Below are 72,089 nucleotides of genomic sequence, written 5' to 3'. Positions count from 1 at the left end.
AAAATCACAAAGGCAAAAGCCCAGCTTGAACTCTGAAAGAGTGGTCAGGTGTTGGAACAGGCTGCCAGGCAGGTGACTCCACCACGAGTTATCCATGCTGGAAGAGATGTTCAAGGAACAGTTGGATTTTGCGTGGAGGGACACGATTTAGTGAGTAGTATTGGTGATAGGTGGATGGTTGGACTGGGTGATCCTGAAGGTCTTTTCCAACCTTGGTGATTCTGTGAATGGTTATATCTAAATAGCATATATGTAAATCAGACAGTAAAGAAAATCATTGGGTAGCTGAATATCTGCAAGAGAAATAAAGTAAAACTGCCATGAAATAAACTACCAGAAAACCTGAACATGGGGAAAACAGCATGCAAAAGCAGTAGCAAGCTCTGCAGGAACATGGGCTAGACAAAAATGAGAAAACCAAGCATCCAGATCTGTGAGCACACTGCCACCACGCCTCCTTGCTGCACTGACTGCATTGTTCCCAGCCCTGAAAGAAAATGAGATGTAATGCCAGCTCAGGGTCCCAACATACCCCCAAATCCTTGAATTGGATGAGAAAGGTGCTATCCTGCACCATGCAGGCACAGTACACAGAGAACAAGGATGTAGACAAAGAAAACACCAAGAATGTCTGCAGAGACACCAAGAATGTGTTGGATTTGGCACAGCTGATGTGCCAGCAGTATTTGGACCAGCTAACAGTGAGGGATTCTTGTGTTTCAGTGTCAGTAACTTGCAACTACTGTAAAGCTGCATGAGTTGCAACATTTCTTCAGAAATACCTACCCTCGCTGGGGACCACCATACATCACTCACTGTATTTCTTCTCCAGAACGATCACAAGTTCAAAGCCCTGTATGGAAGTGTCTGTATAAGCAAGATCAATAGTGCTCTTTTTTAATCTATCAGAAACCTCCAGTTCTACAGTTACTACTTCAGCATATATAGGAGATTAGCAGGATATAAAAGGATCAGCTGCAGCCTGATGTGTTAAGACACCAGAAAAAAATCAAACAGGAGGGCCACTGACTCCAAATGACTTTAGAGTTGGAGATTTAAAGAGAGCAAGTTTCTCACCATAACATCTGCTGAACATATCAATATTTACTCTAAAGCATTACATAGCATTACATCATTCACCTTGTTCCTTAGTTCTTGACATCAAACAGAAACCCAGCCTGCAACAGAATAGACATTATCACCTATAGTGACCATCTAACAGAGGGTTGAAAGATCTGTTGTTTTTCTGGAGTGTGTTCTCAGTGTATTCATCTGCTGATGATTTCATATTACCTAACATTAAGGATTTGCACTTATCATATTGTATTAGCTTTAAAATGGGCAGAATACTGTTTTGGTAGGAGGTGTGTGTGCCAGCTGATCTCTTGGCTCTGGCAAGAACAAGCCCTTCACCCTTCACCAGCAATGCTTGCTAGCTCTCATTTGGACAGAAGCCCTAGGATTTGAGTAAGGGAAGGTTACTTCCAGCTGGAAAAATCCAGCATCCGTTTGCAGTCAGCTCCTACTTTGCACTGGGTCTTATGTGGAATAATTCAGAAGCCAGCTCCCACTGAGAAATCATTTTCATTCCTAAAAAAGCATTTTCTCCTCTATATACTTAACCTTATTAAATACACTATTCCCCCTACAGTCTTTCAGAGAGGCACAATCTAGCATTACAAGACGAAGAGGCCTGCCAATTAAGATACAACTCCTTTAAGTAGTCTGGCAACGCCCCAGGGGACCACTTGCACCAGGGATCACTCTCAGCAGCACCATGGACAAGGCCAAATCATGTTCGGCTCCCACACGCACACTCCAACATTGATATCCATCACCACCCCAGCAAGTTTTAGCACTCTCAACATGACTTCTTGCTGACCCCACGTGCTCACAACACAGACTCTTCAGCTTCACATGCTCAGCATATTTCACAAGTTTCAAAAGAGAAAAATGCACATAGTGTAATATCCATGTTTTAGAGGGCACTGTATGAGTCTCAGAAGAGATCCTGAGCAGAGCACACTGCGGTGCACTGAGCAGTACAGACACATCACCCCATCGCACACCACTGCGGCTTATGTTGGACAAGAACAGAATATAGGTAACAAATGACAGCATCAACTCAAACAACACCTATTACTACTTGCTGTCATATTATGACAGCTGCCTCTGGACGTCTTTAGAGCTGCGTATGACCCCAATTGAGAAACTCTCCTCAGATGTGTAATTTTATCTGGTAGGCATCCAATCATAGAAATCCTGAAGTACCACAGATCTCTCTCCTATCTGTTTCTATTACATACAGAAGTATAACAGACTTTGTCTGGAGTTCTGGAATACATAACTTGTTGTCCTAAAGAAGAAAAATACTGAAAAATGTAGTTATGCAAGAAGTAGTTTTGGTGACTCAGAGGGGCTGCCAGGAAGAACAGACCTCAACTGCTTTCTTTTTAAAACATGCACTTGTAAATTAAGAAGCATTGCAAGATTAGGCATCTGTCCAATTCTTTTTATCATTTACTGTATTATGCTAATGAGGATGCTGTTTCTTTAATTATCATTTGCAGGAAAATTGCATTCAGTCCCTTGATCTTCTTAAAACCATCCCAATGCTTGAATCCCCATAGGCTTTTAATCACACTGCTCCAGCATGAAGCTCTGCATTTTAAGGAAAAAAAAAAAAAAAAAAAAAAAAACTTTCTCAAAACTGGTTCACTGAGAAAGTTTAAATTGTTTTATATCATCTGAGCTGTATCTTCACCAATTCACAGCTTAGGAAGAAGAGCTAAAAGACTCAAATATTAGCTTACACACCCAACGCAGCCTAATGCTGACACCTATTATACTGCCTATCTAACAGACACTAAACACCAGAATTCGTTCAAAGTAGAGGCAAGTGAACTAAAAAATAACAATGTTGTCCTGTGACACTTCACAGTAGAATTCAGTAAATCCTATTAAAAGAGGCACTTACAATACACACATTATCAACTGCCACTGTTAACTCTTATGTAAAGTTACCCATACACAACATTCAGATGTATTTGCTATTAAATGGCTTTACCCATATAGTATCACAGTGACTTCCGGTTCTCCTGATAGAGATGCATGTAACAGAAGCCTGGCTAGGTGGTAGCCCAAGCCCCTTTTCCATGTGCAAACCTACCCTGTTCTGGCACCTGTACTGTGGTCTATAACTGCCTGAAAGGAGGTTGTGGCAAGGTGAGGTCAGCCTCTTCTGCATAACTAGCAATAGAATGAGAGGGAAAAGCCTCAAGTTGAGCAGAAGAGTTTCAAATTGGATATTAGGAAAGCTTATTCCCCAGAAGAGCAGTCAGGCACTGGAACAGGTGCTCAGAGAGGTGGTTGAGTCACTGTCCCTGGGGGCGGTCAAGAAACATCAAGAGACATTGTACTGTGGGATATGATTTAGTGAAGAAATAGTGATAGTATGTAAACAGTTGGACTGGATGATCTCCAAGGTCTTTTCCAACCTTGGGCACTCTATGTACTGAACAAAATATATATCTGAGACAGTGTATCTATTTAGAGCTCAACTGCAGAGTACATTGCATGCTGTGCTCTTATCCTGCAATGAAACTGAAAAACACTGGATTTTCTTAAAGCTAAGATACAAACCACACTAACATCTTGAAGTATTTACAAACTAGTATGCTGACATTTCATTTATCTGTTTTGCCATAAAATTGGCTTATACATGATTAATTATGAAAAATAAGCACAGCATGCTTTTATGCACTTTGCTTTGAAATCAAGGTCACACTTTGTTTTGAAATTCAGAAAAACAGTATGAATAATGTAATTATCATATCAGAAGATTCTTTGCAAGTAACTTTATATTTAAACCAGGGACTTATGAAGTTGTTTCTATTGTCACTGCAGATGGACGATTCCTTAGTCCTTCTCAATATCTTTTATTTCATTTGTCTTATCCGTTATGCTGGAAGTATGCTGTGAAGTAGGATCACTCATAACTAAGCCACAAGACACCAAATAGAAGAACTGTTCTTGCCCCAAAGCATTTACAAGCAGGTTCCTCTTCTGTGGACTGGATCCCATTTGGGATGTCGCACTTACACAATACATGAACGAGGTTGTTACCCTTGGGAATCCGGTAACTTCCCTAATTCATTTGAACACATTCACTAAGCTATTCTACAAATTCTCTGCTGTCGACACTCAGCTGCCCAAGCACCTTCATGCTAAGCACAGTTTAAAGAGAGACGCAAATCTTTCTTGTGCAATTGGTTCACGTGAGATGGTCCCATTCATCTCCTTGCAGATCCTCACCAGGCAAGGTATGCGACAGCTCAGATAGCAACAGCTCATGCTGACACGTCACTTATTTCAAATAGTGAAAAGCCAATTTCTATAAGCACATTGCTTTAACCTGGTAAATTAATAAAGTTCTGAGAAGCAGCCACTAAGATTATACTAGTGTTTCACAAATAAGAGAAAACATGTATAAACTTTTGACCTCAGCTGCTGCCCTTTCCCTCCACTGCCATATGGAGTCAACCCCAAAGCCAACCACAGCACTCTAACTCCATCTCATGAAATTCAGGTCTGCTTTCTCCCACCGTGGCACTGCAGCAACCACAGCCTGCAAAGGTCACATGGACAAGGAGCTGCACACTGCACATGTCAGACAAACAAGGGCCTTCCCATGTCATTATGAATTGTCGAAGAATTTGTGACTTGCACATCGCAGCACTGACAACAGAAGGCAGTGCTTTGCCAGTATTGTTGGTATTTGAATAGCTTTTCATTTTTTTAAAGGGCAAACAATACTTGCTTAGAACTGCAATGTCTGGGCTTGTAATTTCAACAGAATTCCCTTCTTAAAGTGAAGCTTACTTCTATTAAAGGTTAAAATAGTAATGGTAAATTATGGTAAGAACCAATGCTTAAAAAACACCATAGTTATTTAGGAGTAAGTGTACATAAGATAAAGCCATGAACACCACATGTACAGGAAAAGACGAATCCAGACTGCCGGCAAACCATCAGGTGAGATGAGGACAAGGTCTGCTAGAAATCCAAAGTAAGGTAAGAGAACAGCAAGAGACATTCCTCAGGCATATATCCTCAAAGTTTGGAAAAAGTACTGCCACACAATTTTATTCCAGCAGGAAATCTGTTGGGAAAAAGCAGTTTACTTGAATGCTACTGGAAAGTCCACAAGTACTCGTGCACATATTAACTCAAGAGGTAGAAGTATCTCCAGATAATGCTATACTGAACTTCTGCTGCATATAGGTGAACCATTCAGCTAGAGATACTTGATAACACACCAAAAATGAAAAGAAAAATAATTGTGCCACAGTCACGAAAGCAAGCTTTCTTGGTTAAAGAATCTGGGCTAATCAGTGTAACACCAGCAGCAAAGAAGCCTTTAAAACAAACCCACAGTGTATAACAGATGGGGAAAAGGGACACTGATAACAACAAATACAAATTGCCATTGCATAAATGCAAGTGATGGAAGAAAAGCAAAAAAAAAAAAAAAAATAGAGCTCAGGTAATGTTTGCAGAAGCACCACCCTAAATATAACAAGAATTTAAGTGCATGCCAAGGGAAGAATAGTTCACATAAAAACCTATCCAACAATTCAGGAACAGCAAATGTATTCGACTACTTCTGCTTCATGTTCAGAAAGATGCAGGATGCTATATTCACATCTCAGTGACAATGACATACCTTCCATGCTATCAGTAATTGAGAGATGTAAACAGCCACACAATTAAGAACCTGTACATAGCAGCAGAGGGCAGATGCACCAATAACTTCCTTGATGCAATGACTGCTGTTAACAACTGGAAAGGGTTAAAAATGGAAATATTTAAAAAGGTTGAGAGATAACTGAAGCTATGATCAAAACATCAGACTGACATCAGTAGTTAGCAGCATCAGGGAAAGGTTATCACAGGACACAATCAATAAGGCATTGAAAGACAGTAGCACAATCAACACCAATCAACACAGCTGTATGGAAAATAGGCTTGGGCATGTAAATCCCATCTTTCTACACAGTTACATCATCATTTATAATGGCAGTGTAGTGTGCTAATGTTATTGTTCCTGATTTCACACTATGCATTAATTTAAACTCATATTACACGAAAATCTGAATGCAAAGATTTACCATCCTTCAACACATCTCATAGTAAATGAGTTTTAAGTGGCTCATGGAATGGAGAATCAGCTTCTGAGAAAACAGATGTCTTACCAGTCCAGCAGGACAAACAAGGTACAACATTTGGAAGCTGAAGAGAGCTGCAGACTGCTTCCAAGAGCAAGGCTCGTTATTCACTGCAACAATTTACCTGTGACATGGCAGATTTGTTACTACTGACACCCACTACATCAAGAACTTGATCTCTTTCCAGATGATTTGCTGAACAAAGGAAAAAAAAAAAAAATTGAAGGAAGATTCCTGGTATATCTGGCACTCCTTCAACCCACACAGAACAGGTAGAAAGAACAGATATTCATGTGGGTCCCTCTGGCCTTACAATTTTTAAGTCTAGGGAACAATGACCCAGACATTATTAATCTCTCTGGAATTTAATGCAATAAGTGAATCATGTTTAATCCATCTGATACAGTGTAAGATGGCTTCAGTATTTTTATGAGATTTCAATGGTAATCCAGTGTTAAATTACTGGATGACATTAAATATTGTCAAATTGCTTCACTGCATTTTTAGTTATTGCTGAAAGCAGCAAAAACCTATTCTTCTTTGAAGCAGATGTATATTATCAATTATTTGATCCACAACTTCCCAAGCAGAACACTTCAACCTACTCCTTAAAAATCTTTTTTTTTAATAATGCCATCAGAACAGCATTTTAATGGTGTGTCAGAATACCTCCCATCAGACACAGCTATGAGGGTAATGCACTGCAAGTTCACACAAAGATCACTTGAGCAAGGTTATGCTTTTGTATAAACTGCATCTTCCCACTCAGAGCTCAAAGATCCACATGAGGAAAGTGAAAAGCACACTGCATCCTACAAATACACATTATTTGGTCCAGCCTCTTCAAAAGAGAGGAGCACAGGAGGTAGAAATGGACCAGCAAACTATCCTTCCAGGTTTGCAGGAAGCACTCAAATTATACATAGTCCCCTACATTTCTGGCTCTATTTGATTTCTACTTCTGGCAGCATTTTCTTCTTCAGCAGCCAACTGCTTTAGCTACAGGGTTTGTCACAAACAGCATTTCCAACAATCATTACATGAAGCAAACTCATTTCAAGACTCCTAATGTTTGTTTTTTGTGCCCATCCAATGGTCTTTAATTTCCAATTGCCTAGCCATAAGGAATCAAAATGTCCAACTGCTTCTTAAACGCCTTACTCCAAATATTAGAGACATGTCCTCTTCCTCTTTGAGCTGACTGGTAACAAGTACTCCACACCTGATAATAATGACACATACTTAATGAAAAGGAACACTTGAATGAGACATATTGGAGACAAGCACGAATAACTTGCTTTGCTCTTTCTTTGAATTTGATATAGCTTTTTTGTAACTGTCATCCAAGCACCAAAGTGACCTCAGAGCTCAGCTTTTATTTGGTCACAGTGAAGCTACCTCTGTCTCGGCCAAAGCCAGTGCTGCACCTTGCCTGACTGAGGGTCAGCTGGAAGGGAGTCACAAGGCTTCAGGGTCATTTCCAGCATGTTACTGGGGGGTACTATGAATTACGGAGCCAATACCCCCAGCCTAATGGCAAACACTGCCCTACAATTTGACAGCAAAGCTATCGATTTTTTTTCCTAGGTATATCATCATTGTTGACCTTCCAGAAACCTCAGCAAGCAACATTATTGTTCACAATGTCTGAGCACAACTTCATGCAATTACAACATGCTTTACAGGATCCATCTCCCAGTCTACAGAAGAACTACACCTTCCCAACTGTTCCAAACATGTGTCCAACTTCAAATATTGTTGTATCTTTAAAAGATTTGATAGTCCGAAAAACACACAAAGAAAGTAACCACGTTTAGTTTAGATATGAAACTAAAATAACACACCATATATTTTTCAATACTGACTTTACCTATGAAACAATTCAAAATATTAGTAAACCAAAGGTCTGTTTATGTTTTGTAATTCCCCCACTGCAAAAGCCTCGTGTTTTGCTTTCAAGTCACCTTTATCTGCACTGTTTATAAAATTGTTGGAGGCTATTTTCTTTCTGTTGGACAGAATAGCACTAATGTAATAAAATCAAAGAAAAGTTGCAAAGAGTTCTTTGGTGGCAAACATTTACGAACACATCAGACAAATAAAACCAACACAGAAGATAATCTTACCCAGAATGCTGGAAAAACAAATTTCACTTCCATTGGTAATAGTTTGCCTTAGAAGACAGTCCCAGGGTGGAAACCTTTAAAAAAAAAAGAACAAAAGGCTCATCAGAATTAGTGTAGATAACAAAGGCAAACACCAAATCTTTTGTAAACACTGCTGAAGATTAAACATCCTGCACTTTTGACTGTGCTCCTGCCTCAATTTCCTGCCATTAACTCCCCGATAGGTTGGTCCATGTTAAAAGTGACTGAAATCAAGCAATCAAGCACCACACCTACTTCAAAAAATGGGGAAGAGAATACAGAACTTTGAAACAAACTCTGCATTTTCTGTTCTTCTTCCTCTGAAAGAGCTTTACAGAAAATCAGTGCTCTTACATCAAATTTAGGTACTCAAGCTAAAGGGGGAAATACAGATTTAGCCTAGTCAGGTTTTGATGTATTCACAGAGACTGCTGTTTTTAAGGGGTTCTGCACTATTTGGCACATGCTATGTGGCTACATGGCACCGTAACATATGCTACCTTTTGATGAAATAAGGGTGATGCTTTGCTGTCCATGGAAATTAAGCTGAGTTTGTTTCCCATTATATCACCCAGAAAGAGTAGAAAGGGAAAGAGGGGAAACAAAGGTGAGGAAGATCCAGAAGCCACACAGAAGGGAGCTGCTCTCAGAAGTCAAGAGAAAATTGCCAGAGTGGTAATTATGCTATCAAAGATGACAGGCTAAGCCTGAGAAGGAAACAGACAGTCCTTAGCCCAGGATACCCACTTTCACAAGGGGTAAAAGGTGCCCAAGTCAAGCTAAAAGAATCAAAGATGAAACTAGAAGAGGAACTTCCAAGCACACAGATGAGACCACAAGACAGAACAGCTGGAAACGCTTCTTTTTCTTTTAATAAAAAAGTGATATATATTTGTGTTATGAGAGAAAAAAGGCAGGAGAGATCATAGAGTGAAGACAGACAAACACAAAAAGAGGGATGTGAACTCTGCCAAACAAGCAGAGTAACTGAAGAAAAGATCAATATGACTGGAAAAGAAGGAAAGAGGAAGGAGAACGTAGGAAAAAAAGGGAAGTCACTAGGCAGTTTTTTCCCTTGAGGTAAAGATTAAGTGAAAAAAAATTGAATGAAAACCTAGAAGATACTAGAAGATGAAGATGGGATGTTAAGAAAGGTTTAATAAAATAGTAGTCTTTAAATATTTTATTCACATGCAATTCCTAGTTACCATTCTTGATTCATTTCACTTCAGTGCGGTAAAATCCCTGATCCAAAGGAACCCAAAGCAAAACCTGCACTAGTTACAGTGGAATTTATACTTCAGGGATGAATTCTAAGTATGTTCTATTTCCCTCCCACCCTCCTTACCCCAGCAAGACAGCTTTGCTTCTCTTCAAATAACTCAGCTAAGTTGCACATTCAGCCTCATTAGCTGCCATCCCCATCTCCCTGCAGTTTTAATTAGATAGGTCTCTTTGTGCACAGTTACCTTGATTCTTCCCCTAAACAATCCCACAACATTTTTCTATGTTCTATCATTCTTAACATGCTCCTAATTACAGCACTGTCAGAACACAGCTCTCCCAAGGAGAAGCCAGTACATGCACCCCTTGAACAAGGCTCGGGGTCATAGTGTAAGAAGGACAAACTATTAGAACGCGTCCAAAGACGGGCTGCGAAGATGCAAAAGGGTCAGAAGGGCAAGGTGTGTGAGGAGCAGCTGAGGCCCCTCTTGTGCTCAGCCCAGAGCAGGGCAGGCTGAGGGGAGGCCTGATGGCGGCTGCAGCTCCTCACAGGGAGCGGAGGGCAGCGCTGAGCTCTGCTCTGTGTGACAGCGACAGGGAACGGCATGGAGCTGCGTCAGGGGAGGGCGGCTGGGGGTGAGGGAAAGGGGCTGCGCCAGAGGGTGGTGGGCATGGAACAGCTGCCCAGGGCTGTGGGCATGGCCCCAGTGCTGGAGCTCAGGGAGCATTTGGACGGCGCCCTCCAACATACAGATTGGATTTGGGGTGGCCCTGTGTGGATCCAGGGGTTGGACTTAGTGATCCTTGTGGGTCCCTTTGAACTCAGAATATTCTGTGATTGGGAAAAATCCCAAGCTTACCTGCTTCTAGCTGGAAATGCAGTTAAAAGCTGATGCTTCAGAAGATACAAAGGAAGCAGTGAGAATGCACTCTGCTCACAAATGGAAAGACAGAACCTTAAGAGCGTGATTTCTGCTTCAGCCCCTGCTCACACTCCATTAGCAAAACGTGCAACCCCAGCAGGCATCTGGGGGAACCCTCAGAGCACAGGGCCACTGCTCCTGGCCTCCCCAGGAGCTCAGTGCTGCTGTCAGCCATTCCTGGCTGCCCAGGGTCAGCACAGATCACAGCTGTGGGGATTTATGTAAGAGACACATCGCTCACAGCTCTTCTCAAATCCCAAAGACATTGCTGTTATGTAATGAGAACAATCAAGCCGGGCAGCTTTTCAGAGATTTGATACTCCAACTGCTGAGCAGCTAAAAATGAACGCTCTGAGTTTGACAGGCACAACGTTGTTTCCGCTCAAATCAGGTTAGCCTTAATGCTACTGCAGCTCAGTGCCAGTGACTCATCTCCCTCCTCGCCCAAGGCAGAGCTCCAGAAAGGTGAAATAGAGCAACATCTGCCCACCTTCCACCAGGTCCTCAGTGGAGGGCAGAGCTCAATAACTTGTGACCTGAGCTTCAGGGCTTTCACTTCAACACCCGTGTCTGGCTGGCTCTGACACTGAAGGATGACTCACACAGACAAAGGCAATGGACCTGGGCTTCACTGCACTGACCGGATGGTGACTGAGAGCCTCTCAAATGCCTGGGTTTTGATCAACAAAAATACAAGCACATCTGGCAGTCATCTTAAGTTATTACAATAAATTCCAATAGTAATGCACACAAATTCGCATTATGTAACCATTCATCTATATCATGCTATTTAAGAAAACATGTTCATTAGCAAGATCCACCGTTTCCACCCCGTCTGTAAGCCACTCAGTGCTCTTCATACATGTTGTATCACTATCAGGCACAGATTCATGCAGCTTCTTCAAGAGGTCCTAGTCGGTAATTTCAGGAAGTTGCTGCCATGCAAGATTAGCACTTCAAGTCTCATTTTTCCTGGGGAGACCTAAGAGCAGTCTTTCAATATCTAAAGGGGGGGCCTCTAGAAGGAATGGGACAGACCCTTCAGCAGGGTCTGTGGTGACAGGGCAAGAGAAAATGATTTAAAACTAAAAGAGGGGAGATCTAGACTGGATTTTTATTTATTTATTTCACAGTCAGGGTGGTGAGGCACTGGCACAGGTTGCCTAGAGAGGCACTCCTCTATCCTATCACACCAACAGCTAAGCAACCTTTCATCATAATGGCAGGAGGAGAACCTCAGATCCCAGTGGACTGGTACACAAGAACACATGCAATGAGAGCACAGCTCTGCTGAGCACACTGAAGTGCACTTTACTCATGAATGTCTTCTGTGAGCCCAGCATCCTACCAGCTTTCCCTGTGCACAGCACATCATGACTCCTTCTAGCATTCTGGCATGAACAAATTACATCAGACTTTGAAACATTTAATACAAAGTCTTATTTCCCCATCAATCTAATTCTTGTCCAATACCAAGAATGTACCCTGCAGCACAGAATTATACTGCTTAGGAGTTACTCAGTCCCTCTGAATTTTTCCAGTAATATAAGCTTGGGAATTATTATGAGGATTACCTTGGAGCAACAAATCTCAGGTGGCTCAAAGGGATGTGTTCCAGGTTCCCCATGCAAAATTTGGCAGAGACAATGCATGCCAGAGGGAGCACTGCTGGAGCATCTTTGTTCAAGCTATCCTTGCTTGCCAGAGTGCTCTTCAGCAACCTTAGTGCTTTGCCATAACTCACAACAGCCTGGAGGAATAATAAACACAGAAGCCAACTCATTTAAAATGAGCCATCAAACAGTTAAAATTCAAAAAGTGAAACTTAATAGAGAAACTAATTAGCCCAGCATGTGCTTTGGATGCTTTTGTTTACTTTTTAACTATGATTTCAAGAGGAAGTTACTCTCCTGTAAGTGTTTGGTGATTGCATCCATGAAGTGAAACTCACAGCTGTGCAAAGGAATAGCACAAGTAATGCCTTTCTTCCAGCTCTGCATCCCATGCAAGAGTTGTTCCAAAGAAGTTTGTCTCTGGGCAGAACAGCCTGAAAGCTCACATCAGTAGCAGCAGCCTGAGCTATCTTCTTATAAATTGAGGGGTCACAATTGCACGCTGAGAGGGGAATCCAAGGAATTGTCAGCTGATGCTTTTGCTGGTTTTAAGGATTGCATAAAAATCACTGATCAGTAAGTGATGCCACAAATAGCAAAGCCTGGGAACTGCTGCTGCACCAGATGCTTCTGAGGATTAATTCATTTGCAGAGTTCTGATGTGGGTATCTCCACTGGAATAAAATGTTTCTCCATCCACAGCCCCTGAACAGCCAGCAGACTACTCCTGATATCTGGAGAGGAAGCTAAGGCAGTCTTAAACTCAATGAAGGACCTTGTATCTGCCTATCCCCCAGCCAGGGCACTACAAGGCCACTTTCTGTACTGCAAAACACCTTTAGACATCAGCCCACAAGAGCAGCCATAGTTTTTCCTTCACCAAAAACAGTTTCATGCCACGTGACAACTCACACAGGAGCTGTGAATCTGGGTGCTCGACTAGCAGCTTTATAGCCACCTAACTGAATAAACAGTTCATTAAAGAAAATACTAATATGACTGCTTAAAACCTTTCACACACACTCCTTTGCACTCAAGGACTCTTTTCCAGGAGTCAAATATTTTTCAGATCTACCTTCTGGCTGTAAAATGGTGACCTGGTTCTGTATCACAGTGAACCAAGACAGGACAGATCTTTAATTGCTCCTCACAGGGAAACCCAGAAAAGCTGACAATACCCATGGAGTGGCAACCGACAGAACAAGTAGTCTTCTGGAGCGCAATGCTTCAAAGGCACACTGAGCAACAGCAGGATTGCATTGGAATAAGTTACATGAAAATTCCCCAGAATTACTTTCCTGAAGATACACCACTCTGACAGGGCTGTATTTTCAATACCAAACTCAGTACTAAAGCATTACACAACAAGCTCCATTGCTTGCTGCTTTCAGCTACGTATGACTTCAGTACTGAGCATTCTGCACTCACTTAACATTGCACTTTAGCAAGAACAGAATAACTATAAATAACAAGCTAAAACAATCCTTCTGTTGGGAAAGCATTTGCACAATGTGCTTCAGTAGTCTTTTTAGCAAACCTCAGCATCCAGCTGGCGGCACAGGGGGAGGCATCCTCTTGCACTGCTTGCTGCTGGCCTTTCACCGTATTACTGAGATATTCATCGTTATGCCTTGATATTTTTCTCTTCCAGAGTGTTCAATCAACTATCAAACCAACCATAACATACAAGTCTCTACTGTATTGTGCTTCACTCCTACCACTGTATGACTCTCACAGAGCACATTATTTGGAGCCTGCAATTCAGTGTGCAGCTCTGTTCTCACTGGGTGCTGAATCCCCTGCCCTGCCTCAGATGTGCTGCTGTGCTTCACAGATGTGGAGAACTGCAAGTCTGCAATAGATGTGCTGCTAGCTCTTCTCTCCAGTACCTTGCTAAATATACAGCATTGCTTACTACATCCTAGTATAGTCTGCATAGAAATACACACTGTGGAGATGTAGGACAGAAGTTTTAAGCCACCTTCTTAATAGGTCACTATCACAACAGACAGCACCTTACCTTCATCATAGAAGAAGCTTTGCTGAAAATGTAAATTGTGGGGGTTTTTTTCCCCCCTATTCGAGCAAGCTTTTACCTGCTGTTTGCTACATCAGTAGCCAAATAACTACTCCATCCCTAAAGAAAGAAATGAAGCAAGACCTAGTCTCATATCAGGAACTGCTTCAAAATTAGCCCCACATATACAGCCTTGCAGAGCTTTACTCAGCACTCCCAGTCCCAGGTAGTGATTTTCAATGTCACAGTGCATTGCTCTAAGGATCACCTACAAAATCCTCCTTTTGTATATGAAGGCATGACTCTATTCTACTGATAAATAAAGCAAAAGAGTGAGAAGTTAATCCTCATCTTCGTACACGCAGCTCACTGCAACCACTCTCCCACAGCACAGGCTGTGCTGCTCCCCACGGCAGATTGCAGAGATGGAAAGAGACAAGCAGTCGGGTATATTTAATTGCATTGGAAAACAGGAGACTGGCTGAGAGTTTGTGTAGCAGGAGATGCTGAAGAGCCCACACCCCTGCTTCAAACTGAGGGCAAGGAACAATAAAACCCACAGCCTCTACACAACATAAAGAACACAAAACAATTCTTGTATGAAATCATGCAAATCAGAACAAGGCACTTATGCATCATGTCACCTCCAGTTCAGCTGCTACCAAATGCCTTCTCAGCATAGCCATCCAGTGCAAAGTTATACCCTGGACGCCAACACTTGACATTTAATTATTTTGCTGCTGATACTTGAATATCGGTAAATATTTCTAATGCTTCACTTGCTGGATCTTCGGAGTTTAACGCAGTGATAATGCCAGGGCTCTGCTGGGTTGCTCTCTCCACACCCGGAGCACTGGAGGACAGCAGGTCCCTCCCGGAGCTGCTGCGGGCTGCCCCGAGGCAGGGCACTGAGAGCAGCACTGCCTTCGGGGGCCCCACAGGGACCGGGAGGAGAGGCAGGAAGCAGCAAAGGGGAAGAGAAGCAGCAAAGAGCAGTGAAAGGTAATAAGAGCAGCCCGAGCAGGTGGCAGCTACCAGCCCAGGTCAGCTTTTCAAGTGGAAGTGTTCATGCGAGCAGGGAGACCCGGACCCACCGCGTTGAGCTTTAAAGATTTACCTTCCCCTTCTCACCGAAGGGAAACACAAGCTTGCAACTGACAGAGGCTGCTTCGTTACCCTGCACCATAGTTAAGATGAAGGAGATGCTGCTTAACGCCCTGGAAGGGTGGCAGCACCCACAGCTCCAGCAGCACACAGCAGCGCGTCTCCCGAACGCGACCCTTGGCTGGGCTCCCGGGACCGTGCTACGCGGGACCCCGGCACCACGCAGCGACACGGTGCTTCAGCGCGCCCAGCGACGCCCGGGGCCCTCTTTTAGGAGCACCCTCCAAACTTTTGGCCGAGAAGATGTGACAACGCACATTACCGGCCTCAGCAAGCAGCGCTCACTCACTCTGCTGTTCCACCACCCGCACGCCCGCCTCCACCGCCTGCAGCATCTCCAACATTCGATCCGCATCTCCCAGTGCTTTTTATGGGCTCCCCGGCCGCGCGCCGCCACCGGCCCCACGCGATGCACGGAGCGGACACCCCGCGCGCAGCTCACCTGCCTCCCGCCGCTGCTACCGCCTCCTCCCGCCGGCAGGACGGAGCGTTGCGGCTAGCCGGTTATATAGCGGCGGGGGCGCAGCCGCTGAGCTGAGCCGCTCCGAGTCGAACCGCAGCGCCCCCTGCTGCCCACGCCCCGCAACACCGCCCTAGGCCTCCCCGCGGGGCTCCGCGTCCCACCGAGGTAAGGGGCGAAGGCCGTAGTGCTACACGGCCCTTCCCCTGCCCGGGACCCGCTGGGGATACCTAGAGAAAATACAGCGGGGTGGCACGTACCTGAGAGACCGGGAGGCCTGGGCACAAATGCCTGTGGTCTGCACTCCAAATCAAACCCAGCTTTCTGGCATCTGCGACTCCCAGAGCGTCACAGTAAAACTTCTGTACCCGCTGCCCCTCTGACGTTGCAGTCTCATATGGCACAGCGGTCATGTCAATTCTGAACAGTAACAGTCTTGGGAATCTGGAGGGGTCCCAGTTGGCTGGGAGCTGGCAAACACTGTCAAATTTTCAGGAAGGGCAGGAAAGTAGACCCTGGTAATTACATGCCTGTCAGTTTCACTTCAGTGCCTGGTAAAATTAAGGAGAAAATTGTGCTGGGAGTTACTGAAAAGCATCATAGGGACCATGTGGTCATTGGGCACAGCCAACGCAGGTTCGGCAGGGGAAGGTTCCAGTTAACTAAATTTCCTTTCATGACAAGGTCACCCAATTAGTTGACCAAGGGAAGCCAGCTGATGCTATCTGTCTGGATTTCAGGAAAGATTTCAATACTGTTTCTCACAGGATCCTCCTGGACAAAATGGACAGTGTACAGCTAGGTAAAAACATTGTGCGATGGACCAACAATTGGCTGACGGGTCAGGCCCAAAGGGTTATAGTAAATAAACGGGATATGAAGGACATGAAGCTATAGAGAATGTCCAGAGGAGGGCTACAAAGATGGATGAAGCTCTGGAGGGCAAGGTGAGGAGCAGCTGAGGCCCCTGTTGTGCTCAGCCCAGAGCAGGGCAGGCTGAGGGGAGGCCTGATGGCAGCTGCAGCTCCTCACAGGGAGCTGAGGGGCAGCGCTGAGCTCTGCTCTGTGTGACAGCGACAGGGAACGGCATGGAGCTGCGTCAGGGGAGGGCGGCTGGGGGTGAGGGAAAGGGGCTGCGCCAGAGGGCGGTGGGCATGGAACAGCTGCCCAGGGCTGTGGGCACGGCCTTGAGGTGCTGGAGCCCAGGGAGCGTTTGGATGGCGCTCTCAGGCATTGGGATTGGATTTGGGGTGGTGCTGTGTGGACTCGGTCATCCTTGTGGGTCCCTTCCAACTCAGGATATTCTACGATTCTATGATATATACTTATTTCCAGGAATGCAGTAACTTCCATATTTCTGCCTGTGCTCAGACACACTGTGCTTGCATCTGTCTGCAGTCTGAAGTGCCAAGCACCATCCCTGTGGCACCATCAGTCTCTTGTCCTTAAAGGACCTTCCTTTAAGGCTTCTCTTCCCTGCTGAAAAAGGAGATGTTCCCCTATTCCACACCACCATCACACCAGACTGAATGACAAGTACGAGTGAAAAAGACAAGAGAGACCTGGTGATGTGCTGGAAGCATCCCTCCAGACAGTACCCAAGGGCTCTGACAAGACTAACATTAGCATGTTTGTCTGTGATGGTTTGAGTACAGAGAGGTCTCACTGCTGCTGTTTCCCTCATTTTCTTCAGCTGAGCAGATGCCTTGTTGCTCCCTTTGTGCTGCCCTCCACTGTACTGGGACTCAGGGACATCAGCCCCTCTGAGTCCCCAGTACCATAGTTACTGATTTGCAGAGAGCTTTGATGCTTCTTGTCATGTCCAAAGTGATCACCGAGCCCCTTGGTGATGGGGCTTACAGGGAATATAGGTGTAGGAATGTAGGCTCTTAAATGAGGGCTTGGAAGGGCCCACTGGCCATATTAAGACAGCACAATAACTGAGAAAGCCCAAATTCACAAACTGTATTAATCAAACTTGCAAGACCTATTCTATGGAAAAATAAATCCACACTGGCATTGAGTTTCTCCATTCAATGTTTGTTTCAGCAAACAATTATCACGCCTTGACTTCTGATTGAACTCTCAAAGATAATTCATGTTATTATCTCACCAAATTAAAAGCTACTTAGCTGCAAAACAGGGGCTCCACTTCAGTTCTGGATTCCATGTAGAGGTGAAATTATCTGTGGTAGATAATTCACATGAGCGCATTTTTCATGAACATCCAGAAGAGAGATCAGCAGCCTGTACAAATGAGCAGTGAAATATTTCATGACTCCAGCAAACAACAAAATGTTGCGAAAGAAAGTGATGAGAAGCTGAAGCAGCAGTGACTTCAAGAAACGTGGGCCGAGAGCTTCCAGCGCAGTTTCAAGCTGAAACAACTGCTGCCAGGGTTTGGAAACATGCTGCTGCAGCTGCAGAGAGGTGGCAGGAGAGCCTCATACATAAATCTGGAATCACAAAACAGCGAGGAGCCCAGAGCAGGTGGTGACTGAGTGTGGTGTGATCAGGACTGGGTACAGTGCTGGTGGAGCTGGGCTGGGCTATAGTGTTTAAGATGTGCAATGTATGCTCTGCTCCTTGCAGTAAAACACAATGCCTGGAGCTACAGCAAAGCTATTGGTTTAGACAGGATAAATTAAAAAAAAAAGAGAGAGAGAGAGAAAGGAAGCATCTTCATACTGTCCTGGGGCCACAGGGGCACCAAATGGGAAATTGAGATCAGGCAATGCGCAGTGCTGGTATCACAGTCGGTGTCATGTAGTCTCAGGATAAGAGCGGCTCCTGGCTGCGTTCACTTCACATTAAATACAGAACTGGTGGTACCAGAAGGCTACACAAGGCTTATTTCTCTGCAGAAATGAGCAAGAGAAAGACCCATCTATTTTTATTTAAACTTCACCTTAAACTTCACCAGTGAAAACTTGAGTGCTGACTTCCTTGTGCTGGAATTAGACCACCTGAAGCTGACTTAGGCATCTTCTGGCTTTGAACAGTTGTAATAACAGCAGCTCTTTTATGCTGCATCAACACAAGGGCTGAGCACATCACTTAAGTGTTGTAAGTGCAATTGAAGTGGGACAAATACTGTGTCAAAATAAGTACAGAGGATCTGCTGGGGCTGTGACTGCTGCTCTTAACAGTGCAGAACCTGGCTTGCCACAAACTTGTGCTGGACAGATGTAGTGGGGCTCTATATAAGATACAGCTAAATTAGCTGATTCCCTCATCCATGACTGTTCGCTGCTTAATTTAATGTGAAATAAAGTGCTGCAAACCTATCACGTAAAGCTAGCAGTCTGGCCAGAAAAATATCAGTTTTATCTATCAAGCCAATTACTCCTTGATTCAATATTAGGAGGAATATCTCACACACTGAAATCACTAGTGACTGAAAACCCAGCAAAACTGTACTGCATGAGGCACAGTAACAGCCATAACCCAACAGCCATAACTTGTTTTTGAGTGGAGTACAACCAAGTGGTGAGGATGAGTGCAAGCACTCTTTTTAAAATGGCTCTGATGATTTTAAGCTGCAAATTCAAAGTCTTCTGGGATTACAGTGGTTGCCTCTTTGAGCTGTGTTGCTGCTTGATAACAGCATCAAAACACTGCAGACAGACAATAAAGCAGTTTGATGTGAGTTCCTGTGAGTGACACCACGGAAGAAATCTGTCCCATGAGAGCCAAGGAATCTCAGGCACGGAGGAGAGCAATCACGGTCAGATACAAGCGGCAGCTCACCCTGCACATCAACCTCCTGTCTGGATAATGAAAATTCAATACATGTCCATGGGCCAAAGGGATTTTTCATATGAGCAGTTCCTAATCATCATGGTAAGACTGCACAATTTGTGTAGCAAACGCACAGTTCTTTGTTTTTTGCTTTATTTCTTTTTTTTCCCTTCTCATTTGTATTAAAGAAGCATTACAGTAGAGCAGTGTGACTCTGTGCATTTCATGAATTTTCATTAATTTCTTAATTTGCTCTGTGTATACCCGCAGTGATCTGTGCAGGCTGCTTTTATTGCCACAGACCACAGAAAGTCGTTAGATCAGGACAAGTCCCATTCAAATAGTAGTATCTAAGGCAAGGGCATGGTCACCACAGCCGAACATAGCACCAAGAGCAAAGGATCAGCTGCCTACAAAGAGCTGCATCAGAAGCCAGGCTGTGGCATGGCTGGGTATGAAGGCAGGGTGCTGGCTTTGCAACTCTAGGGAGCTCAACCCCACCACTGCTTTCTCACTGCTCCTCCTCAGCAAGACGGGAGGAAATGAGATGAGAGTAGGTGTTGAGGTAATGACAGGGAGATCACTCACCAATTCTTTCCACAGAATGAGTGGTGATTCATTGGAACAGGCTGCCCAGGAGGTGGTGGAGTTGCTGTCCCTGCAGGTGCTCAAGAAATGTGGAGATGTAGCACTGAGTTAGTGGGCATGGTGGGGAAGAGTTGGCAGTTGGAGTAGATGATCCGTGTGATGATCTGTGGAGTAGTGATCTTTTCTAACATTAATGGTCCTATAATTCTTTCATTCAATTACAATTACGGACTGATTCAACTTGGGGAGGTTATATTGATAGTAGACTTGAACACTGAGAACAAAGTACAACACCTTCCTCCCATTCTCTCCCTTCTACCTCCTCCAAAGATTGGAGAATAGGGGTTGTGGTCAATCCATAGTACTTTGTCTCTGCTGCTCCTTCATAGTCACTCTCTGACCTACTCCACGTGCGCTCCCTCCCATGGGTGCCATTCTTCCCAAACTGATCCCACATGGGCTTCCCACAGGCTGCAGCTCCCCCAGCCCTCCTGCCCCACCGCAGGCTCCTCTCCATGGGCTGCAGTCTGGCCTGAAGTTGCTCCTGCAGAGGATTTCCTTGGGCTCTACCTCCTTCAGGCCACATCCACTGCTGCACCGTGGGCTCCTCTGTGGCTGCATGTGGAGATCTGCTCTGTGTGATGCCTTTGAGCCCCATCGGGTGAAGAGATGCGTTTCTACTGCTGACAGTGCTCTTAGATTAGCTCACATAAATCGAGCAGCTCTAGGGCCAGATGGCAGCTGATCCCACAGAAGGCTATTCCTACTCCATGGACAGAAAGCTTTCCTGTCTTTCTGAGTGCCCAGCTGGAGGGGTGCATGAGGAAAGGGGCAGGAGGGAGTGAGATGGGGAGGGAAGAGCAAGGAGAGCTCCTTTCCCACGTGACAGTGGTTGTGAAACTACAGCCTGAGCTTAAAACCACCATCCATTCTGCGGATACAAAGGATAAAAAGAAAGGATAGGTATGAAAGAGTAGTCCTGTATGACCAGCAGAAAGCAGACCTGCAGCTCTTCTCAAATACCATGGGTAAGAGCAAGGACCTGGGTTTAATAACATGTTAAAGTTAAGCTAGGAATATGTATGAACACAGCTCTCCCCCAGCAGCACTTCTATGTCCATCATGTCCCCATCCTTCACTTTGGAGATCCTCCACTGATGGCTCAAGTGCTTGTCTCACCACCTTCACTGCTGTGCTCTCCATCCTTCCCTTGACTGGCTCTTGATTTATCTAATGAGGAGGGAGAGGAGGGGCAAAATCTGACTAATAAAAGAAGTGGCTCAGCACTGTCAGAAATTTTACATCAAACATTCAGCCTTGCAGGTGAAGTGACTGAGTTCAGTGGATAGTGAAGAAGTTTTTCCTATCTGAATTAATGACACAGAGGAGGATGTGTCAGGAACTCAGAAATAAAGCTTAAATGTATGGGGACAGTGTACAATGATGTTGAGGATAAAGAGGCACTAACAGGATCCTCCACATCATCCCCTGGAGGTGATATGGGTTTCCAGAGCAGTTCACTGATCAAAAACATATTGGCTGCTTTATCCAGCAGCAATTTTTTCCTAGTGAGTGTTTCGGTGCCTCTTTCTGAACAGTCACATTGAGCATCGTCTTCCTCAGCAGGAAGACAACAGGAACACAGGACGACAGGAAAACAGGATCAGTTGGTGTGAAAGACAGACAGGAGGATAACAGCTGGGCATGCAGACTCTCAGAGCAGCCAAAATAATTTCTGACAATGATCTTCTTCTTAACTGTGATGGGAAAAATTGCTTTGCTACCCATTGCAACTCTAACCCTCCTGCTTTTCAGAAACATGTTCTTGGTGGGAAGGGGAGCACACTGTCACGCTAGAGAAAATATGTTTGAAGACACTTCACAATTTGTCCAAGGCCCATGAACACAGCCTTGCTAAAAAGGACCGGGGGTACTGGTTGATGGGAAGATGGACATTAGCAGCAATGTGCCCTCACAGCCCAGAATGCCAACAAAATCCTGAGCTGCATCCAAAGCAGCATGGCCAGTGGGATGAGAGAAGTGATCCTGCACCTCTGACTGCACTGGTGAGACCTCACCTGAGATACTGTGTCCAGATGTGGAGTCCTGAGTACAGGAGAGATGTGGAGCTGTTGGAGTGCATCCAGGTGAGAGCCATAAAATTATCCAAGGGATGGAACAGCTCCCTGTGAGGACAGGCTGAGAGAGCTGGGGCTGTTCAGCCTGGAGAAGAGAAGGCTGTGGGGAGACCTGAGAATGGTCTTTCAGTACACAAAGGAGAGCTGTAAAAAAGAAGGGAACAGACTCTTTAGCAGGTTCTGTTGTGATAGGACAAGGAGAAATAGTTTCAAACTAAAAGAGAGGAGATTTAGACTGGGTATAAGAAAGAGTTTTTTACATTAAGAGTGGGGAAGCAGTGGCACAGGTTGTCCAGACAGGTGATTGATAACCTGTCTCCAAAGACATTTAAGCTCAGGCTGGACAAGCCTCTGAGCAACCTGATAGAGCTATAGGTGAACCTGTTCATTGCAGGAATTTGGGCTAGATGGCCTTTAAGGGTCCCTTTTAACTCAAACAATTCTATGATTCCATATTTGAGTTTCTGAGGCACTGAATTTTGCGGCTTTAGGGTGAAAAGCCCAAGCACATCTAGAATCAGAGGTTTGTATTTGATGTTGTTTACACTGATAAGAGATGGTTTTGGGGATGCAGACAGGTCAGCTCTGAGTGCACGATGCAGTGAGGGAGAGAAGTATTTGTGCAGAGTGGTTGGGAGCCTTGTCAGACCTGTGGCCATTCCCAGCATTCAGATCACTATCAGTGCAATGCTTACAGAGGATTCTTGTAAACTGGTATGCAAGAACAAACTCTTCTGTTTCCTTCTGGTCTGGTTTCCACCAAGACTTTGTGAGTGAGCAGTAGGCAGTTAAAGGCAGTTCCTTCTGTCTGTCACTGTTTATACTTGTGGCAAATCTGACGTGCAGGAGTCACAGAGAAGAACAAATCATTTCTAACAGAGTTTCTTTTAGAATTGTCTCCTCACAGCTCAGGATGCTCTGAAGGGAAAAAACAGGGAATGCAGAGCACATCCAAGGACTATTGGCCCCATCCAGGACTGCTGGAGCAACTTTAGATTTGCAGCCATATCAATGCCCATCTGTGCTGCTTACCAAAACTAGTAATGCACAGAAAACAGGGCCATCTCAGCTTTGTCATGGTGTCAGCTAGATTGCCTCTGAGAGTCTTTGGATAATAGCAGTGAAGAAAATAACAGCTGGTTTATGGTAGAGCTGCCACCACTTGTGATACTCCACAGTAAATAATTTTTAGGGAAAGGCTCAGCATGAAATAAATACACAAGGGAGAAGCATAGCTACAGAGGAGGAAAACAACAGCCATGCAGCCACAGCCAGGAATGCAAAGGGAACCAACACTGCAAGATCCTGGAGGAGCAGACACAGGGTAATGAGGTTGGCGGGGCTGTGACAGGCTGCAGCATCCTTGACTGGTAAAGATGATGTTACAGGAAACGACACCACAAATGAAGTGGAAGGGGAAATTGTAACAGTGACTCTGACATCTTCAACGCAGCAGAATGCTCCAGAAAGTGTTTAAACAGGCTGGCAAGCAGCAGTGATGTGCTGGCTTTGCATGACAGTCACAGAGAGAGGGAGTTAGGAAAAAAGAACTTAATTGTAGCAGAGTTCTTCACATTGCAGAGTATTGAAGATTTTGTGCTATGTGTCATACAGTAAGAACCATTATTTACACCATAGTTTTATTAAAGCCTGTCCCTGTTCTAACGAACTGCCCTCTTCTTACTGTCAAACGCCTCCAGCTTTGTGGTACCACCCAGGAATACCCCAGTGTTCTGCTGTGTGCTTTCTTATATGCTAAAGTGCAGCAATGGGGACCACTTAGGATTCAGGGAGCACTGAGGTACTTTCCTTCCTTGCTTTCCCCTGCTGCAAGGTTTCATCAGGCACCCCTGAGCCTAAGTTTGGCTGCAGAGAAAACTTCAAAAAGTTCAAAACTTCCCCATGGTTCCTTGTCAAAAGGGACTTCAATCTGAAGAGAAGGCAGCTGGGGTTAGCCGAACCCCCACCTCACCTACCCTTGCAGAGCTGAAGGTTTCACAGGCTCATAGAATCACAAAATGGGTTGGGTTGGAAGGGACCTTAAAGCCCACCCAGTTCCACTCCTCTGCCATGGACAGGTTGCCACCCACCAGCTCAGGCTGCCCAGGGCTCCATCCAGCCTGGCCTTCAGCTGCAGAGATGGGGCACCCACAGCTTCTCTGGGCAGCTTTGCCAGTGCTTCACTGCCCACTGTGTGAAGAATTTCCACCTAATGTTTAATTTAAATCTTTCCTCTTTTAATTTAAAGCTGTTATCTCTTGTCCTATCACTGCATGTCCCATCACTACATGGAGACATGTAAAAGTTTCCATCCATCTTTCTTATGAGCCCCTTTAAATTACAAGGTCTCCCCAGAACTTTCTCTTCTCCAGGCTGAACAATCCCAGCTCCCTCAGCCTTTCCTCAGGTCTTCACAGGGATTATCACAATCCCAGGGCATCATCTACCTGTGTAAGTTTTGTACAACAGAGAAAAAGGACAACTTCAGGAGAAGGTGATAAAGCCTCATTTCTCCATTTTTATATCAGGTATGAAATTATATACCAGAAGGTGAAACCATATATGAAAAGATAATATTGTTTTTTGGATGGAATTTTATAGTATGCCTAAGAATAGGCAATTCTGGTGTCAAACAGCTGTGCAGTTGAACTTGCTGTTAGTTTTTTAAAGATGGTGCTTATTAGAAAATATTTCATAGCCTATTGAGAGCAAAAATCAACTGCCTGTATCTGTAAGTGCTGGGGTTCTATGTATAACTTTATGAAATGGTAAATAATGCCCTGTGAGCCAACAGTTGTTTCTGCAAGATTTGCTTTCTTTTAGCATGGCTGAGATGCTCTGGTCATATACATCCAGCTTAGCCTGTCCTGAGTCTGGAGAAGTGAAAAAGGATTATAATCCAGGATGTGAGTCAGATCGAGGGCATCTGTGCCTGCCGCACTGTTACCAGCTGCTGCATTGTCAGCCAATGCCATTCAATCTCTTTGCACTCTGCATTCAGCTCTTGTAAATCAGTGAATCCTGCCTGAAGCTTAAACCGTGCTTTTTTAGCTGCAGGTCTCAAAGCTGACAACACACAGGAGGTAAGCCTTATGGACAGGATTTTGCTGAAATCCAGGTAAAGCCATTCAAAGCCAATTTCTGTGAGATCCTGCGTGTAAGACAGGGACCTGCCGTGCCAAAGAGTAAGCTGGTGTTTCCACGTCTGACACAAAGCTCTTTGGTAAGATTTAATAAATGTCACCTCCTGGTCACATCCTGAGAAATATCCAGGTCTGGGACAGGGCTTTTAAGGGACAGAGCATGTTTTTACCACGTAACAGAGTTTTCCTCAGGTTCTGAAGAGGAGTCTGGAGCTGTTCATGTGCTGAGCACATAATTGGCTGCAACTTCACATATCTTCTGGTTTGCTCTCTTCACACAGAATTACATCTGTTCTCAAAGAACTGTAATTTCGTTTTCCTGCCCTTGAAAACTCTCTCCTGTGGACTCAGCCCGCAGGGTGCTCGGCTGGGTTGTCACCGTCAGCAGGGGGCAACACAGCCTCAGAAACACGGGAATGCTCCTCAAGCACCACACAACCCCAACGTGCATCCCCCTGAACACCGGCGTGGGATGGGGCTTCGGTCCGCTGCAGCAAATGGTGAAAAATCCTATATCGATAAAGCCTCCTTCCTCCAGCTGATAAAAGAATGGAAGAATACGAAACGAGTAAACTGCATCCAATTGTCAACCTCCCAGTAAAATGCTGGGGCATGCTTTGTGTGCGGTAACCAGTGAGCAGCTGGCTGTGGCAAAACCTGTGAGCTGGCTGCACGCATCTTAGGGATGAGTTCCTACATGTACACCAGGCAGATACTAAGCTGGCGAACTAACAGATGGAAATTCTGCTGCAGTCTTGAAAAGAAAAAGGTAAGAAAGCAATTTTCACTGCTGATGGCAATGGTACAATTTCTGAACCAGATCTAGGGTGCACAGAGTTGGATGTCACATGCCTGAAATGTGGGGTGCACTTGTATGGACTGGGGTTCAGGAGAGGGCAGGCACGTTCTCAAGCAGTGTGCGTGGTGCAAACAGCAGGAAACGGCAGCTAGGAAGCGTGGCAGGACAGAGCATCCATGGGAGATCCTGGCCTTTCTGTTAAAAATAGCTACTATCTGCATGCCAAGTCCCCGAGAATATAACAACCATATCAGCTGGGATCAAATGCCCATCTCTGCTTTTCTGACAATGACCAGAAATAGATACCTAGATAAATGTTTAAGGCAAGGAAACGCCTGTGGAGATACTGTCCAGAATATCCTGCATCCAGATATGCTCTCTGTCAAACTCCAGCCTGGGTATTTGTGTGAAAACAGCTGTAGCCATTCCGTGATCTTTTTCTAGTCGCCCCTATCCACTTTAAGTTCTGTTATCACAAAGACCAAGGTTTGGCACTGGGGACTGGCTGATCTATGAATGATGTTCACCCCATTGACTCCTCTGCTGGATCTTAAGACACTCAGAGACCTTTGTCATTCCTTCTTTTTTATTTCCCATCCTGAGGAGAAAAATTCTAGCAAGCAGTTTCCTCCTTTCCATCCTGACACAGCATCTTATTGCCATGGCATCTGTTTCCAGCACATCCCCACATCAGAACAGCAGCTCCAGATCCCCCAGCCATGCACAGTCTCATCAGAATTACACCATTCCAGCATATCAGATGTCATGCAGTTGCTGTGGAATCCAGTTTGCCTATCGCTGTTACTGGAAATATCCAGTAACTAATTTAGCAGCACGCTGCTCAGTGCCAGGGCCTGGAAGTGCCTCCAGCATCTGGCACACCAGAGGTAGCTGCTGCTCCTTCACAGCTCTTGATGACCTGATTTGCATTTTCCATATGGGTTCTGACCAAACAACCACACACTGATTATTTTTCTTCTTCTCTTTATGAAGCACAACCAGCCACTAGGGATCTTCAAACAGAATATTCTGTTTCCGGAAGGGGAAAAGGCACAAACACAATCTGTAGCTGTGCTTGCTACCAGTCTGCTCACTATCACTGAAAGCATTTTGCAAACACCTTTGGTTCCAATGTCCCCCTACCTCACAGGGCACAACAAGCTGCCACCAAATGAGCCCAACTTTCTGTGCACCTTTGTGTGTTGCTGAAGGATGGCTATTTCCAGAGTTAGGCAGGAGCTGGGCACAGCAGGCATGCCCACAGCAGCAGTGAGCTGTGCTGCACGGACCAGAACACAGAACAGAGGGTTTCCTCTGCTTTTTTTTGCTTCTGCAGCACTTGCAAACAGCCTAAGGACAAGCCATGAGCCCGCAGCTCCAAGGCAATGAGATTTTCACCGTCCTACATGCAATCCCCCTCAGACCCAGTAGAAGGCACTGACTTAAGGCTTGCACTATCAAGATCTGTTAAAAATATCATCAGCTGCATGATGCCTTTTGCTGTCCTGATGGGAGAAGGCAGGAAAAAAAATGCAGAAGTTCTGCAGATGTGTTATAAAGAGGCTGAAAAAAAGTACGGAAGTCACACATTTATTCTTTCAAGCTGTTTGCTTATTGAACCCTACCTCTGAATTGATGCTGGAGAGCTTCAAAACCAATTTATGAGTACTACATTTGTTGGCTGCCAGGAAAAACACAGCATCCTGCTGGATTAAAGGAACAGGCATCCTTATGGGAAGACCAGACACAATGAATTGCCTTTGACACGTCACTGGAGAACCACCTATGAAATCAGAAGAAAACTGGAGGCCACCAGAGGACATGTGCTCAAACTTTGTGGTCTTCCAGGTTTGAAACTTCAAGCACTGCTCTGCAGAGTTAGTATCCACCTCAGTGTAAGAGAAGAGATTTCCAGCTGATAAGCATCTGTTTGACAAGAGAACACTGATTTTATCATAGAAGAGATAGGAAATAGTTTCAGTAATGTATATGATTTTTATTTAAAAGGAAAACAATAGAAGAAAAAAATAAATCTGCAAAACATTTATCTTACCAAACAAGTCAGACCTGTTCAAGTGAATAACAAGTTGACACTCCGTGGTGAAGTTTTGTAATGCCTGTTTTCCTCTTTCTAGCCGCCCACAGAATGGGGGAAGGAGAGGTCAAAGAAGCACAAGTCCTTCTCTTGCTGGGGCTGAACCTGGAGAATCTGGTAAGGCAGAATATTTTCAGTTTGCTTATAGACTATGTAGGTCAGAAGAAAGATTTATAACATCAGAATGTTATATTCCAATCTGCTCCATCAAACCAATACAGGAGGTCAGGGATCCCTGTTAAAAATGCATTCCAAGCGTGCCCAATGTCTTCTCAACTGTGGGAAGACTTGTGGAGGAAAACAAGGCTGTCCTGGGCAGTGGACCATGTGGTTATACAGCACCATTAGACAGCTTGTGGTGGGGTCAGGAAATCCCAAATTCAGAAAAGCAGCTAAGTCCTGCTGTGAAGCAAAAAAAGCCCTACAGCAACCTACTGGTGTCCGAGGGTCCTCTTCAGCCACACATCTTGACTGGCACAAATATTTGGAATCAACTGCACGGGAAAACATAACAAAGTAGAACAACATTAGGGAGGTCCCAGTATCTCCCTATGACATCTCATCCCTTTCCACCGGGCAAGCGTTGGGCTTGGGCTCTCTGAAACACAGCAGTGCTCAGGAAGAGCCTCACAACCTCTGCCAGAGCAGCACAGGGAGGCAGTGCTGCATTATCCAAGCTAAAAACAGCTCTGCTACACCCTCAGCTTAAGGAGAAACACTCTTAAACCAACTCAGAGCAGGAGATTTTATTCAACTGCTTTTATTTTACCAGCAGGAGCTTTCCATTTTCCTGTCTTATTTTGAGAAGACCTGACTGATAATGCTTTCAGGTCATTTGGAAAAGGAAAACGTGTATCGAGCTTTGCAACTCCTGCAGAATAAAGGGAATTTGGGATCTGTTTTTTTTGCATGTGGATTTTGTTATCCACACATGATATTCCACAGGGAACTGTTACTGATAGGCAGCTTTAGGGATAGAGATGTCTTTGATGTGGATTAGGCAGATTTTGTTGCTCCTGCTCCTAAGCACATCAGTGTTGATGAATGTTTTACAGTTGAGAAACCAATTAATCTAACTCTGGTCCCCTAGAAGCAGGACTCCACTGTAAATCTGTTGTCCTCACTCCCTTGATGGCCAGAGGAGAAAAACAGGAGCTGTCAGAAGGGGTGTCAGTCACTGTGGGAGCAGATGCAGTCCTATGATGCACGCATGCGTGGAGCAGCACTCCACATCTCAAATTATTCATCTCAAGAGGCTTCAAATGAAGATCCTGACCTCTGGGGACTTTCCAGAAGTGCTTCCTGAAGTTCATCTCATTACAGTGGTTTTTTCGTTTGTAGTTGATTATACCAAATGCTGCTTTAAGGACATCTGAGGTCATAGCTCCCTGTGATACATTTGCTGTGTTTTGTTTTCCTGGAATTATTCTGCCTTTGTTTCTTTTGGAGTGTCTGTCTTGTATATCAGGACTATGTGGCAGATAGAGGAACAGCAGAGCTGAGCATGCTTGCACATCGTGTTCTTATTCAAGGTTTCAGGGCAGAAAACAGACACTGAGATGAAAACCTAGCCTTTGACTCACAGAATATGAATAATTCAAAAGTTATTGTTTTGTTTCTTGTGGTTTGGTTAATTTGTACTCATCTGATTAAAAATCACCCTTTGCAAAAATAAATCTCTTCAGTGACTTAGTGGCAGACCACAAAACAGGGTATGTAGTAATCCATCTAATCCTTTATTCAGCTGGAGGAGAAAAAAAAATCACAGCAAAGCAAAAGCAAATCACAGCCTTGGTGCTGTCTGCTGAGGTTCATTCACCTGTGGCAAGTTTCAACTTAAACAAATTTCAGTCCTTGGGAGAAGACAAGTGCTGTTCCCACCACCAACCCCAGTGGACAGCAGTGGGACACAGGACATGCCGCACGCATCCCTGTGCACCTCCTGCCAGACTCTGGCCACCCATGCCCCTCCCTGGGGCTGTTAGGTTGCCCTGGTGGTACTGCTGAATTGTCTTCCAGGTCAAAGGTGTGGAGCCCCAAGGCTGGCAGGGAGGCAGCAAACAAGGACCATGGCCTTCTGCACGTGTCTGCTGATAACCATGGACAGCTCTATTATAGCTGGTAGAAGTCAAAATCCCTGGCTCCCCAGTTTATTCCTTTCTCCTCTTGCATGGCATGGCCACAGTTCCTTTGTCACCTGGAAACCCATCTGAATTTCACAGATGATAGTTTCATCTCTATAAGCATAATGGTTTACGTACATAGACTGCTTGAACATGAATGCTTGTTGCTTTTCACCTTCAGCAGATACAAAACTGGTGGATCTATTAGTGATCATTCTTCATTTTCTCCTCAGGCTTTGCAGACTGGTTTCTTTTGAGAAAGGATCCTACTGTAACTTACAGCACCCTGACATACTGTGGTGTTTGTTGTCCCGAAGACATTGCTATGCCAGAAAGATCTGACCCATGTTTTCAAGCAACAGTTTAAGATAAATCAACAGCCAGGTACTCCATGATTGCAGATAGTACTGCTCTTTCCCCATTGGCAATAGAAGTCTGAAAACTAAAAAAAAAAAGGGGGATTCTTATGCAGAATTTATCCTTCTGCTCCTGAGCACGTATCATCCCACCTCCTGCCACCACGCACGGTGCACACGTGTTGCGTGGCACAGTTACACGAATTTGTTGTATCAAACGTGCCTGTGCACCATTCTGTGACCGGCTGTAGTACTGCAACGTGTGCTCCAGAGTGTCTGCCTGCCACTGGGCTCACATCCTCCCCATACTTATATGAAGGAGCCGACAAGAATAGTGCCAGATGGCAATGGGAATGGAAATGATATGACGTACATATGTGATGCAATTTTCTTTTTTTTTTCTCCTTCTGAATAAAGCATCTTGTGAAAAGAGGAATTAGATGCGGTATTTATAACAACCCTTCATAAACATCCCCAAATTCCAAGCAGAAGACAAAAGGCATGAATCATATCACAGCAGGCGCGCTCGCTGGGGAAGTGGCCTTTATGAAGATTGCTTCCGTAATTTGGGCTCCAGAATGAAAGAGAGCTGCTCTTACAAGATCTGTAGGAAGTTGATAATGGCTTATTTAATTGTAGTATCCCTAATAAAATCTGAGTTTTCATCAGGAACATTTCCTTAGCTAAAAATGACACATTTCTTCAAGCTGTAGTTTGATCCTGTTAATTTGGACTATAAATGATATAAAGCCAAAGAAGCATCTGGGACACTGTAGTTTCCTTTAAAAGGAAACTTTTAGACTGTGGCTGAAATCCACACTTTGTAAAAAGATAAAACTCACAGTAAGTGATGTGGTAGGCAGAAATAAAACAACTGCTCATAGGACAGACATTGTAAAGAATCAAAAGTTATTTTCAATCCATAATGTCGTTGTCACTAGGCCATTCAGTCTCAGCTCTGTCCCTGGAAAGGCGATGGAACAGCTTGTTCTAGATACCATCTCCAAGCAATTGGAAGAGAAGAAAGTTATCAGGAATAGTCATCATGGATTCACCAAAGGAAAATAGTGCTTGACCAGCCTAGTAGCCTTCTATGATGGGGGGAGAACAGTGGATGTCATCTACCTTGACTTCAGCAAGGCTTTTGATACTGTCCCTCACAACATCCTGATAACAAAGCTGAAAAAGTGTGCGATAGATGAATGGATGGTGAGGTGGGTTGAGAACTGGCTGACTGGCCGAGCTCTGAGGGTGGTGATCAGTGGTGCAGAATCTGTTTGGAGACCCGTAACCAGTGGTGCTCCACAGGGGTTGGTGCTGAGTCCAGTTTTATTCATTATTTTCATCGTCGACCTTGATGAGGGGATAGTCCAGCCTCTGCAAGTATGCTGATGATACAAAGCTGGGAGGAGTGGCTGGCACACCAGAAGGCTGTGCTGCCATTCAGCAAGACCTGGACAGGCTGGAGAGCTGGGCAGCAAGAAACCAGATGAGGTTTAACAAAAGCAAGTATCAGTACAGGTTGGGGCATGACCTGCTGGAGAGGAGCTCTTTGGAGAAGGACCTGGGGGTTCTGATGGACAACAGGTTGGCCATGAGCCTGCAGTGTGCCCTGGAGGCCAAGAAGGCCAATGGCATCCTGGGGTGCATTAAAAGGAGCGGGGCCAGCAGGTCGATGGAAGCGATCTTCTCCCTTTACTTTGCCCTGGTCAGGCATCACCTGGGCTCTGTGGTACAGAAAAGACAGGTGTCTCCTGGAAAGAGTCCAGTGAAGGACTACAAAGATTATAAGGGGCCTGGAGCATCTCCCCTATGATGAAAGGCTGACTAACCTGAGTCTGTTCAGTCTTGAGAAAGAAAACTGAGAGATGATTTTATTAAAGTTTATAAACATCTTAAGTGTGGGAGTCAACGGGACATGGCCAACCTCTTTTTAGTGGCCTGTGGGGACAGAACAAGGGGAAACAGCCATAAACTTGAGCATAGTATGTTCTGCATCAATATGGGAAGGAGCTTCTTCACGGTAAGGGTGATGGAGCACTGGAACAGGCTGCTCAGGGAGGGTGAGAAGTCTCCTTCTCTGGAGATATTCAAGACCTGCCTAGATGCCTACCTGTGCAGCCTGCTGTAGGGAGCCTGCTTTGTAGGGGGCTTGGACTTTATGGTCTGTAGAGATCCCTTCCAACCCCTACAGTTTTGTAAAAAAAAAAAAGAGGAAATGTGTCTATACTTTGCTCTGTATGACTTGACAACAAAAAACTCTCATTAACTGACAAGAATTAAAGGTCATTCTCTTGCATTATTTTCCATCAGTTTTGGTGACAGTTTTGTGTTCTTAACCTAGAACAGCAGTTGGCTCCATTGAACTTTTTCAGAAGCATTGTATGGCTTGTACAGAAGACTATCACCATATTAATATTATGGGGAAATCCTAAAATAGAAAGTATTTCAACAAGGTGCTAAGTCAAGTGATCTAAAACAATTTTTGATGAGTGCTCTAAAAATGATAAGACCTAGATTCCCAGCAACTGTGAGGTTGGCCTTGTGCTCTGTTCCATATGCCCTGTATGATCCCCAAAGAGGGATCCTGCAGAGTATCATTGCCTTAGTGGCTGAGTTTTAAGAAATTCTTTATCATCTACAAGGCATTCACTCTCTGTCACCTATGGAAGGTCACAGAGAATGGAAGAGGTCTCTGAAGACTAGAGGAAAGCCAATGTCACTTCAGTTAAAAAGGCAAGAGGGAGGATCCAAAAAACAACAGTTCAGTCCACCTCACTTCCATCCCTGAGGAGGTGATGATACAACTTGTTCTGGATGTTATCTCCAAGCAACTGGAAGAGATGAAGGTTATCAGTAATAGTCAACATGTATTCATCAAGGGGAAGTCATGCTTGACCAACCCGGTAGTTTTTTGTAGTGTTGTGGTTGGCTGGGCAGATGAGGGGAGAGAGACAAATATTGTGTATCTTGATTTCAGCAAAGCTTTTGACACTGTCTCCTGCAACATCCTCATAGGTAAGCTTAGGAGTTGTGGGGTAGGTAAGTGGACAGTGAGGTGGATTGAGAACTTGCTGACTGGCAGAGCTCAGAGGGTTGTGAAAAGCAGCACATAATTTAGTTGGAGGCCTGTAGCTAGTGGTGCTACCAGGAGTCGGTGCTGGGTTCAGTCTTGTTAAACATCTTCATCAATGACATGGATGAAAGGATGGACGCACCATCAGCAAGTCTGCTGATGATACAAAGCTGGGACGAGGTGCCTGGGGAGGCTGTGCACTCTCCTTCTCTGGAGATATTCAAAATCCATCTGGACACTTTCCTGTGAAACCTACCATAGGTTTAGCAGGGGGTTCTACTGGGTGATCTCCATAAGTCCCTTCCAGACTCTATGATTCTGTGGTTTTGTGAAAGCCAGAAGGAAGAGGACACAATGAGTTGCTAATGGTAATACATTGTCAAGGTCTTTGGCTTGCTAGGACTGCAGTCAGAGCCATGGGAAGATAAGGCTGGGGCACTGCTTGGCAATCTCACATTAAATTGAGGAACTGTAAATGATAGCTGACAACAGCTTTAAGGAAAAAAGGGATAAAAGCAGCACTTTGGCAAGCAAAGCTTCAAATCATAAACAGGCAAAAAAATCTCAGAGCTGTCTACTTGTAACAAATACCAGTATGCCTACATATCCCTCCCAACAGTAATAATAGTCTCGAGGGAATGGGCAAGATAGAGTATGATGATATAGGCAACAAATCAAATAATGCCAGCTACCACACAAAAGGCATGGCTGAAATGATAACCAGTGCTCCTTAATAGCGATTTTACAAGCTGCGAGATATCCCACAGCACTCAGGGAAGTTGATCAGCATGGAAAACATGGGAGGCAGGAAGATTTATTACATACAAATTTACAGCTCAGTCCTGGCTAAAGGCCATGTATTGCTATTGCTTTTATGCAAATTGATGGAGTAAATTCGATTGCATTCAACGCTGTGCATATTTCCATCAGCGGGAAAAAATTTTACATCCAGTATTTTGGGTAATAAGAATTTCTAAGTACAATCAGGAAATAAACATCACCTGTCAGTTTTTGCTAGCTGAAGAAATTGTCAGCCTTCAGAAAAAAATGGCTTTGGGGGTAATTATTACCTCAGCCTCAGATGTGTCGTCTGGTGGGACTCAGCAGCGGAGACAGGCTTGCTCTGATAATGCCAGCAATGTCACAGCACTGTGAAGATGACAGCTTATTTTCTCATGACTGCCTGAAACACAGAGCACCAGCTGATACCACCTCACAAGAGCCAGCGATGAGGAAACTGAGGCCATTAATGCAGCGCTGCAGCTGCATGCATCTGCTGGACTGCTGAGGAATGTCACAGCAGCTGTTACTTTTCATCCCTCCAAAGCAACTGCAATCATTTTCTACCTGCAACATCATTGTCCTGCTGAGAATTACATTTCTGCATTATTGAAGGGGAATGCATAATGTATCACAACAAGAAAACAGCCTCTGACTTTGTCTTCCTAAACTCCTCTATCACTACAGAACACATTAATTTATTGTTATAGCTGTGCTCATGTCCTAATTTGCATCCACAGCATTTCTTCTATTATGGGCTCTGATGATGTAATTGTTATGTGCGTTTTATTGCTAATAGCACTGAGACATCACAAAGTACTTTTGGGAAGAGAATAAAATCAGCAGAACTACAGATCCCACCCTGCTCATGTTTTTTCTATTGCAAATTCATCTTTGAAGAGAATTCTCATTGCATTTTTAACAACATTTTCCCATACACTGCTGAAAAGTATTAGAATTCAACAGCCTGCTGATCTTAGATCTGTTTTAAGTGGGAAGAGAAAAACTTCACTACAACAGCAAGGGATTCTTTATTCCCCTCTTGCCCTTCCTAAATTGTGGCATATATGAGCTTCCAGCACGTAATTTCAGTTATGGAGTTGTACTCAAATATTAGGCAGAAATATTTTACAGCAATATTTTTTTTTTGGAGGAGAGGAACTCTTTGTTTCCTCCTTCCCATGGTCCAGTAGTTGGTCCTGCATCTCCTCCCAGCTGCTACCTTCTCTAGAAGCAGGGGAATAGGAAAGAAAGAAGAAATCTAGAAGCGACACTTGACAAGCTCTATTTTCAAGATAACTATAACAACAACTGCTTTTCTGATCCTGGTGCACCTGTCCTGGGACTGGATTGCTACCTTGCTTCCTTCCTTCCTTCTTTTCTCTCTGACTCCCGGAGTAACCTATCAGTAAATCTTTATCCCTATAATGTGTAACTTGAGAGAAACACCAGCACAGCAACTTCTGTATCGGAGCCTTCTATTCCAACCTTCCAGCATCCTCACAAAAGCCAGTTCTTTCAACAAATCTGAAATAAATGCAATCAAATCTTTGGAAAATGTGTCTTCTTGTTGTTTTTTTCTTATTGTTGTTTATGGTAGGCAGTGTGATTCTTTATTTTAAGTTTTTACTCTAAATTTCTACCATTTAATATTGGATTTACAATATATGATCCTGAAATTGGGATGAATTTTCTACTTGCTTGGGAACAAAATACACTCTTGAAATGCTGAAAACAATAGTCTTCTCTTTCATGTGGTACTCTCTGGACCATGAAATACACCCATTTCATTCTGCACTCATTATCAAAGGTAAGTAGTACAATGAGTTTGTAAAAATCTGAGGTGATTTCACCAGAAAAAAAAACCCAAAACATAAAATATGTTATACTGAATTTAGCACGAATGAACTGTGAAATTATATTGGTCTTAGGCTGAAGAATGGAAAATTTAATCAGTTTTTCATCAGTAATTCCAGGATACTTAATTATAAAAAAAATGTATGTTGTTCCTCTCCGCTAAATTAGGCTTGAGGCTATATATTCATTTCAGCAATTCTTCAAAGACAGGTAAATAATGTCAGTCTTAGGAAGAATGAAGAATCATGTAGAGCAAATTAGTTGAAATGCCAGTACCAGATTTTAGTCAGAGAATGCAGAATTCTGATGTGCTCGCTACAGCTGCAATTAATAGTGTCAGCTTACTGAGCATGCACTGACAAATTTGATTTTATACCTACCAGGTCCAAATGCTCTTCTCTCCTTAAGTTTTCTCCTTAAGTTTTGTCAGCTGTCTCTTCTGAACAGCTTTTATGTCCTCGTGAGTGTGGAGAGGAGATATTATAAATTAAGATACTTTTCTGCATGATTCTCACAGTAAACCAATTAATAACTTATACATTCTATCACAGAATCACTGAATGGCTTGTGCTGGAAGAGACCTCAAAGATCATCTGGTTTCAACGCTTGCCTTGGGAAGAATTGTCAACCACTAAATCAGGCATCAGATCAGGTTGTCCAAGACCCATCCAACCTGGCCTCAAATCCTGCAGGGATGGGGCACCCACAACCTCCTAATCTTTGCCTATGTTGCCCAATACAGCAAAAATAATCAATCAATAAATAAAATTCACAACGAATATAGAAAAGTTCTGGGCCTATATGTAATTCCTGTTACATTCTGTAGGATGTAGGTCAGGGATGTTTTTGACAATCAAATACATAACAGAAATATGCCATTATGGATGCATTTGAGGGGAAAAAAAATCCTTCCAAAGCTGTTTTTAAAATTATAAACTATAGAAAAACAATAATTTTTCAAGCCATTATTTATTTCCCAGGATATTTTCTACAGCCAAATTAAGGGAAAAGTACAGAGATTTTCATGAGCTACTAAACAGAACTCTATTTGTAGTACTTATAATCATTGTTGATACCTTCTGCATATGCCAAAGTCAGGATCAACTCCTGCCACTCTGACACGAGCTGCTCACACCAGAGCTGTGTCCACAGGAGTCGGCAGAGCACTCCCAGAGCCATGAAGACAGAGCTGGGCAAAGGCTGGTGCCCCCCCAGCACTGCCTGTACAGTCATTTAAAGACTAAACAAAAGTCACAGTTGGGAAGCAGGCAATGTAAAAACAAATTTTGAGCTATGGTATTTCTAAGTGAGCTCTGTTTACCTCTATTTTCAGATGTTTTGTGCTTTGTGTTTTGCTTTTTTTTAAATAAAATATAGTAATGCATCTAGTGATGCTGTTGTCCAGTCCTGAGAAAGTCTTAAATCAGAGAAGAGGGAAAAAAGGGAGTCTTTCAAGTACTTGCTCTCTCATATCCTGACTTTTTCTAAGATGAACATTATTTACATTGGAAAACACTGTGTGAAATTATCACTTTCATGATTCTCTTTGAATTACTGAAGACATCTACTAGTGTCTTCACTATTATCTTTCTGCTCTCAAAATAACAGAAACGTTCCATTTTGAAAGATAAACTTTTCTTCTGTTGTCCTAGGGAATGTGTACAAGTTTGGGCTCCAATATTCACTCTCACAAAGTTGTTTCTCTCAACATAAACTTGAATAAATTCAGAAATTATAAAAAGAAAAGGCATGGAAAAGGACAACCTCTTCAATATTGAGACCTAATCACTAGTCACCACATGCATGAAATAGCACGTGAGGGTGGAGCAGGACAAAGTGAAACAGGTACAAAATGACAGTGAAGGTAAAGACAGAGCAGCTGTGGGGAGCAGCTAGACCTGCTGGGGACAGCTCAGCTTGAGTTTCTGCCTCCTTTCTGTTTTCCCATACTTCGTTCACATGACACATCTGCAAACAGCTGGAAACTGCTGTAGAAGGGAGTCTAAGTTTTTCAGCAAAGTATCAGCGCTGGGAATCGAGCATGGGAAAACCAGCAGGTATCCCCAGCTCACAGGCAGGCCAGAGGGCCAGGAGCTGCTGAGGTCATTGCAAAACCTCAGCCAAAGAGAGATGGTCAGAGCAGAAGAGCAGTAACGTGACCAGAACAGCTGCAAGAGCTGTTTTTCTTGGTTGTTTTTCAAGAACCACATGAATTTTGCAATAAAACTAAGTGCTTTGCTAGCAATTCTTTTTCACATTAAGCAGTTAATGCGTGAGGTGCAAACACAGTCACGAGGAGCAGACAGCGTAGCATTTACAGACACACCATAATGCACACTGTCATCAGCTCTGTTTTGTAAAAGCATGACATAGCTGCTTTTCAGTTTCCCCACCACAAATCACATCTTAAAAATACACTGCCTCCTATTGTAACAAATTCCCCAATTTAAAGAGCTCCATGTTAATATGTAAAATTGAGTAAACAATGGGAGATTTCCCATTCATATTCTACCTCAGCTTGAAAGGCACATGCTCTGAGATGTTTTAGGATTCCTGGAAGATGACAACCACATTCAGCTATGCCTAAAATAACATCTCTTCTGTAAAACCTCTCGGGTGCAAGGTTCTGGAGTTTGAGAGAAGTTACCAGTTACACTTGTCCCTTTTTTCATTCTTCCCTACATCTGCTCTTGGCCTCAAGCAAGAACAGGATAGGAGGCTTGGCAGCATCTCACAGCAGCTTATGCTAGCACATTTACAGCCAAAGCACTGATCTGTGTGGGGTTTCTGGCCCTTCCTGGAGGCAGCTGGCACCTCAGAGAGACATACTGACAAAGTCATAGAAAATCATCTCTTCTTGTCCTCTGGTGATGGGTGAGTGCATGGATTTTGGTGAAAACAAGAATAGCTGCTGGAATGAAACAAAAAGAAAGGTATGAAATAACAAACTTGTTTCCTGAGCAGGACACAGTGCTCTTTGAAGGCTGATTTTCCAGCTGTGTTCCACAAGATGACTTACTTGGTCACTCTGTCCTGTGTCAGAGCCACTTCAGCTGCAGACCTGTCCTCAGGGAAAAAATTCTGACACAAAATAAGTATGGCCATACCAAGAAAACAGAAGGCCTTCTGGTTCAATTTCCACTCTTTGACATTGGATAATGACAGCTGCTTAGGAAACAGGCTATAAACCCAAGCAGTGTCCTGATGGTTCTCGGTGTTCCTTCCCTGCTTCTAGGAACCAGCAGTTCATAAACTTTTTGAACCTGGAGCTGCACCTGTCTTGGTTAGGCTGCTGTGATTAATAGGTCCCCAAAGAACTTGCTTAGTGTATGCTTAAACTTAATCATCACACATTATTAAACCAGGTAATGAGTGCCTCCCAGCTGTAAGTAGCCCAGTTCCAAAGGAATGGAGCTGCTCTATCTCGTTTACCTTTGCTACGGGACAAATAAATAGCTTTCAGTACTGTAAAAGAACTTCACTTCTTATGATGGCTAAGACTGGATTTTTGTGCCTCTCTTGAGGGAGAAGGCAGATAATAAGGCCTGTTCTATGAAGAGGGAATGCAGCTGGCCAGTCCCACAGCTTTGCTAGGAGTGAAAAACACTTTTCTCAAGCTGAAATACCTGTAGAGTACGGGAGATGAAGACTCTGAGGCATTCTCCTTAATCAGCCTCTGCTTACATCAGGAAACAAGAAACAACTCAAAGGTAATATAGAATATGTTTTGACAAGGACATATAAAACTTAATGGCCTTCTGCAGCACATGGGTGACTCAGCTGCACAAGCTGCAGCCTCATTTCTACCGCCTACTTTCAGTTCCTCATTTTAAGGTATTGTTGGCACTGTTTACATGTTTAAAAATAATTAAAAAAAAAAAACAATAAAGAGAAGAAGAAAGGGAAAGGGACCCAGTATTGCAGATTTAAAGATTCTTGCAAGCAGGATGTCCATTCCTGCAAATAGGTGAAGTGAAATAAAGCCCAAAGTGAGACTCACTTTGCTGATTCATGCTAACCAGGAACACCACCGGCTGCTGATCATCCTCACCCAATAAACTGCTTAGCAGGGAGGGGACATGGAGTGACACACAAGACAGCACTAACACTGTTTATTTTTAAATGTGGTTTTGCACAGTAAGATGATGCTGAAATGGAGAAATTCCTTATTACGCAACTTACATATTTATAGTGAAAAGGAACAGTCAGGCAATGTCACTGAACACAACATAGGAAGACAAACAAACAAACCAGCCACAAGCAGAACCAAGAAGCTGCAATTTGAAAGCACTGAGGTGCCTGGAAGCCCCCCACACCTTCACAGCCCCAAGCCTCTTTGCTTTGGACTGGAAGAAGCCACAAAGGACCCATCCACACACACCAGGATCTTCTGCAACAAGTTAACTAAACTGAAAAGCCTCTGGAGTGAAGGGCTTTGAACACCAAAACCTAAATCTGAGGTATGGCATAATCAGCGATAAGCACTGGGGACTTGAATGTGAGAGGGGAAGTTCCTGAGACACAAAAATACTGATTAAACCACAGTTTGGAGATGGCTGCCATTCTTTGGTGTGCACGAATGACAGGCTAGAAAGAACACTGGTTCTGCTAAGACCATCTGATTCAGATAAAACAAATATATCTCCATGTTTTACCAGTGTCTCAGGACTGAAACAAGTACAACTTTTCAACATAGCAACTGTACGATGTGGAAACCCGGTCAGCCTTAGTGCTCAGTGCGTGACAGAGGAGTTCATAACAACACCTTGGATGTCAGCAGTCTGTCCTCACCCACATATATTATCTTTCCATCTTTTCAGATATTCTAGACTGCAAATAAAGACAAAAATGTTATTATTTATGATCACTTGTGCCTTTAAGTTACCCTGCAGGGACAGAGGAGACAAAAAACAAACGCGTTGTGGATGGATCCAGCTGGCTATGGGAGGAGATGGGGTGAAGATGGGAGCCCCTCTGCTCTGCTTGTGCTGCAGGTCAGGACCAGCTGCTGTGGCAGGAACCACTGGTAGTCAAAGATCGCAGTCAAAGATCAGGGATGCTAATTTTTGGTCTTAACTCTTAAAATTAGTGACAATCTGCACTGAATGAAAATTAGAGACATGAAACAGGCACAGGTTTCCTCTGGGTTGGATATGGTAATAACAGTCTTTCATTGCCTTTAATAATAATAATAATAATAATAATAATAATAAAAAAAAAAAAACGAGATGTTTTTTCAGATGCAAAATACACGTATTTCAGACGTGTATTTTGCACAAACTTTCCTTATATGCTTTCTTTCAGCCTGATATTTAAATCTCCATTACAACTCTGTTGTCAGCGTTTGCATTCAAGCTCTGTCAGTCAACAGTGTTATAATGAAAACAAAAAGAACAGTGGCATCTAAAACCAGAAACGTCTCTGCAGAATCACACAGCTTATTCCCTTCTCCTTTTCCATAGTGGTAGTATTTGGAGAACTTCCACCACAGATCTCCACTCATGCTAGTGGCCATGATGCAAGTTATTCAAGGCATCTGCAGAGCTGAGTTTTGTATAGAACTGTGAAGAAAATGTGCTTTTTTTCTTTCTTTTTCTTTTTCTTTTTCTTTTTCTTTTTCTTTTTCTTTTTCTTTTTCTTTTTCTTTTTCTTTTTCTTTTTCTTTTTCTTTTTCTTTTTCTTTTTCTTTTTCTTTTTCTTTTTCTTTTTCTTTTTCTTTTTCTTTACTTATGCTCAAGATAGCCTTGAAAACTCCAGCTGAGTATTAGTACTCTTTAATATCATTCAGCAATCTGCAAATGATGTATGGAGGTTCTCCACAGTCTCTGTATGTAGCTGATGTGGAAAATCAAAGCCACCTCAATTTAAAGAAGTACTGAACTTCTTAGAAGGCAATTAAAATCACATTTTAAATGGCAGTAAATCAATTAAATCACTAATAATTTTTTCAGCCAAAAAAGAAAAGTTCAATGAATGAGTTAATCCAGATCCATCAAATGTTTCCAGATAATCATTGTAAGAACTTGATAAAAAATACATTTATTATATTATTGATTTTGAGAAATATACATATAACATTAAAATTGCCTTTTTTTCCAGAAACAAAATAATCTGGGAATGCCACCCCAGCAATCCTCAAATGCCAGGATCTTGCCACAGAAGCCAAGCACAATCCCCTGAAGCGCAGATGGCTTTCAGTAACGACTTTTGCCTCTGACTGTCTTTGCCCCTTGACCAGTGCTGATCTCTGAAACAGCTCCTAATGTTCTGAACTTTGAACTTCATTAAGCACGTCTCTAACATATTTCTGCCTGAAATGAGAATGGTTCAAAACCTCATGGCAATGTTTTCCATGTCCTGACACCCAAATGACATATCACCTTTGAAGACTGGTAAAGTTTGGTTTTAAGATTGTCTGACTGAAAGCTTAGCAAGAGCTCCTAGGAGACTTGATCTCCCCAGTGAGTACACACACATCTTCAGTCCTCCAAGACTCCTGGTGACTGGGGAGAGGCTCTCCTCTGCGGCTCTAGGCAGACTATCCCAAAGAGACTGCTCACTAGAATGAGTTATACTTGCACCATGCATGCCTGTGAATGACAAACTGGACCTAGCAAGAAACCTGCTGGGGCTCAGAGCTTCTTCTGTGGAACAACAGAAAGCTCCTATGGGCTTACAATCCCTCCTTCACCCCATCCAAATGATGTTACCTGCTGGCTGGGTGACCTGAACTGCCCTGCTCATCCGGCAGCCCATTGGCCTACAACCCTCACACGATCACTTTTGCTTTATCTTGTATCAAAATACTGCTACAGGACAAATTGGACTATGGACCTGGATAAAGAGAGAAGGACAACACTCTGTAGAGCTGAGCTCAGGCCAGAACTGTGTGTTACTGTCTGTCAACAAGCCTATGTGCCATACCAAATGTGCTCACCATTAGGAGACCATGGCCACTGAACCTTTGTGTTGATCCTGTACTGAGGGGTATGACAGGCCACAGTGGCTCCCAAATTTGGGGCTGAGTGGTGTGTGTCACATGGTAGCGAAACACATTCAGAGATCATATGACACACATTGCTGGTGCTAAATAAGCTCATGAAGGAACTGAAAATTTGTGAAATTATTGAACTATAGGTGCTTCCTGCTTTAAGAGAAAAACTACTTCTGGGAAGCTTTAATTTGTTATTATTATTAATCTTTTCTATTTTTAGATAATAAGGTTTTCTGCAATATTTGTGATTGATGAGAAGTACGAAGATTGAAAGGTGTCCCTTTTCTTCTGCTCTCTGTGTTTCCTGTCCTTGTTGTACCACACTTGTGGGAAGGTTAAAATCATCTCTTTGTGTCATGGCGCAGGGAGGAGTATGAGGAGAGCAGGGGCACTGCTGTGCCAGTTCCAGAGCACCCCACCTCAACGCAAGGGAAAGTAGTGTCTGCACTGCAGCAAGCAGCTGCTATCAGGGGTGATACAGCAGGGCTTCTACCGTAGATGTATTGGTTGTACAAGAAACGCACCCTGAAGTGTGATAGCTCTGATGCAAAGGCATGCTCCATCCCTTGTGCATGTAGACTCATAGAATGCTCAGATCATGGGACCACAAAATGACTTGTGTTGGAAAGGAGCTTACAGCCCACCCAGCCCCAACACCTGCTGAGGACAGGGATGCTTCCCAGCAGCTCAGACAGCTCAGAGTCCCATCCAGCCCAGCCTTGAGCACCTGCAGGGATGGGGCACCCACAGCTCTCTGGCCTCATCTCCATCTGAGTGAAGAACTTTCTCCTGACATCCAACCTAAATCTCCACTCTTTTAGTTTAAAGCCATTTCCCCTTGTCTTATCGCTATCAGACCCTGTAAAAAGTCAGTCCCCCTCCTGTTTATAAGCTCTCCTGAAGTCCTGGAAGGCCGCATTGAGGTCTCCCCAGAGCCTTCCATCCTCCAAGATGAACAGCCCCATCTCCCTGAGCCTGTCTTCACAGGAGAGGTGCTCCAGCTCTCTATCGCCCTCCTGGCCCTCTCTGGACCCGCTCCAGCAGCTCTGTACCCTTCTTGTGCCCGACCCCCAGGCCTGGGTGCAGCACCGCATCTGGAGCCTATGCTGTCTTTCACCACGGTGGACACAGCCCCAGCCGGGCAGCACAACGGCAGATCTGCACCACCATCACCTCTCGCGCAGTGCCAAAGCACGGGCCGGGGCAGCGCCGCCAGAAGACAAAGTCCACCCCACCTTGGCAGCAACCACGCCGGACTCCGGGCAAGCGAGACGCACGGCCCTGAGACAAACTGCCGGCAACAAAACCCTGCCAAGAGCGTGAACGGGGAAAAGCCGTCACAGAGTCTCTACACCAAAATCAGCCCTTACTGGGCTGCAGATGGGAAGGCGCGCAGAGGATCGGCGAGCACATCCGCACCGCCCCGCGCCGCCCGCCTCCTTCCTCCCGGCCGAGGGGCGGGACCGCGCCGCTGGAGAGCCGCCCTCGCCGCCCGGCCCTCGGTGTCGCGCAGTGCGGACATAAACACGGCGCGGCGTGACCTCTGGCGGGACGGGGCGGGGAGCGGGCCGGCTGAGGTACGGCGCCGAGGGCAGGGGCGACCGGCGGGGATAGGGAGGAGGAGGCGCTGAGGCGGGCGGGGGGTCGGGTGCCGCAGTCCTTCCTCCTGCAGGTTGGGTGGCGGTTTCCTTTCGTCTCAGCGATCGTTGTGACGTTTTCTTTTTTCTGCTGAAGCGAGTTAAAGGTAGGATCCAGAAATGAGGAAGGTTTTGCTCGTGGAGCCGGTCATTTTCGTCTACGTATTCGCAAGTTCCCTGACGGGCCCGGTGGTACAGCAGTTCATTTACCGAAAGCTTTGGGAAGAGGAGTACAACTCCACCGCCATCAGCAGCGACAACAGCAGTCACTGTGTGCGAAACAAGAGCAGCCCAACTTATGTCATGCAGAAGGTAAGAGCAAGGAGAAAAGGCATCCGGAAATACAGGCGATAAAACCTTCAGCCTGTAGGTACTGAGCAAGTCGTTCTCTCTTTTACCTTATTTAACCTTTTATAGGTAGAAAATGTAGTAGTTTCCTAAACCGCTGTCACTTTGCTGCCTACTTGCTCTAGTGTTGCACTGGACGTAGTTGTCATGCTTTCAGGACAATGAACGGCTGAAAGAGGCCGGGAAGAAAGATCCCAGAGAAGTCTGTGGGGATATAAGGTGTGTGAGGGAGTTTTGCAATAAGGGTGGCACTGGCATGGGTTGCCCTGAGTTCTGGTGGGTGGAGCCCCATCCATGGAGACGTTCAGGGTCAGAGATGGGGCCGTGAGCGCCTAATCTAGCTCTCGGTGGCCTGTTCAGTGCAGGGAATTGGATTAAATGGCCTTAAGGGTCCCTTCCAACTCAGACAGTTCCATGCTTCTATGAATTTTTTCCAGGAAGATGCTGAGATAAATTCATCCTCTAATCTTTTAGTCATCTTTTACTGGTTGAAAATCATCTTGGATTGGGCCCAAGTTGACATTGGCCTCCCGTAACAAAGGGTGCAGCTGCAAGCTCTCCTTCCATGTGTTTATTCACTATCAGTGGTGTCTCCGTGATTTGGAGTGCTCTTTGTACATACAGTTTGACAATTGTCCTACATATATAAAACATCAGATCTACCATTCACAGAACACTGCTCATCTACCTTGTTGAAATACAAAGGTGGCGTGATGATCCATGGCCAGTACCATTTGTTACACTTTTTCATGGTATGCTGTGTAGCTGGGTGCTGACTGAAACCTCTGCAGTGGTACTTCAGAGCAGTTTTAATGCTACACATTAGTGGAACTGATGTGGGGTGTCAACAGAAGAATTGATTATGCTCCATTTTTGCTTTCAGAGAACCATGGAGTCATTAAGTTGGAAGAGGCCACTAAGATCATTTAGCCCAACCGTTAACCCATCATCACCATGCCCACTGACCATGTCCCTAAATGGCAGGTCTTCTCTTTCCTTGAGCACCTCCAGCAGCTGTGACTCCACCACCTCCCTACTGTCTCTTTCCACTCTGTTCCCACTGTTTGCCCAATGTGTTGTATTTAGCAGTTATTACAGTTAGAGGTTACAGTTTGGATTAGATCAGAGTGCTGGTTCAACAGAAGGCTCATTTTTTTTATTATTATTATTATTTTTTTTTAGTTTGTAACTGTTTTTCTGAAGCAGTGAATTCCTCTAACATACTCTGTATTCACATGATTGCAGTATCTAACATGGGGATGGCAATAAGAATATATTTACAGAAGAGGTTCAGCAAAGTCATCCCTGATAACAGCAACTGAAGCTTGGATTGGGTTAAGTGGAATCTGACTCTGCATGGTAAAGTGAGAAAAGTAGATGCCTGGACTGTAAATTGTGCAGAAAATGGGGTTAAGTTACACAGAAAATGAAGTGAATGGAAGCTAACTGTTGGTATTCCTTGATGCTGCAGTAAAACAGGTGGCACTTGAAGATTTTGGTCACATCCAAGGTTGGAATCTGTGACAACCTGCTTACGTGAAGAACTGAACATTGGAGCGTATCAACCTCATTTGTCAGATATAAAATAAAATCTTTAATGGCTTGTGCTTCTGTTGAAAATAAGAAATGTTCAGAATTTTTAGCATGAAGTAGGTTCTTCCTCTTCATAGGGCAGGAGAAGGAAGAATTTGAAGATAAAGAGGTAAATAGAATTCTAGTCCAGATTGCCCAGACAACAGCCCAGACAGCAAAGGAAGGTAATATATGCCATCCATTGGAACTGATCTGGAGATCATAACCAATCATTGTTACAAATATGCTTTTGTGTTCCTCCCCCAAAGCCTTTTTTTTTATTATTAGCTCCTTGTTTGTTACTGTGGGCATTTTTTTGTACAGTGTCATTTGTCAATGGAAAAGGCAGCTATTAGAATTTGATGTGGTGCTTGGTAGTTCCAATTGCAGAGTCCATCAGAAAACCTACCAACATTTCTGTACTTTGCATTTGCTAGAAACTTCCCAAATACAACTCAAGCTTCCAATTGTGACCACATACACTCCAAGATTTAACACTTGATGTATCTTTTGGCAAAAGACTGAAGCAGAGTGCTGAAATTTACACAGCAGCACTGATTGAGGTGACAGTGGATTTGCAAGCTACGGGATTTTTGGCATAAAGGAAGGCAACTGTGTTTCCTACATACAGAAGTTTTGATATTTGAGAGTAGGAGTCCTTTGAGACGTTATCTGAGTCATGGCCAGTAGAACTTGTTTCCCTTTCTTGACAAAGTTCCATTCCCTCCATTTCAATGGTAGCCCACAGGCCATGAATTATTGAACAGTCATGCTGTAGTCTGTCTGTCTAGCCCGTATTTTTGTACCATGCTTGTTCCCATCATATACTGATGTAGAACTCAAAATCAGCTATAAATTTCAGTGATGTCTGTGCTGAGCTGTAGCCCCGTGTATGATGAAAAGAGTAGATCCAGTAATACAGTCCCAGGCCTTTTCCTGATGATAGAAGTAGGTGTTTGGGATTTTCCAAGGTCACTCTGAATTATATACATAGGTACAGTAAATTCTACTGTCAGGGGTGTTTGGTGTCAACTTTTGGAGGAAAACCTCATCTAAAGATTGAGTTAGTGTTAAGTCCTTCAGTTCTGGGGATGGAGAAGCTTCTTACTGATCTCATTTATTTCAAATTGAAACGTAAGAAGAAACTAAAAGAAGATAAAATCACTTGAGGTCTACAAAAAAAAATAGACTGTCATTCAAAATGGATAGTCTAGGCAGCATGTGGATTAATTATTTCCTGGATTTGCATTTATTATAGCAATTTTGCGATAAATAAAAATGAATTTCAAAGTAACTCAAATACACGGAGCCTTCTGATCCCTGGTTTGAATAATCGCTTTTGTAGCTCAGGAAGAGCTATGTTATTAATTAAGCACTGTTTATCGTTCAGGGCACATGCATTTTTCCTTTTGTCAGTAATATTTGTAATTTTGTGAGCCTGTTTGCCGTATGCTCTACATTGTAGCCTCAGGCAAAAGACTTCCCTCTTAATTTGATCCGTATGCATGTGAATCATTTCTTCACTGTCATTCTTTCCATTTTGTAATCTGTGTTTTTGGGCATTACTTCTGTCCAGCATAAGCATTTGTCTCAGAGTAGAGCAAATTCACAGATTAGAAAGCTAGACCTTTGTTTTTGAGTGTGTGTAGTTACGTGATGAGTGAGTCTTTGTAGCTACATGATTACAAAGCAGCTGAGGGTTTGACCAGTTGTTTTCTGTATCGATTTCTGATGAGTTTATAACAACACAAAGGGGGACTTTCACTCTAAATGAGTTTTTCTGTACTTCTTTAGTTGTCTGGTCAGTAGGCAGCAGGTCATTTGTGGCAGTAGGGTTACAGTCATTTGGGGTGTCATAGAATCATACTATAGAATCACAGAATGGCCCAGCTTGGAAGGGACCTCAAGGATCATGAAGCTCCAACCTCCCTGCCACATGCAGGGCCACCAACCTCCCCATTTAATACCAGACCAGGCTGCCCAGGGCCCCATCCAATCTGGCCTTGAACACCTCCAGGCTCAGGGCATCCACAGCCTCTCTGGGCAGCCTGTTCCAGCACCTCACCACTCTCTCTGTAAAGAGCTTCCCCCTGACATCCAACCTAAATCTTCCCTCCTTCAACTTAAAACTGTTCCCTTTTGTCCTGCTGTTATCTACCCTTTTAAAGAGTTGACTCCCCTCCTGTTTTTGGGCTCCCTTTAGGTACTGGAAGGGAATCCGAATTTATAGCCACATTCCTTATGTTGTACACCTGCTTCCAAAACAATGAGACCCAAACCTTTGCTGGTTTCTTCCAAGTTCATATATCTGTGTATTTCAGCAGTAACATCTGCATTGCATGTTTAATGCAGACTGAGAACATAAATAGTAATAATATTTAGTTTGATTTCCAGTGTATTACCTATGTACTTTTCTACGGGGGTCATTGACTTAGAATGACACTTGTAAAGAAGCAACACCTGCAACAGGCACTGTAAATGGCACAAATAGCACAGCCTGTTGCAGAAAGGTGTTTTCATGCTCTACAAATGCAGCTACAAATGCCCTGGAGTTATTTGTGCTTTATTTGCTGTGCTTTGTTTGCTGTGCCTGTTTGTCTGTGGGCTGAGTTGCTTCCTTTCCCATTGGCACTGTCGTTTCAGACCAAATAATTTCCCATCCCTTGCCAGTCTTGCTGCCATTCTCCTCTCACATTAAGTCCTTTCCTACAGCTTTATGCTCCAGGTAGCCTGGCTTCCTGCTGCGCTGCCATACCCATAGACAGGGCTGCTGCCCTGCTCTGTCTGATGCCTCAGGGATCTGATTTCAGAGTTACACTCTATGTTTGAAAGTCTATTTTGTGAGATGATCCTGTAGGAAGGGTTTGTGTGAATGCAGTTACCACCTTTTCTGCTGCTGCTCTTTTATCTGGATAGGTTGTTCTCTTTGAAAGGGCTGCTGGGACTGCTGTTTCTTCAGTCTGCATAAATCTATTAAAAGCCAGATCCAAATCAGCTTGCTGCACACCATCGCTTAGCAGCCAGCTTCATTAATGTGCAAAATATTTTTTCCTATTAGCTCTTGAGTTCTTTTCTTTACAAACATTGATATTCTATTAACTATAAACTGTATTTGACTTTAAAACTTCTTTTTAAAAGAACCAAGACATTTTTTCCTATGATGTTTGTTTACAGCATTAGCTACTGTTCCTTATGAGAATACCTGCTGTGGCTTATCAACAGAGGTATCACTGATTTGGACAGTTTCTGAACCCAGAACTTGCCAGTAAGGAGTTAGTTCACATTCTATACACATGGGTCAATATAATTTTTAATACTATTTCACATCTGTGTGCTGTTGCTACTCATAACACGGCACATTGGGATGTCAGCAGCAAACGCTGCCCTATTCACTTGCAGAATGTGTTGGTCAGTGAATTGCTTCTTTGTGACCCTCCCACCAGGATTATTTAGGGAGAAAAAAAAGATCTCCTGTGAGTAGAGAGCCTGGGCTGTGCTTCTCAATCAAAGATTGTTCTACTAATGATTTCTGAAGGATTAAAATGGGCCCAGTATCCTTTGGCAGTGCTCTGTATTGTAGGAGGTGCATACAGTAAGAACACCAGCTCTTGTAAATGAACGTAGCAAAGAATTGTTGTTTTGTCTTTATTGAAACTGCTGTGTCAAGAGTACTTGTGAGAGCATATCTTAAGAAACAAGTTCTGGTTCTGGGGTCTAATGCAACAAGGGATGTTTGAGAGGTACTGGAAACAGAATTACATGGCGTGTCTTTGAAAAATGCAATTCCTCTGTATTATTATCTGGTATAATGTATATATTATGATATATACTACTATGCTGTATTTGATTACAGCATAATACAGTATTATATGAGATCATATAATCTTGGAAGATGATACTGTATATTTTACAATAACATATTTTATAATATGTAAACAAATACTGTCTTATGATAAATGTTATGCTGCATGCTTATTATGGCATAAGTATATAAAGTACATGATTATATATCATATATATACATACATATATATGTATATATATATATATATATATTTTTATTTTTTTTTTACAGTATATTATGGTGTTTACCATTATTTCTGATTTTCTCTTTGCAGGGAGTTCAAGAAAAGACTTCTCTTTTTAACATGCAGCTGGACTTAACAGGGGCAGTTCCCAGCCTGATAGTTGCTTTTATCATTGTAGCTAATGGGGATCACCAGGGACGAAAAAAGTCTTTGGTTTTACCATCAACTGGAGCTTTGATTGCAGATATTTTCCTCACTATAATATCGTACTTCTCCTTGCCAATCTCTGTCCTGTTTTTGGTTACATTTATTTCGGGACTGTTTGGGAGTATGGCAACTTTCCTTGGAGGAGGCTTTGCTTATATAGCAGATCAGTGTCATGATGAGAAACAGAAAACAAAACGAATAGCTGTGGTTGATTTAATTTTTGGAGTTGTATCTGGATTGGCAGGATTGTCTTCTGGGTACTTTTTAAGAGAAATGGGCTTTACATGGACATTTGTGACAGCATCTCTACTTCATGTTGTTAACATTATCTATATTATTTTTTTTCTGGAAGACACAGTGCACATATCTGAATTGCAGCAACAGGCACCATTATCTTATAAAGAATATCTAAAAGAAACATTTTCTGGAGTGTACATGCTTTTTAAAACTGCCCCTTCTAAAAAGAGAATTTTAATCATTGTGTTACTTTTTATATTCATGACTTATTTATTTACTATGTATGGGGGGGGTTCCCTTTTTACATTGTATGAACTGGACGAGCCACTGTGCTGGACTGAAGTGTACATTGGATACGGAGCAGCTGCATTCACTTCTGTCTCTCTGACCAGTTTTTTGGGAGTTTACTTATTTTCTAAATGTCTCAAAGACATTTACATTGTATTTATCGGGATATTTTCTTACATTGGAGGAATTGTCATGGCTGCCTTTGCCAAAACAACCCTGCTCATGTTTTTAGGTGAGTTCAAAGTCAATTCTCAACAATATAAAAGAAAATCCTTATGTGTGATTTATAGTGATCTGTGGTGGTGGTGGATATTGGATGCACCACACTGAAGAGGTAAAATATACAAGGTTGAGTCATACTGATTTAGGGTTTAATCAAAAGACAAATAGTATGGAGAGTGAATGAATTTACTTGGCTTATGATTTGGTTTTAGTGCTATACGTATGTAGTGGATTTAGGGATTCCTCTGTGCTTGGATACTTATGTTTCAGTGCACAGCTGGTTTGATTGATTGATCTCCTTGTACTATTTAGGCGACTGAGCACTCAAAAATACCTATCTAGTTTGTTTGCAACGTGTCTGTAAAATCTGGGATTTCTGTTGCATTCATGTCTCCGTACCGATTCGTTGCTTTACAGTAAGATTGCCATCTTTATTCTGCATTATGCCTGTTCCTGTTCTCCGATCCATGCTGTCAAAAGTGGTTCTCCCCAGTGAGCAGGGTGAGTGGAATTTGTTTTTCAAAAATGCTGTGATGTTGTATTTCAGAAGAGAGACACACCAAGGTCACCTTTAGACAAACAGATATATATTGGTATTTTCAGACTGCTTGCTGGATGAGTTTAGAGGTATTTTCCAACCTTGGTGATTGTATGATTCTGCTGCAAGTTTCAACTTTGAAAGAAGTTATTGCTCTAAAAAGGAAGATTATGGAGAATATGAAGCAGAAGAATGCTCAATACCTATACAGATCACAGAATCATAGAATGGCTTGGATTGGAAGAAACCTCAAGGATCATCAAATTCCAACCCCCTGCTGCAGGCAGGGTTGCCAGCTGTAGGTCAAGCTCTAGATCAGGTTGCCCAGGGCCCCCTTAGACCTCCAGGGATGGGACATCTGCAAAATCTCTGGGCAACCTGTTCCAGCATCTCGCCACCCTGTCTGTGGAAAAGTTCCTTGTAGTATCTAATGTGAATCTCCCATCCTTTAACTTAAAACCATTCCCCCTTGTCCTGTCACTGTCTACCTGTACAAAAAATGGATTTATCTCCTGTTTGTGGTCTGCCTTTAAATCCTGGAAGACCATAATGAGATCTTCCCAGAGATTTCTCTTCTTCAGACTGAACAAGCCCAGCTTCCTCATCCTGTCTTCATAGGAGAGGCATTCCATCCCTCTGATCATCCTCATGGTCCTCTTCTGGACTCTTTCCAAATGCTCCTCATCCTTCCTGAGTTGAGGGTCCTGGACCTTGACACATTAGAGTCCAGGTGGGCCTAGAGATGGGGGAAGTCAGAATAGAGGGGGACAGTCATCTCTCTCTCCCTGCTGGCCACCCCTCTGTTGATGCAGCCACGATACTGTTGACCTTCTGGGCTGCAAGCACACACTGCTGGCTCATGTTTTTCATCTATCAGGACCCCTGTGTCCTTCTCAGCAGGGCTGCTTTCAAAGATTTTTTCTCTCAGTCTGTATATTTATCTGAGATTACTGAGTGCAACATTTGCAGCTGGCTTTGTTAAACCTCATTAGGTTTACACGGTCCCATCTTTCAAGTTTATCAGGGTCTTTCTGGATGGCATCCCTTCCTTCTCCATATCAACTACACTGCTCAGCTTGGTGTCAGCAGCAGACTTGCTGATGATGTACTCAATCCCATCATCTGTCACTGATGTTAAAGAGTACTGATTCCAAGATGGGCCCCTGGGAGACACCTCTCATCACTGGCCTCCACCTGAACATAGAACCACTGACCACAACCCTCTGGTTGTGACCTTCCAACTAATTCCTTATCTGCCAAATAGTCCACCCTTTGAACCTACATCTGTCCAATTTAGATGTAAGGGTGCGGTGGGGACCATGTCAAAGTCCTTGCACAAGTCCAGGTAGATGACATCAGTTGCCTTTCCTTTGTCCACCACTTCATCACAGAAGGCCACCAGTTTGATCAGACGTGCCCTTCCATTGGTGAAGCCTTGCTGGTTGTCTGCAATTACCCTCTTGTTCCTCATGTGCATTAACATCTCTTCAAGGAGGATCTGCTCCATGATCTTCCCAGGCACAGAGGTGAGGCTCACTGGCCTGTTGTTCCACAGATCTTCCTTTCTCCCTTTCTTAAAAATGGGAGTGATATTTCTGTTTTTCCAGTCACCAGGGACTTCATCTGTCAGCCATGACTTTTCAAACACATGGAGAGCAGCTTGGCAACCACATCACCCAGCCCTGGGTTGCAGATGCAATATTACAGTTCCTTTTGTAAACATGACGTGTAGAACAGCTTCTACATTCACAAGATTTTGATGGAGAAAATAAACGCTTGTTGTTTCATCAGTGTCACACTTTATAACTTAGAAAGATAAGCATTAAGTGGTCAGCCTTCAGTACACTTAAAAACAAAGGCTTGGATGCCGAGCAATGTACCAGCTTCACAAATGCCCATGACCACTTAAAGGTGTCTCAAGGGCTGTAACATATTATTTCTAGAGGTGCTTTCTTTAATGGAACACACACACAGAAACATGTGAGGCCTCAAAATATGTCTCTGGTGTCTCATATTTTGCTGCAGCTAGATTTTGAGGAGCACATATTGTCTAGAAGCATTCTTGTGAGTTGGTTTTAATTTTAAAAAGTACACATCTTTAGACACTGAAACAAAGATCTCTTTGTACTGTTGTACAAAGTACTTTGTACCATGTTTCTGTAGTTGTTGTTTCTTGGCGTTCTTTGTGGCTTTGGATACTTGAGTAATTTGATGCAGGAATTAGGTTGCCTCTTGCCATCCTTTTCTGCTTACCTATTGTGATTTTGTTTATAGTCTGATGAATATGGACGCAGCTTGGGAAAATGTGTCCAAAAATATGCAGATGGGATAGGCTAACACCTCAGTGTGTAGTGCAGAGCCAGTAAAAGATTGCTTCTTTCATTTAAAAAATGAGAAGGGTATGGTTATGTGCTGAACCAGCAGTCCTTGTTGCTCTTTGTTGCAAAGAGCCTTTTCCACATGTAAGAATGGAGACTAGCGAAGGAGGAAAAAGGAAGGGGAGACTGAGGGAGAATTGAAAGGGGTAAAGGATGAAGCTGTGCAGAATGTGGTTAGTGAGTATGAACAGCTTGAATTTCATGTAACAAATAGATTCAATATAGCAATGCGGTGACAGGATAATAGCAAAGAAAAGTAGTTTCCTCTAACAACAACAGCAACAACAAAAAATTTCATTTAAAAAGTCTTCTGTAGGAGTCCCCATGGAAGACACTTCCATAACAAAGATATATGGTAGTCAGCAGCTTGTTACTTGCACACTTGCTGAAATATTGCAGATAGATCTTTTGAAACAAGTTTAAAAACTTGGAAAGTGTTTTGGTTTTGTTTTGTTTGTAATCCAATCCAATTTGTTATTTTGCAGGTGCTGTGTTTGCTTGTATTGCCTGTTTAGAAATTTTGACTGGCACTATTTCACTTGCAGTCTTTAATGTTATCTATGCAGCTACAGTTGCATGGTTTTCAGGCTTTAGCTTCCTCTTGTCAGCCATCCTGTGTCTAATTCCACTGGGCGTACTGTGGTAAGTACATATCAGGAAGGTGCTTCTGAGTACTTTTACTGGTGGTTTCTGTTTTGACATGAATTGAAGCTGGGTGGTTTAATGCATTCTCAAACTTCAGTGTTTTCTAACTCACTGGGTGTATTTTGTGTGTAGCCCTTTCTTTGTTTTTCATCCAATTTAGGAACCAGTTATATATAGCAAACCTATGGCAGATACTCTGAGGTTTGTCAGCAGGGAACTGCTTGGAGTATGGCAGAGCTGAGACTGGGGAATATAGCAGTGATATGAGATTTCCAGTGGGGGACAAGACAGAAGGCAGGGAACCCAGGCTGTGGAGTTTTATTTTCAGTTTGGTTCAGTGCTGCATGGTAGAGAAGGTTCCTGTTAAAACATTCTCTCGTGAGCAAAAGCTAACAAATATTAATTACGAAATCACTCCATCCTGCAATCAAAACCACTGTCGATCATCATAATAAATTTTGGAAAGCTGCTTTTCTTCTATCATTAGTTTCTCAGATGTCCCATCCTTTGAATAACCGCCCTCCAAAGCCTTCTGTTTGTCACACAGCGTTACTGTTTGAGAGATGAAATGTTAGTAGTTCCAGTCTGTAATCAGTCTGCCTGCTAAATTAGTTTTTTTCATATGCAGCAGAAATGATATTGCCTAACTTTTCTAATAAGGGACAAGTACTATCATTGGTTTTGTTTATTAAGATATGTCCAGGGCTTTGTGCTGTGGGAGATGGCTGTAACAGAACTATCAGGTTTGTTTTTACTGCTGAATCATCACGCTATACTCAGCTAACAGTATCTATCTTATCTGTGCCTTGCAGCTGGCTTCTGTGCACAAGCTGGAATGAGGAGGACTTGGCTCTGCTTGTACCTGAAGAAGTATCCAGCATAGACAGCGTTGATAGTTGAACAGAGGAGTCACCAACTATTTGGCTTTTCTAATCTGACGTGCTGTGGCAAAGGCCATTGTGTCATACTGACACCATAGAGATAACTCATGAGTTGCAGATGAAATCTAAAACTGGCTGCACTAAGCACTCAATTGATAGCACTTTACATCCAGTCTTTTTTTAGCACTTGAATGAACCTATCTCCTGTACTTAACTGTGCAGATAGGCCAACAATGGAGATTTTAATGCTGCTTTCAGCGTGGAGAAAAAAAGTAAGGTAGGCTGATTGTCTTTTGCCACTTACCCCATTTCAAATTTGAAAATATAAGCTGTAGATTATGATACATCTTGTGTCAGTCTAAGTAGGGGTACAGAGATAAGCTTATCAGCCCCTTAGCCAGAGGATGTTGGCAATTCTGCTGGAGCCAGTGGAGCTCGTGCCAGCTGTGCATGCAGTCCACTGCATACATCTTAAAAGCTCCATCTTAACTGTGAAGCCCACAGAACTGTCTAAAATTACTAAACAAAAAGGTACCTCTTTCAGAAAGCAACTGAACGGAACGCAAGACTTGTACCTGCTGTAAGACTTACCTCTCTGCAGTTACCAGAGAATGTTTGTGCAAGTTGAATGTATGGTGTTTGGAGCTTGCCTGTGATTTAGTTCTTACAATGGATTTTCACACTTAGGAAATTTCCAGACTGTAAGAGTGTGAAGTTAGGCCTGTGCCTACATTTTGCAGAGGCCATACTGCACATTTATTTTTAAATTATAAATCTTTCATCATTTTTTTCACATACTGGAGGCTACCTAAAGACAACTCTATGTTTTGTCCCATGGATACTTCTTGTTTTCCAGTTAAGCTGGCAGCACTGAACTCTGTATTTCTAATGAAAGGCTGTAACAGCTTTTGTTTTCAGATACTTTTTTTATTAATTCTGAAATGAGGTGACCAAATCTGAACTGTGCACCTAAGCATCTTAAAATGAATGCAGTGTAATTTATTTGCACTTGAATAACATTTCTAATCTTCTAATCTTCAGAGCACTTTACAAATGCTGCTGGGAACTTCCCTCTACAATATATTATCCTCCCTGTTTCAGAGAAACAGAAATCAACAGACAGGAGAAGTGACTTGCTCTGGGTCACATTGCAAATCATGAAGAGCTCTAAACCTAGAGATCAGTTTTTGTGTTGATTCTTCAGCTTTTTCCTTGAGATCTATAGGCAGAAACTAGCCACAGTATTAGCTTTTGGAATGCATAGCATAGCAAAAGTGGGAATAAAAAAAAGTGGGAATGAACACCCTGTTAAAGATCACTCCCATGTGTTATTTTAGGAGAGAGTTCTATAGCCAAAATTGTCCTGATCCCTGAAAGGAGAGATAGGTTGTATGTGACTGTCTTCCCCAAGAAAGAGTAGTTAGAAAAATCGAAATGTATTGGGAGACAGATCGTTATTACCAAGAGTACTTCTGCAGAGCTCCTCAGTGGCACGTAATAGTGCATCAGGGCAATGCTATCATGGATCCTTTTTGTTTGAAAGGCAGTGTTGTTCATGATACGTCACACAACCAAAAAATGGTTAGAGTTGGAATGGAGCTTACAGCCCACCCAGCCCCAGCCCCTGCCATGTGCAGGGATACTTCCCAGCAGCTCAGGCCACCCAGGGCTGCACCCAGCCTGACCTTGAGTGCTTGCAGGGATGGGGCACCCACAGCTCTCAGAGCAGCCTGAGCCTCACCACTCTGAGAGAAAAGATCACTGCTATCTGTTATTGGGGGAAATGATGCAGGAGGACGTGGAGCTCTTGGGGCGGGTCCAGAGGAGGACACTGAGATGATCAGAGGGCTGGAGCACCTCTCCTGTGAGGAAAGGTTGAGGGAACTGGGCTTGTCTAGCTTGGAGAAGAGAAGGCTCCGGGGAGACCTCATCATGGCTGTCCAGTACTTGAAGGGAGAGTATAAACAAGAGGGGGAACGGCTGTTTATGAGGGTGGATGGTGATAGGACAATGGGGAATGGTTTTAAACTGAGACAGGGGAAATTTAGGTTAGATATTAGGAGGAAGTTTTTCACTCAGAGGGTGGTGACACACTGGAACAGGTTGCCCAAGGAGGCTGTGGATGCCCCATCCCTGGAGGCATTCAAGGCCAGGCTGGATGTGGCTCTGGGCAGCCTGGTTTGGTGGTTGGAGACGCTGCATATAGCAGGGGGTTGGAACTAGATGATCTTTGAGGTCCTTTTCAATCCAGGCCATTCTGTGATTCTATAAAGACAGTTACTTTTCTCCAGGAGAGAAAATGCTAACTAATATGGATGAGTATTTTGCTTCTGTCCTCGTTAACCAAAACTTATGTTGGCAATTAAAGATCATTAGCTTTTCCTAGTTTATGCACTAGCCAGTAAATAAAACTGTGTAACTCTTCACCCCTGAGGTGCCCAAGTTGCTGCCAACTTGTGTAAGAAGCAAGATGAGTTTTACAGTAATCACTGGGTCCAAAACTTAACAACTACTTGTAGAGACATTAAGGATACACTGATGTAAAGAGTTTCAGCACAAAGACTGCACTGTCTTCCTTTTGTCTTCATTAAGCAGTTTTCTAAGTGTTTGTGAAATTAACTATTGCACAGTGCCTGGAAGTGGAAAAAAAAAAACAGGGGTATGCCTTCACTTCTTCAGTGAAGGTAGCAAGGCAGTTCTGTGGCTGCACTCTGCTGGGAATAAGAAGGTGCACGTGCACTTTGGGAATGGCTTTGGTAAGGTTTGATGTTGCTGTACCAAGTATTTGCTGTTTACAGAATATTTCAGCTAGACACAGTGTATGGGATTGCTAAGTTTCAGCCAAAACACATGAAGGGCACGATTTGTGTTTTTAAAGTGCCTAGCATTGAAAATGTTGAGGAAACCAGGTACTAATGTGCTTTATATTCAAGTATGTAGCAGTTGATTTATTTGTATTTAAATACAGATTATTTTAACAGAAATCAACAGTGAAATCTGGTCTAAATTCTGTGTTGTATTTGTAGTTCTTCATGTGGCTTTTGGCAAACGGCCAACAGGACTGGTAGAGTAACACTTATGCAAGCAGCATACAGCGGTGATACGCTGCTGTCTGTTTGTGCAGTCATAGCAAACAAACTGCAGTGCAGGAAGATGTGATTTTGCTTCCCTCCTGTGCTGGGGGAGAGGAAGGGATGCTGGCCACAACATCAGCACCAACAGGAGATGAACTGCAGAACAGATCCAACACTGCTGTGGGGGCCACAGGTCAGTGTAGTGGCTGCAGTGCTGCATGAGCACTTGAGAGCACCTTCCTCCCATGGCCCAGGCTGAGTCCCAGATGAGCCCTAGCAGCAGGGCTGACCCAGCCGGCCGCACACCTCACACGGCGCGCATCTGCTCAGGCTCTGCTTGTGGGCTGCTGCTTGCAGCCTCACAGAAGGAAGCCTGGAGAGACAGGGAGGAGGGGCTGAGCCAGAAAGACCAGCTTCCCCCTCAACCAATTTAGTAGTAACACTTCCTTTTAATCCCAAAAGCTCTTTGCCTCTGTTTGACTTCCATTACATTAACAGCATACCACATAAATTCTTGTACGTGCTTCATACACACCATTTGCTTTCCAGCCTGGCTGACTCCTAAAATTAGCATCCTTACAGACATGATGAACAATGCAACTTCCCTGCTCTGAATATGGCTTGATCTCACCCTGCCCTGAGCCTACCACAACACAAAGTCTGGTGAAACCCAACCTACTTGCTCTGCAACAGCTTGCTCTTGCTTCAGACATATCCACTATGAAATTTCACTTTTATTGAACATGAGCAGCGTTTCCTGCTAATTTAAAGCATAGGAGCTCACAGAAAGAACAGCTACATAAAACAACGAGTAGGTCTATGCTTTCATGTTAAATTTATTAGTCCTTTCATATAACCTCACTGAGGCAACAGATACAACAGAGGGCTTAATTTTTACTTCATTAGAAAACCTCTGATCTCTCCAACTCTTAAAAAGCAATTTTAAGTTTCTTAAAAAAACAACAAAACCACCAATAAATTATCTCGTCATCTCGGTGTTTTTAATTTGTTGCAGCATTTTGCAATAAATATGCATAAGAGCACCATGAAATTTACATGAAGACAGCTAGAAGCTGTGGTGCATATGTGTAAGGAGTTTATGGCAGTTTTAAGCACACTGAAAAGCCCAAGAGATGCTTGAGGTTCTGGGACTGTGAACAGGTTTGTAGCAACATTTCTCATTTCTGCTAACATCATCTATAGCAGCACCCTTAGCACTTCACCTAAGAGTAATAAAAATCTGCCGGATAAAATAATTCCTGCCTCAGAAGTATTGTTTCACACTCCCTGCAGATGACAAGAGATACCCATTTCGAACCACAACCCCTTTTGTTCCATTAGTAAACACACAGAGGGGGTGGTCACAGACATATGGTGTCTGTTCATCACAAGCAATACAATAAAGACTGGAAAAGTCTGTCTGGTTATTCTCTTGGTTGCCTGCAATGCCAAACCACTCCAGCTGCCTTAACAGGAGGGAGGAAATGCATGCAGCAGGATTTCACTGGCAGTGCAGAAATTAAAGATCTTTAAAGTAATGGCAAGAAAAAGTAACAACACCGTGTTGTGGACAAGAGATCCACGATTCACAATTAATTATATTTTGGAACACAACAGCATTTATAGCAAACTTTTATTCAATGCTTAAAAAAAGTGTATGGAAGTTTTCATGAACAAAGCATTACTCGATGGAAAACATCTTTGTTTCCTCCTTAAAAAGTTCTTCTGCAAGAACATCCATTAAATGCATTTACCTACAATAATCACTTTTAAAATGCATGGGTACTTGGATTTCTTGTACACATGTATAGCATTTCCATAACTAAGAGACTTATCCTGAGCAGTGTATGAGGAGACATTATTTAAGCTGTCTAGTGACAGGACATTTATATAATTGACAACAAGCACAGAACAATGTATGGACTTTAAACATTTAATATGCCTTTTTACCAAGGAAGGCAAATGATATCTGCATGACTGTTTAACGCTGAAAGTCAATTTAGTGATCACATATTTAGATCTGCAGTATAAAGACACACACAAAACATTCTGGAGTACATTTTGTTACAATAAACCAAGTTTGTATTCCATCATCATGTGGGGCTCTCCCATAACTTCACTTTGTGAAGGATCTGAAGAAAAAAAGAAGAGTCAAAAGCATTAGGCTTTTACCAAGCTACAAAGACCAATAAGAACTATGAAGATGACCATACTTAATTTTTTCATTTTAATGCTTAGTGCAAAAATTGCTCAACTGATTCTTGACAGTACTGCACAGTGCACCTCTGTCCAAAGCAATGATCAGATAACCAGTACACCTACAGTGGAACAGTGATGTGAGTGTTTTGTAAGGGGGCAGAAGGGAACTGCTCAAGTAAAACCAAGCAGTTCTACAAAAGCACAACATCCTATAATGGCTAAATGAGATTTGTATCTAATAAAATGCAAGTCTGACCACAGCTTCTTCCACAGGTCCCATACACCTTTCCAATGCAACTTTTTGTTAGCACAAGAGGAGTTCATCATTCAGCCCTTCTGCTAGCTGGAACATGCTCGTGTTCTTTTCTCCAACCTACTGCCTTGTTTCACAAAAATCCTATGCCCTTAACGATCTTCTGAGATTCCTCCCTTGCCCTCAGTATGGTTCATATTGGCTGCTGTATTGAAAGACTATCCAGGAACACGTGGGAAACACAAGCTATACCAATCACTGACAGAATGAACCTCACTTCCATACAAAAGTCCATGTCAAAAAAAAAAAAGGCTGCAAATGTACCTTGGAAGAAAGGTCCACTACAGCTGTATTGGACTGCTTTTTCCTCTCATAAATAAGGCATATTAATGATTTTGTCCTCTAATCTTTCTTTCTAATTATAGAACTTATAAAAAAAACTTACGTCTTTGTAATCTCTGCCTTTCAAAATCTGTGAAATTAGTTCAAAAATCTCTGGGGATCAGACATCCAGTATAAAAGCATCATCTTCAGCTCCTCAAGAAACCCAGCCCAAAAACAAATACAGACTTACTTAGCACTGCAGATTAAATTCCATGCAACTAGCAACTGAACCACACCTATTCATCTTTCCCAGGTACTTCTTTGCCTTTTGGAACTCAATTTTTTATTTCCAGTTTTTTCCATTTTTTTCCTTTTTTTTTCCCAGTCATAAAACCACGACAGCTTTTAAAGGTCTTATTCCCTAGTGGCAAAGAGCTACACAGTTCCTAAATTTCACCTTTAAATGTTTCTAAAATATTCAAAACTATGTATATACCATTAAGAATATCCTCAAAACCGATGCATTCATCATTTCCTCTCAGAGTATCCAGTGCCATATTTGAGCTGTGAAGAAATGGGAGACGCTGGGCCTGTAAAAGGACAACAAGAGTTAAAGGTTTTTGCAAGACTGAAATGAAGATCTTTGAATTTCTGAAGTGTGAGTCACCATCCCTGAATGTATTTAAACACCCCCTGGATGTGGTGCTTGGGGATGTAATTTACAGGTGGCTGTTAGGGCAGCATGGTTAAGTTGCAGTTGGATTTGATGATCTTTAAGGTCTTTTCCAATCTGAGCTATTCTGTGACTGAGAAAAGTGACAGGCAGTCACCTGTTCCTTTGAAAACAATGATAAAGTAAGAGAACTACCAGCACACATCAATATCAAAACCTACCATCACCATCACCCTCATCACAGTTTTGAGAAGAGCAGCCTTTCACCTGGTTTCTACATTTCACTGCAGTGCAGCTATTGGTTTTAAAAAGTTGTGCTTTTTTTTTCTTCCTGTTCTGCTCCCATGAAGTTGTGGAGGGTCTACAGTCTAACTGCTGGCACAACTGTCAGATGTCCCAATACAAACTATTCCCTTAAACACTTTAGAAAGGTGTAATTAAACCACAAAGGAGCTTCTATATCTAAGAAGACACACAAAAGCAAGGAGCAAAGAGTCTTTTAAATCACCATGTTTCTCACCCTCAAATGTTTGTGGAGATACAGTAGCAGGATCTTAGTCCTCAACTGTCTCATTTTCTGCATATCAGTTAGGAAAAAGATTTTTCCTCACAAGAGAGTACAGTTGAGATAAAGGAACATTTTCATATATCCTGTCTCTTGCCTTTCATCTTCAGGACAAGAAATTTCTACCAAGTTTAATGGAACTCAGTGTGGTTCAGTAGCACAAAATCCACTGGAAGGGAGTATAAAATTCACAGAATCACAGAATTGTAGGGGTTGGAAGGGACCTCCAGAGATCATCGAGTCCAACCCCCTGCCAAAGCAGGTTCCCTACACCAGGTCGCACAAATTGCTCCCACTTACATGAAAAAACAACTCTTAGTAGCTTGATTATCTTCAACAAGTAAAAAAAATAATTTACTTGGACCACCAAACTGTGTTTCCTAAGGGACAAAGTCAGCCACGTTCCGATTACTCTCCATCCAGGGGATAAAAGGGAAAAGGAGGCGGCCTCAGCTTCCCAATTAAAAGTTAAAACCTTTGAAATTCCTGTAGACCTTCCCTGATCTTACAAGAACAGCTGTAAAGAAATACTAAGCACATGTCAGATTTCCTGCTCCAGGTTTTGCATTGCCTCTGTATCTACTCCTACATCAATACCTGCTTCAGAGCCCCAAGCTTTCTTCTCCCTACAGCTGCAGATACTCCTTATGAATGTCATATGCTACACACAGGAAAGTATTAATTTTTGAATTAAAGAGAAAAATAGAAAGCTCGTCCACAGAAAGCTTATGAATGCTTACCACTTCAACAGGTAGCAAATAAAACAGCAGCAGCTGAAGGCCTTTAGCACACTGACTGCTCTGAAAATTACTAACTGCAATAATTCTTTTTAACATTTTGGTGAAAACTTACTTTTGGAAACCAAATGGTTGTACTGCAAGACAAAAAGACATCTTTCTGAAACCTTACATTCCCAAAGATGCCCTCATGTGGTTTAAGCAGTGGCAGTTAGATAAGGCATGCCTACCTGTTTCACTGCTCTGAGTTCCATCTGCAGCTTTAAGGGCGCGTGGAGTCCTTGAATATTTCTCAGCATGGCAAAGTTTGTTTTATCTTGATTTAACTGGAACTGCCACAAACAAAAAATGCTTTTAGTTTTTAGAAAAAGCGACTTTCAAATACGAGCGTGGAAGAGATCTGCAATGTCCTGCTTCAATGAAATTGCTAATTAATGCAGGTATAAAAAAATCCAGTAATCACAGAATCACAGAATGGCCCGGGTTGGGAGGGACCTCAAGGATCATGAATCTCCAACCCCCCTGCCACATGCAGGGCCACCAACCCCCACATTTAATGCTAGACCAGGCTGCCCAGGGCCCCATCCAACCTGGCCTTGAACACCTCCAGGGACGGGGCATCATATGATACCATCATATGCACGTCAAATGTACATGGAAGAGAGTGATGCAGTAACATCTGTTTTATAGAACTGAAATTGAATTTTGCAGGATTTTATTATAAATCAAAGTAGCAAAGTAATTTTTTTTTTTTTTTTTTTTTGACACTGAGGATGTGTAACTCCACCAAGTGGTGTAATTGTGCACTACTTTGCCACAATATTACAAGCACAGAAAAGGTAAGCTAAGTCTGGTTTAACGTAAGAACACAAAGCAGACATTGTGAATTTTATTTACTCTATTACAGACTACTTGAAAACACTTGGAATATATCTTTTCTCTTTATCATATATACGATGTATCACTCTAAAAAATATCAAAAAGCTCATAATTTTACAAGCTGTTCTAAAACTGATCAGTAAGACAAAGAAAATCATCTACATAATAGAGGTGGGTTGTTTTTTTAAAAAAAAAAACAAAAAAGTGCTGGCTTGTGACTACTGAAGTATACAACAGACAGTTCTCAATAGCCCTGAAGCTTGAGTCACCTGGCTCCAATTCTGACTTTCCCAGTCCTAACAACATGCCTGCAGTGTCAACATAACACACAATTGTAAAGCAAAACAAAGAGTACCAACGTCTTATCTTAAAACCTGTACTCAGTGGTCATAACAGAACGTTGAACCTATGATCCACAGGCCACTTTGAAACAGCCCACAAGTGATGACTAAGCTGGACAAGACTACAGTTAGAACAAACTGCATACAATTTCTAGATGGGATAACGTAATGTAGAGATAAATATCTATGGGTCACAAAAAAAAAAAAATCTAACAATGAAGACATATGGCAAACCTAAAGACAAAACAGGAAGATTAGCCTTCCAGAGGATACAGGTGTGCTGCCAACCTAACTGCAGAGGTTGCACACAGAGCCTTCAGCTGGCTACACCTCAGTAGGTAAACCCTGAACTGGAGGCCCGCTTACATACTAAGAGTCACGAGTAGAAGCTTAATTGTTAAATAAAGTTGCCAGCAGTGCACAAATAAAACACTACTGCTGTTACACACTTTTACCTTGCTAAAGGCAAAACCCTCCTCCACCTTCCTGGCTGGAGCACAGAGCAATCCAATGAACCACAACACTAAACTAAAGTCCACAGTAAGAGTGAAAAAGGTGACATTTAACATTATACTTACATTTTTTTCTGACAACTCCAGTGGGTGGCTGGGCACCAACTCATTTTTCACACAAGAAAACCTAGAAATGCAAGGAAAAAAATTAGTTTCAAAAAATTGATACATGTATATTCCAACTAGCATTTATTTCATAAAGACCAATACTTGCCCAGCATTTTCCTAAAAAGGAACATCAAATATTACCTACTTCTTGAAGGGATGTTTAACAGAAAATTTAAAAGAATGTGACTAAACTCATGGGCATCAGGCTATAGCTTATTATTAGGCTTACAGATTCACCTGCCAAGAACCTTCTTTAAAAAGCAAGCATTTAAAAACAGATTTTCCTCCCACATTAGAAGTTTGACATTAGCTATGGCACAATTTAACACGAAAAAAAGCAAAGCATACCCTCTGCGCAGACCATGAGCTTCAAATGATCCAGGAAGTGAAAAATCAGTAATTGGGATACTGTCTTTCAACAGAGAAGAAGCTCCTCTGGACTCCTGGAACACAAAGTAAGGATTATTATAGCAGAAGCAGGTCTCTTTCATATGTGCTGTTAGGTAAAGTAAATGAAAAATTGCTCCAAGGCTCCTCAAACGACTCTTGTACAAGTCCTACACTTCAGAGTCTCTTTAATTTAAATAAAAAAAAAGAAGGATTAAATCAATTATTTCAGAGTTTGATGGCTAAAGGTAGTAACAAAATGTTTTGGGGATGTGGCAGGAACAGAAACAATTAACTCCTGTTAGTTTCCACCCTGCACTGCAAGGATGGAAGGGAAGAAAGGTCATGCTTGGCTTCAGTACAGACACAGTTAATCGCTTAAGAATCAGTTAAGATCAAATTGATCATGCCCATGGTTTTAGGCTCCTCATGAAGAGGTGTACTCTATCTTAGCTCATGGAAAGAGCAAAGGAGAAACACTAACTTGTAGCAGAAACTAGAATATCATACCTCACAGATATATTATATGAAGCCACCGTAACCTGACAACTGATTTAAAGCTAACCTGTCTGATTTTACTGAAGTGATCTCAGCATTATTCATACAGAGTGCCTCACCAACACACTGATGTCTCTGGAAGGTGACAGTGATGAGCTGCTCAATACAGGAGTTCCCTCCAGCAGCAACACAGGATTAAACAGAAAACATGTGCTTACAACTAAGACCTCCAGTATCAACATGTTGCCACGGTAACAGTCAGTAAGCTGGTACTGATGAGAAAAACCTAAAATAGCTGCTATTATGTGCATGCATAAGGGCTTGAGGGTAAAAAATTCAACATCAGGCAGTAGTGTGTTTGGAGCCTGGAAGGCCAACAGTACACGAGGGACGCAAAGCTACTGAACTGTGTTTAGAGGAAGGCCACAAAGGTGCTCAGAGGGCTGGGGCACCTCTGCTATGAAAAAAGGCTAAGGAAGGCTTGTTCAGCTTAGAGAAGAGAAAGCTCTGGGGACACCTCAATGCAACCTTACAGTTCTCAGAGGAAACTTACAAACAAGAGGGATATCAACTTTTTACAGGATTTTATAGTGATAGGACATTGGGATTAAACTAGAAAAAGGCAGGTTTAGGTTAGATGCTAATAGGAAATCCTTTACTCAAAGGCCAGCGAGGCACTGGCACAGGTTGCCCAGAGAAGCTGTGGGCACCCCCGCCCTGGAAACACTCAAGGCCAGGCTGGATTGGGCCCTGGGCAGCCTGAGCTGCTGGGTGGTGTTCCTACCCACGGCACAGAGGTGGAACCGAGTGAGCTTTGAGATCCCTTCCAACCCAAACTACTCTGTAATCCTATATACATCATCTACCAATCATCACATTCAACAACAATCAGACTTTCGTGAGACCGCTGCGAAGCAAACACACAGAAGAGAGAAATCGCCTCAAAGATGAGACGAAAGATCAGAGCACAAGCAACTAAAACGCAAGGAGGAAGACACGCAGCGCTGCCGTGAAGTAACCCGGGGCCCCGCTTATGCCAGAGCACTGCCCACCCCACGCAGGGGCGAGTCAGGGACCCCGCAAGCCCACCGCCGCATTCTCTGAAGCTCCCTCCTTCTCAAGCGCTCCGTGCCTACCGGCGCCGCTGCCCGCATAGCGGGGCTCGGAGTTGGGCCGCGCCGGATTCCCGTGACTCAGCACGGCCCCTCCGCCCGCCCAACGCCCACCATTCTGCCAAAGGGCAGAGGCGGCGGCTAGGGCAGCAGGCAGACCGACCGCCCCCCGCCGCCTTCACGAAAAGAACGGCGGCAGCGGCGGCAGCAAAACGCCGGCTCACCGCCAGCCCGCACTCACCATCCTCACTCCACGCTCTCACCCACTTCTGCTTCCTGTTCGTCACTTCCGGTGCTCGGACCCCAGCAGAGGGGGGCGTGGCCTCGCGGGGCGCGGCCTCACAGGATGGACGTGGCCTCGAGGGGGCGTGGCCTCCAGGGAGGGGGTGGAGCCGAGCGGGAGGGGCGGTTGGCCGCGCTCAGCGGGCGGCCGTTGATGGCCGCTGTTGGTGGCTCTCAGCGCGCTCTGTGTGGACGCTGGCTCGCTCCCAGGCCGCGGTGGCAGTTTCTGTGCGGCCATGCAGAACCCTGTGCCTGCGTTGGGCAAGGTCTGCTTTTCCTGGGGGCTGCCGCTTGCTGAGTCACCCCCGGTGTGCAGGAGTTCCCTCGCACCTGCTGGCAGCTGCGCCCTGTGGGAAGTTCATAGAATCATAGAATGGCCTGGGTTGAAAAGGAGCTCAAAGATCATCGAGTTTCAACCCCCTGCTATGTGCAGGGTCACCAACCATCAGACCAGGCTGCCCAGAGCCACATCCAGCCTGGTCCAACCTGTTCCAACCCTGCCTTTTCCTGCCACCAAACCCTTCTCTGTGGGTCACAAGTGTGTGCAGGTGACAAATGTGTCGCTGCTGATGGCCTGCGGGAGCTCCAGGAGGGACCTTCTCAAAGTAAATGTGGCCTTGGCCGCAATGGTTGCTCCAGGGCAGCGCCAGGTGAGCATGAGATGTCGGGGCAGCCCTAGGTGCCCTGCTGCTCCATCAGGCACATTGGAAATGGCTGTCGAGAGCTTTGATGAAGGCTGTGGTGCAAGTTGGTGGCCCAACCCGTCCCCACCATGCCCACTGGCCACGTTCCTCAGAGCCACGTGGTTCTTGGACAGATCCAGGGTCAGTGACTGCACCTCCCCAGGGAACCCCTCACCACTCCTCTGGGGAAGGAATTTTGCCTAATATCCAACCCGAATACGAATGACAACAGTGTGCAAACAGGGTTAACATCAGCTTATGCTTGAAGAGGTTTGAAAGCTATTCCAAGAGTTACAAAGGTTGCCACAGAGGTTGCAGGATAAATGCAGTTTTCCTCTATCTTGGGCAAAATCAGAACACTTAGTGAAAACATTCTCGACCAAAGTTCTGGCCTTTTGTGTTACGATCGCAGGCTTAAAGCACAGACTTCAAAAGAATGGGAATGGGGAATTGGGTATTTTAAGTCATTTTTAGGAAAATGGGTACCACAAAGGTTTCTCTGATCTTATAATGGGTACTCGGATATTGTGGTGCTGGGTTCATTATTGTAGAACAGAAATGAATACAGAAAAACAAATCAAGTTCCTGTTTAACCACAGCTTACAGAAAAGCTAGGTTTGTCATTAAATGTATTTATTTATTGACCGACTTTGTTGATCAGGATATGACTGTAGAGATGAAACATTTAACTTTCAAAGTCATTCTTGCAGGATGCAGACAGGATACAGTCACTCCATGTACATTTTTACATCGCTGCGATCCAGCCTAGGCCGCATAACATAAAAGAACGTGCATTGCAAGAAAGATCTGCTCTTCCTTTAAAGGCCGGCTTTCACACTGGGGAAAACTTCCAGACATAAACAGAAATCACACGTGTATTTTCTCACCAAATTATCGAGAATTTTGAATTCGAGCAACACTTGATTTGTGCCACAGTCAGCTTTGTGTTTTAATGAATTGTTTTTGTACCATTTGGTTTCAATCTGTAGCTCTGCTGCAAGTTAGTAGGAGTTCCATGAGTTCCCAATCAGGCTGACTGAAGTTTGATGAGAAAAGAGGGAGTGTGTGGTAAGCAATGAGTGCTCCAGCTTCTCAGGAGCAATGGGAAAGGCTGAGCTACCTCAAAGCCAGGCTGACCACAGCACAGATGGTGTGCTGGAACCGGGCTGCTGGGTGCACATGGCTGTACTGCATGTCCATCTGTCCATCTGAAGGCATCTTCCAGCCCGATGGTAACAGAGTGGAGAGTGGGATGCAGGGGTTGGGGTTGCCCAAGAAGCCTTTCTGTTAGCATTTGTGAGTGGTCTAAAATTAGCATGGAAATAACCGCCGCTCCTCTGAAATTACTAATTCATTAAAGTTAAGACGGTGAACTTCACATGTTGGTTTTAAGGATAACTTGAACATTGTAATTTTAAGGGTTTTTTTTAAGCATTTTGAATAGAGAAGATCTGAAATGTGCGAACACTTTAAATTCTTTTCTGCTTGTTTTTTATCTCAGCATTTTTGGAATGTCAGATCTGGTCCCTTTGGTTTATCTGGGGGACTTCCCAAAGGCTTCAGGGAATATGTAGGGCATGAGTTCCTTATTACGAGGAAAGTACCTTCCATTTTAGGAAAATGGACTTTACTTCAAACGCTCTTTTAGCAGTTAAATTGGCATTAGCAAGCAGAAAAGGTGGTGAGACACTGGCACAGGTTGTCCAGTGAGGGTCCTATTTGGAGGCATTCAAGGCAGGCTGGACAGGGCTGTGAGCAACCTGGTCTAGAGGGAGGTGTCCCTGCCTATAGCAGGGGGTTGGAACAAGGTGATCTTAAATGTCCCTTCCAACCCAAACCATTCTATGATCCTGTGATAAAAGCTCATTAAACAAGTTCTCTTGCCTGAGAGCCTTTTATCTATAGCTTTTAATACGGATGCAGCTTTGTCTCTTTTCAGAAATACAGTTCTTCAGACGTGTCAGTGAGCAACCTGAGTACGTGAATCTCTACCAAAAGAATACCTTTATCCTGTGGGGCTGGGAAACTCTTTCACTAATTTCTGTCAACAGCCAGCTATAACCTGTTAAAGTGAAAGTACTTTTTATTTGTTTTTAATCAAATCAAATAAACACACTTGCTTTGATCTTTAAGAAGCCCATTCTTGTTAACTCGCTTTATACTTTTATGTTTTGACATTCATTGTAAATCTAATTATTTAAAAAAGTTATTTTGTTTGACATTAGTAAACCTCCTCTGAATGAAGATAAACAGGGGCATGTTTTGGTAGAGATTAAAAATAAATTTCACACGAAACTGCAAAACGTAGCAAAGATAATAACGTGTAGGCGTCAGAGTGTTCCAAAACAAGGCTCTCCAGGGGCTCTTCTGAACGCACGGCTACGTTAAAGCCGTGTTCTGAAAGGGCTCAGGAAACCCCTGACTCCAACCCACCCTTTCCTGAAGCTGGTGAAAGTATTTAAAAAAAAAAAAAAAAAAAAAAAAACCACCACGTTGCTGTTGCAGGGAAATAAAAAGAAACAAAGAATCTCTCATATTGCCAAAGCAGATGATTTTTTCCTGTTTGTTTACCAGCAAACTCCATGGCGTGCAGATTTGCTTGAGTTAAAGGCTGTCCACCTCCATCGTGCAAATGCAGGAAGCGGTCCTCTGGCTGACAAACATCCACTGTTACTCGGCAATGGAAAGGAAATGAACGTATTATAGGATCTAGTGGGGAAAAATGGTACCAGCAATCATAGAATCATAGAATGGCCTGGGTTGAAAAGGACCACAATAGTCATCCAGTTTCAACCCTCTGCTATGTGCAGGGTTGCCAACCACCAGACCAGGCTGCCCAGAGCAATCCTTTGCTACATTATTTGATCTGTAAGTCAGAACTAACTTTAAAAGACAACATAATATATCTTTGGAAAGTACTTAGTCCCTCTTTCAGTAAATCTGGTAAGGGCTGCCTAGTGTTTGTTGTTGTTTTTTTTTTAATCCACGATGGGTATTTGGGAAGCGATCCTCGTCG

The 72,089-nt window shown here is 43.4% G+C and overlaps 2 protein-coding genes across 2 annotated transcripts; one reads left to right on the top strand and one right to left on the bottom strand.

Moving 5' to 3' along the window:
* Positions 1-45,222: 45,222 nt before the first annotated feature.
* SLC46A3 (solute carrier family 46 member 3) lies at positions 45,223-56,465 on the top strand (the record flags this gene model as incomplete). The annotated part of the gene is made up of 5 exons (XM_079549239.1): positions 45,223-45,414; positions 51,141-52,014; positions 52,422-52,505; positions 55,406-55,562; positions 56,378-56,465. 5 exons carry the CDS (start codon positions 45,223-45,225, stop codon positions 56,463-56,465), a joined length of 1,395 nt encoding a protein of 464 aa, XP_079405365.1.
* A 5,057-nt stretch (positions 56,466-61,522) lies between these two features.
* Positions 61,523-68,628, bottom strand: POMP (proteasome maturation protein; the record flags this gene model as incomplete). Its single annotated transcript, XM_079549286.1, has 8 exons — positions 61,523-61,652; positions 62,793-62,886; positions 64,502-64,603; positions 66,070-66,130; positions 66,460-66,554; positions 66,811-66,875; positions 68,133-68,226; positions 68,452-68,628. The coding sequence occupies 8 exons, from the start codon at positions 68,626-68,628 to the stop codon at positions 61,585-61,587; spliced, it is 756 nt and encodes a 251-aa protein (XP_079405412.1). The 3' UTR covers positions 61,523-61,584.
* Positions 68,629-72,089: the final 3,461 nt, after the last annotated feature.

This window comes from Tetrao urogallus (assembly GCF_951394365.1).
Source record: "Tetrao urogallus genome assembly, chromosome: 1".
NCBI lineage: Eukaryota > Metazoa > Chordata > Aves > Galliformes > Phasianidae > Tetrao > Tetrao urogallus.
The sequence above is the reverse complement of the archived record's forward strand: the minus strand, read 5'-3'. Positions and strand labels throughout refer to the sequence as shown.